At 38.4% G+C, this 71,622-nt stretch overlaps 3 protein-coding genes across 6 annotated transcripts in view; 2 read left to right on the forward strand and 1 right to left on the reverse strand.

Annotated features, from left to right (window-relative positions):
* Window positions 1-3,095: 3,095 nt before the first annotated feature.
* OXSM (3-oxoacyl-ACP synthase, mitochondrial) lies at window positions 3,096-9,996 on the reverse strand. The gene is made up of 3 exons (XM_042888978.1): window positions 9,867-9,996; window positions 6,386-7,403; window positions 3,096-3,701 (listed from the first exon to the last, which is right to left on the reverse strand). Exons 2-3 carry the CDS (start codon window positions 7,366-7,368, stop codon window positions 3,299-3,301), a joined length of 1,386 nt encoding a protein of 461 aa, XP_042744912.1. The 5' UTR covers window positions 7,369-7,403; window positions 9,867-9,996; the 3' UTR covers window positions 3,096-3,298.
* Window positions 9,997-10,112: 116 nt separating this feature from the next.
* Window positions 10,113-31,804, forward strand: NGLY1 (N-glycanase 1). 2 transcript variants are annotated; one of them, XM_042888975.1, is made up of 12 exons: window positions 10,113-10,290; window positions 10,523-10,637; window positions 12,768-13,010; window positions 16,810-16,969; window positions 20,008-20,248; window positions 20,983-21,104; window positions 21,510-21,655; window positions 21,877-21,987; window positions 24,878-25,042; window positions 26,308-26,496; window positions 28,598-28,775; window positions 29,270-31,804. In XM_042888975.1, exons 1-12 carry the CDS (start codon window positions 10,163-10,165, stop codon window positions 29,443-29,445), a joined length of 1,974 nt encoding a protein of 657 aa, XP_042744909.1. In that variant the 5' UTR covers window positions 10,113-10,162; the 3' UTR covers window positions 29,446-31,804. The 2 variants fall into 2 exon arrangements, with proteins under 2 accessions (XP_042744909.1, XP_042744910.1); XM_042888976.1 differs by having other exon boundaries at window positions 20,026-20,248.
* Window positions 31,805-45,251: 13,447 nt separating this feature from the next.
* Window positions 45,252-71,622, forward strand: part of TOP2B (DNA topoisomerase II beta) — a 56,304-nt gene continuing 29,933 nt past the window's right edge. For 2 of the 3 annotated variants that reach the window (XM_042889136.1, XM_042889138.1), the window contains exons 1-8: window positions 45,253-45,351; window positions 57,538-57,711; window positions 60,499-60,589; window positions 62,330-62,393; window positions 63,642-63,787; window positions 64,729-64,826; window positions 66,063-66,275; window positions 66,357-66,530. In XM_042889136.1, the coding sequence (XP_042745070.1) occupies window positions 45,289-45,351; window positions 57,538-57,711; window positions 60,499-60,589; window positions 62,330-62,393; window positions 63,642-63,787; window positions 64,729-64,826; window positions 66,063-66,275; window positions 66,357-66,530 (1,023 nt within the window). In that variant the 5' untranslated portion in view covers window positions 45,253-45,288. Of the gene's footprint in view, window positions 45,352-57,537; window positions 57,712-60,498; window positions 60,590-62,329; window positions 62,394-63,641; window positions 63,788-64,728; window positions 64,827-66,062; window positions 66,276-66,356; window positions 66,531-71,622 lie in introns of all 3 variants that reach the window. The other variant, XM_042889137.1, reaches the window with a different exon arrangement.

Consider the following 71,622-nt stretch of genomic DNA (forward strand, 5'->3'; position numbering starts at 1 on the left):
TGCTAGCCTACTTTTAGAGGCTGACTGCCTTAAATTAACTTCTTTTTGCATGTAATTGGCAGACAGTAATGACGAATTTTATATTGTGCCTTTTAATACTGCATGCAAACCAGATTCTCATTCATTGTACTGCTGCTATTAATTACCATAAGCTGGGAGGTTTGTAGATATTTTTCCTCACAGCAAATTCCCCAGCTCTCCTGGCAGCATACTTTTTCATTTTCCTTCGGTAACATATTTTTTTTCAGGCTTATTTCACATCAATCTGGTTTGAACTGCATTGCCCTGTGCCAGCTCAGCTTCTGAAAGTCTTAATTGTTTTTGGTATTTTTCTCATTATTCTCCTTCTACACAGAGAAGACAGCAAATGCTGAAATTACGCTGTTTCACATCATTAAAACCATTAGTATAAATAATGAGGTTTTAGAGTATAGCTAAACCTCATAATAGCCCATTAGCAATGCCTGTCCAGAATGAAATTTACCTGTAACATAGCTACTTTATGTGCCATTTACTTCAAATCCAGCAAGCCAATCTGCCTCCACACATAAGGGTTGAAGGCTAACATAACACTCAGAAAAATTCTTTTAATAAAGTAGAACAGCTATAAGGATGTCAAACTCCACATATATTTGCACTATCAAGACACTACTTGGCTGAAACGCTGACTGGTGCTACAAGGAACAATCAAATCCATTTTCACTTTTTCTTTGCATGAGAAAACTTAAGTCACTATCAGTATGTTCGATTATCATTTTAGTTAGCTCTATTTTCCTATTTTGGTAAAACAATTATAGTGCTCAGGAATCTTTTCCATAAAATTATTTTTAAACACTTCGTAAAATATTTGAGTATCTACCACACTATCTTCATGTAAAATTTTATAATAGATGACAATGTTTATCAGTTATTTCTACCCTCATAGAGGATGGAAGATACACAGGCCACGTAGTACACATTCTTGTTGTTCTTCCCACTGCATTACAAGACAGCAGAGCAGCAAGACACCAGGCTACAGCAAGTGAGGTTCTGCTCAAATGCAACAGCAGCAGGCACAAAAATAAGAGAAACTACTCACCTTCTGAAGGCCAAGAAGATCCTCAGGTAGTCAGGAAACTCACGATGAAACACCCTTGCCCCCACTGCCAGCCCTTAAGTGAGGTCTGGGAAGGGTGGAGCTAGGATCCACCCCTTCCAGTCACTCAGGTGCACCTGAATTTCCTTGGGTTGGCCCTGCCTTCCTATCAGGTGCTCAATCTCTGGTTCAAGTCGTGACCTAGTATTTCCACTCACTGTTATTGTTCCTCAACATCATTAGTGAAGCAATACAACACATGGAAATGAAAAAAAAATAAACCAATAAAAAACAGAAAAAAATGATTCACTGTCAGAAATCTTATCAACCTATGTTACTGTCCCCTGTGTATTACCTGTGTGGAAGAATGTGTGCAAGTCTGCAATATTTGAAACACCTTTTGATGGTGGAAAAAATAGAATTAGAAATGCAATAGGTAATGGGAGGTATGTCATAAATCTTTTCCCATCATACAGTAAGTCATCGTCACAGCTGTACAGTCCTAACTTGTTAGCCAGCATCCCTTTGGCATAAATGTTTCTGAGAAATTTCTGTGCCAAATTTTAGGGGAAAAAAATTCTAATTTAAGTAAAAACAGAGGTTGGTCAATGTAGAGGTTGCTACAGTTGTGTAAATTGCAATATACTTATAAAACTTTCAGTAAAATGCAACTTCTTTATTTGAGACCTCTTAGCCATCACATGTATGTGCCTCATAATTTCAGTAGTAGGCTTTCTTACTTGTTTTCTAAATGAACACTTTGTCAGGTTGACACACAGTAGGTTCTGCCTTAATTGTTCATATATTTCATCTATTACAGAGGCTAACAAACTTAGAAATTGATTGTTGATAACTTGAATTCTGTGTAATTATAGAAAAGAGTATAAAAATACGTTTCTTTAGTATCTATTTTTTTTTAATACCAAAAAATAAGCTGGCTAAGGAACACCAGTGATAATTTTCTGATCCTGCTTAATTAGCAAACTCCACTACTTAACCTGCATTTCAATGACTTTTACATCCTTGTATCATTTTTTTTCTCTCCATCACACCTCAGAGACTGGTATAAGCACTAAGGTGATATCCTCAGCCAGTGGGAAACTGAGGAGGGAGCTGGAAGATTGAAACATCTCATCTTCAAGGACAACGGGCATGACTGCACTTCTGCATTCACAATTAATTTATTCAAAATCAAACCATCAGATTAAATAATAATAATAAAAAAGTCCACTTGGAATTGCAACAGCAAATTAAAATAAAGCTAGAAGACAAGAATAAGCTCTTAGGCTTTAGATGAGATGCTGGCATAGTAGAGCTGAATTATAGTGGAAATACAGTGGGTGCTGTGTAAGGCTTTTTGTCAGCCAAAACAGAAGAAAATCCTATCAACCTACACCAATACTCAGATTATCTTTTGCCTGGAAGGGATTTGGAGATCATACCAACATCAGAACTCATGCCAAAATCAAAAGCAGAATGCTGATTAGCAAAAATCCATGTTCTTGAGAGGCAGTACCTTCCACTCCAGTGCCTAATACAGTCTTCCAGTGCACAGTGAGCAGTATTATAAGCACAGTGCCAAAAAAGAGCACTACCTAACCCACTTTATCAGTTTATAGTTTATGTGAGATCGGACAAGCTAAGACAAGACAAAATATAAGAGCCTACCAAAAGCATGAATGTCATTTTTTCCTTTCACTACATAGAACTCATGTCCATATGCACAGCCAGATGGCATTCCATCCTGAATGCTGGAAAGAACATCATAGGAAACAAATTTAGATTAAACAGAAGGAGAAAACATGAAGAAAAAAAATGCCTTTCAGTCAATAAGCAAGTCAGAGTTCACAAAAGGATAATCATTTGGCCCCAGAAATGATGGAGACCAGTGAAGACACAGTAATCATAAATGTATCATTCCACTGAAAAACAGAATTTATCATTTTTATCCTCTTCTCACAAAACACGCTACTCAGATTACTTGCTACAAGTCTCCTTTTTGAGCAAAAATAAAAACTTATCTACCACATGAAGAGTAGGTCTTTATTTTTACTAAAACAAGTAAAAGAAATTCTCTCTTTTTAAAAGAATTACTGATGTAAATGTTGAAGTGAATAAAGTTATGTATCAAATCTCAATGCTGAGAAAAGATTACAGTATACAACAAAGATGGCAGTATGGAAAATCATTGAGTGCCACTTTTCACAACACGCACAGCACAAGTCAAACACTTCCAAGGCACAAAGTTGCATTAGTACCACCAAAGCCAAATGAATTTGTAAGTGCAATACGCCGCTTTCCAGTTTTCCATTCCTGAGCTGTTAATGGAACATAATTGAGATCAAACTCCGGCTCTGTTTTTTCTAAGTTTAAAGTAGGTGGCAAAATTGCATGGTAACAGGACAGCGCAGTAAAAGCTGCTTCAATAGCTCCTGCAGCTCCCAAAAGATGTCCTGTTGCTCCTTTTGTCGAGGAAACTGCAAGATTACATGAGTGATTTTTAAAAAGTTTCTTGATTGCTTGATTCTCAGCAGCATCTCCTAAAGGAGTAGAAGTTGCATGTGCATTGACATATGTTACATCTTCAGGCTTGATTCCAGAATCTTTTATTGCTGCAGACATACATCTAAGAGAAAACAAACAAACAAAAAACACCAGAATGCTGAATTTTCCATTATATTTTTGTCATGTGTTCAAACCAAAAGCAAAGGCATAGAGTGTCTGAAACTGTTTAGCAAATGCGGAAATCTGCAGGACATACTTTACTAGTTTTGAGAAGAGATGGTGTTCATCTAAGTAAACTAACATCTACAATTAGCCATTCGAGAAAGACAGCAGTGGTGAGGTCCACTATAGCATCAGATTTCCTACTAAAAACTTGGTTTAATTCCACAGTTGAGAAAAATACAAGCTGAAAGAAAGAAGATAAAACAATCTCTGCAGATGGCATTAGTATGTCAAAGTTCCTCTTCAAAGCAAAATTTTAAAACATCTGAGAGGAATGACTACCTGAAATTATTACAAAAACAAAGATTCCTTTCAGTGAAGTTTAATATTAAACAAGAATTGAAGATTAATATCAGTAGCTGATATAAATGAAACATTCAGCACAGTGCTCCATGAAATCCCCTTGGCTTTGTAAAGAAAAAGAAGATTCCCCAGTTTCTACCTTTTATTTATCATTACATTTACAGTATTAGGAAATCAAAATAAAAAATGCTCTATCCAAAGAAAATATTTGGAGATGCAAGAAATATTCTAAAGTTGTACTCCTTCTGAATGGTTTTTGCGTGCTTTCTAGAGGTGAGAAGATATCATCCACTTCCTTTCCCTAGAGTAGCAAGATGATAATCTAAATTCCTGTATATTAAAATGAAATTTACTGAATGTCACACTCATCCACTCTGATACCACACGTTCCATTGTGGCTCCTGATTACCTGTGTACTACAATTGCCTGTATAAACCATGCTATTTTATTAAAGATACAGCTCCATAGTGTTGTTTTCTTCCACAGTTTCTTACAGACAGGTGACCATTCACACAACCCTCCTTGTGAAAGATCACTGACTCCTGAAATTTATGAAAACTAAGAAAGTAAAAGGGAAGATCAAGAAAAAAGGCAGCACGAGCTGCTGGAGAAACTGACATGTCTCCATTACAGCCTTCTACTCCCAGAAGCATCCAGCTTAGTTTAGGTTGTAGTTCAGTGATTCTCATTGTCACTAGACAGTAAGCCAGAATTCAGACAAAACAATTACTGATCAACACTGAGGGAAATTGATACATTAATTTAAAGCTGCAAGGAACATAATTACTTAAGGAGATAACAGATTATTGTGTAGAATACACTTCATAGACACAGTTCTGAGTCTGGCCTTGCTTCTCCTGCCCTCTTAGGTTCTTTCCAACATGTTTTAATCTCCTGAAGTAGTTATTAGGAGAGGACAAGATATATATTCCCCCGAAATTTTCTGATGTGGCAAATAGAATTCCTACGGAGAAGTAAGAGAAGCATATACATTTCAAATTTGATTCACATACAACTGCAAAACACAAATACTAGTATGAAAATTGTATTAAAATGTATTATCTCAAGGGTAGAAGTGCACAATATTTTGGGGATAGTAAGATTAACTTTCAGCTACTTCCTACTGTGAATTCAATGTATATGCTATTGCAATCGTAAAATATGCAAAAACTCTATTACAAAATATTGCTGTATCATCTCAAGGGTAAACACAAGTCTGAAAATCTCAGGTAAGAAACTCATGATTACTCAATTCCCAGCTAAGTCGGTAGAACAATAAGCTATGAATTGTAGCACAGAGGGAAATCTGATATATTACACCTCCTGAAAAATTTGTTTATCTAGTAATGATACAAACTCAGCTTTACAATACCATGCAGAATCTTGATCCATTTGCACAGTGATAGATTGAATTCTGATATCAAATATTCACATACATTCAGGGTAACACAGACTACTGGATACTCCAAAACCTGCAGTAACATTTGGCCTACATAAAGCTCACAAACAATACCTATATGTCTAATTCAACTGATAATTAGCCCAATGATAAAGATTAGACAAATACTATCTACTTGTTCACTATTTCTTATGAGATTAACAATAATGAAGCTTTACCATCTTGCTAAATCGTGCATTTCTGCTATGCAGTTTCACCAGTACTGTTAACCAGAATTAAGTATTTAATCATGACTGTAGCAGAGCCAAACTATCTAAATAATTTCCCTACGAAGAGTCACAGATTTTTCAAAACCTCAATAATCACTATGAATGCTAATAGTGGTTATTCTAGTAAAATCTTCCAAGCATATTATAATAAACTAGATCCTCCTCTTATCATATGGCATTTCTTAAGGAATGTTATTCCACTTCAAGAACATAAATGATGTGGCCTACTTTTGCAGTGAGGTTTCTTTTCTCTACAACTACTTCAAAAGTTTCTGTAGTATCACAAGGTCTTGTGATAAACAAAAGGTTTCCATTGGGACTCATTTGTGTGAATAGCTGAAGGCACAAAATGTAAGATGTTTTCACATGGAGAAGACTTTCATCAACAAAAAGGTTGATTCTAGCAAGAAGTGGCCTTCATCCAATTTCTTTAAAAAACAAACATTGTGGAATGTTTTACTAAGAGCTGGTAAAATGCATTTTCTCAGCTATTGGAATATTAATTCAAGACTGAATAGCATTTCCCTAGGAAACCTACAAAGCAACAGAAATATATGTAGCCTTTATAATTAATACATGAGGCAGCTATCGTAATCAACATATAGCTCTTACCTGAATGCACCATCTCCCTCCGGGTTAGGTGCTGTTATGTGGCAAGCATCACCCGACAGTCCATAACCTAAAATTTCTGCATAGATCCTGGCACCTCTCTGCACAGCATGTCCGTACTCTTCCAAGACCAGCACTGCAGCACCTTCTCCCATTACGAACCCTTCCCTCTGTGAATCAAATGGCCGACATGCCATTTTAGGTCTTGTGTTAAAACTAGTGCTTAGGGCTCGAGCTCTTGCAAACCCAGCCAAGGACAAAGGACTAATGCAAGCCTCAGTCCCTCCAGCCAACATGACATCAGCATCACCCAAGGCGATAAATCGAAAGGAGTCTCCAATAGCATGCGCGCCGGTGGTACAAGCAGTTGACACGGCATGATTTGGCCCCTTCAGTTGGTATTTAATGCTGATCTGACCTGCTGCCATATTGACTAAAATCTTTGGGACAAAGAATGGGCTGACCTTGTTATAACCCTTAGTTTTAAATAAAGCGGCTGTATCAGAAATCTCTTCCAGTGGAACCATTCCCATTCCAATTGCCACACCGGCTCTTAAATGGTCCTGTTCAGACTGTGGAGACCAGCCAGAGTCCTTCATTGCCAGCTCTGCTGCACCGATGGCCATGACAGTAGCTGAACTCATGGACCTGATCTCTGACTTTGAAACAAAGCTCTCTTCTTTGAAATGGCCCTCCTCATCTCCCCGTGGCACACAGGCAGCTACTCTACATGGAATGCCCGCGTATTCTTCCCCATCTAGTGATGCAATCCCACTGTCTCCTTGGAGAAGGCGCTTCCACACAAGCTGAGTGCCCACACCGAGAGGAGACACCAAGCCAATACCCGTAACAACTACTTTCCTTCGACACGCAGGCAGTGACTTGCTGAAAGCTCTCCTGTGATTTCTTAAAAGCGGATTCAAATTCAGACTCCGGAGATGAAGATTTGCAATCTTTAACAGCTCCTGCGAGCACTGTGAGAACATGGTGGAAACCAATCAATCTGTGCACATTCCTGTAGCTGCAGGGGGAGGAAGAAAGGCACAAACACAACAATAAAACAGACAATGTGAGAAATGTTCTGTCCTGGTTTTATCAGTATTCCATATCATGACATCATGCGAGTTTGGGTGCAGAAAGAAGCAGTGGGCACTGCAGAGCTGTGTCTCCTGGTTTCCCTAGCAGCCTCACACAAGTTTTGATTCTCCAAGAGGAAGACATACTGGGATGTACTGCATTTCCTAGGAGCCTCCACATGATTTTCTGTGTGACAGGGGAAGACCTCTCTTGTCTTTTCCAGTACATACGCAGTGGAGGGCCTGTCTATAAGGACTCACACAGGTTCACTCTCCTCTGGATCCATTTTTGGTTCATTTTGATTTATTACTCTTAATTATTCTGTATTAGTTCACATTTCTTTTAATAAATTAGTTTATCCTATATTTTTGCACTCTTCCTTTCCTTCTCTTCTCCCAAGGTAAGGGAGAAGTATCCTGTGATTAACTCTTCAAACTACAAAACATTCCAAGTCTGATCTTGCCAAGTTAATAAGCTGCTCTTTACACAAAACCCTAATGTCAACACTGCAGGAAGAGATGTAATTTCTATGTCTGTCATCGGAAGTAGTGTGTGTCACCTCTGTGGGCTGCAAGGCAATCACTGGTTTTGCTGCAAACTTGCCTCAGAACTACCAGCTGTCTGGAAATACCAACAATAAGCATACATAACTTCATGCTTCTCAGAGAGACCTAAAATGTCCTAGCATTGTCATGCTAAGAATGCCACAGTATTAACCCTTATGTCAGCCAAAACAGGCTAGAAAACAAAATAACAATACTGTTAGGCCACAGGTCAGGAGTTGGATCTCTTCCTGCCACAAACACAACCAGGCATCTTAGACAGTCTCCTTACCATCCGATCTCCACCCATGCTTCATAGACTCATAGAATGACCTGGGTTGAAAAGGACCACAGTGATCACCTAGTTTCAACCCCCCTGCTATGTGCAGGGTCGCCAATTACCAGACCAGGCTGCCCAGAGCCACATCCAGCCTGGCCCTGAAGGCCTCCAAGGATAGGGCATCCACAACCTCCTTGGGCAACCTGTTTGAATGCATCACCACCGTCTGTGTGAAAAACTTCCTCCCAGTATCTAACCTAAACCTCCCCTGGCTCAGTTTAAAACCATTCTCCTTTGTCCTATCACTATCCACCCTCATAAACACCTGTTCCCCATCCTGTTTATATGTTCCCTTCAAGTATTGGAAGGCCACAATGAGGTCTCCCCGAAGCCTCCTCCAAGCTAAACAAGCCCAGTTCCCTCAACCTTTCCTCCCAGGAGAGGTACTGCAGCCCTGTGATCAGCGTAACGGTATTCAGAGTAGGGTGGGGACAGTACCTCCAATGGATGCACCACAGCAGCACCTTGAAAAGCTTATAAATTGAAGGAAAAAAAACAAAACATTTTGGATTGCAATCACTTTTCAGTTGGGCAGACTGACATCTCTACATTGTGATGTTTACACTTATAATCTAATAGAAAGGTAATGATTATACAAATGACATACTAACACTGCTCTGCCAGAAAGCAGCTTTTCAACAATGCCACAGCACTTACACCATACCCTGAGATCTGGCTATGAACTGACTGCTGCCAGAAGCCATGAAACATACGGCCTGCAGTCATTCCAGCTCCCATGAATGTCACATCATGGGAACTCCCCACGATGCCAAGTGCTGCCGAGCAGCACTTCAGGCAGGACACACTGGGTGCAAGGAGCGGGCTGAGCAGCGTGCGGCAGTGCTGTGCCCTTCTCGGTCCCAGTTACATACATCCAACACAGGGGAGCAGAAGGGATTTGACTCTTTGCAGAAGTAATTCTTGTCCCCAGGAAAGGACTCTTTAACCAGCAACAACCCAGTGGTCAAAGGTGGAACCCACACAGCCACGTGGGCTGTGCACCATCACAGGGTACGCACTGGTAAAATACATAGCATTTGGTAAAGTACTTAAGAGCTGAACCGAGAACACGTCGGTGCAAGGGTAATGCACTTCTAGCAAATAACAGAGACCTGCTCTATTCCCTCGCAGCAAAACGTGCGTAGTAGCATTTCTGGCAAATAAAAAGCCAACAGTGCTTACTAACGTGCACAGGACGTTAAATCGTAATCCGAATTTGTCGGTTTAAATTATCTTTACCCAGTTAGCCTGGGTTTTAGGTAAAGAGCGGAGAGATAATGGGAGGAATCATTAAACCAGCGCACGTCTAACAGCCACGGCTCCTGATAAAAGGCAGCCCGTCTTCAAGCAATTAGAACGGCTGATCTGCGGAAAAGCAAAGGGGGATTCACTTATCCCAGAGAACGCAGCTGATTTTACACCCCTGGCCATTCCTAATATTCGACGTGGGATTCGAGGCGCCCTCGGCCTACAGCCACCCCACGCCAGCTCCGCGCCCCTCCCGCCCGCCGAGCCCTCGCGGTACCTCCGCCGGCCGCGCTCCCCCCCGCTCAGCTATGGTTTTCCTCCTCCCTCCTCCGTGCCGCCGGCGCGGGGCCGCACCACTCGGGACGGGCAGGGGGGTGGGCATGCGACGGCTTCGTAGTCGATCCCCGATCGGCGGAGAGAGCGAATCGCTGATTCGGCGATGGGCTGCGCGGCCGCCACGGGCGCTCCCCGCCCACGGGGCCGCGACTTCGGCGCCGTGACCGCGCAGGCGCACTGCGGCGCTCGCCTAGCGCAGAGCGGGGCTGGAGGCACAGGTCGTTGGTAGCCGGCGCGATGGCGGGCTCTGCGGGTCTCTCCCTGCCGTCGAGCTCCCCTGCCGTCAGAGAGCTGTGCAAGAACGCGCGGGACACCTTCCTGGAGGCCTCTCGGCTGCTCCTCACCTACGCGGACAACATCTTGCGGTGAGCGGCGTCCCGTCCGCTCCCCCCCGCCCCTCTAGGCACCCTGCCGCGGCCGGGGCCGTGACTGATGTCCAAATTCTGGATGGGTGTCATATGCCGCCTATGTGGCGTGGATGAAACCAAACACTTGAAAAAGCGTCTTGCAAACAGCCGGTGCCGCGTAGTGTAGGTCCCCTGCTTCTCAGTGTTTTCTTTAATTTGCAAACTTAATTAAAACTTTCGATTTCTTCAGAAATCCTTATGAAGAAAAATACAGATCAATTCGGAATGGAAATCCAGCGTTTTCCACGAGGCTGTTACCTGTCAGGGGAGCAGTTGAGTGTTTATTTGAAATGGGATTTCAAGAGGTGAGTATAATCATTTCTGGAGCCTTCATCACTTTGCAAACTAAGATTTAAAATTACTCTCTTCTTTCCCAGCACAGTAGATGTTAAGCCAGGGTTTGTTTTGTTTGTTTATTATCCACTTTTCTTTGCAAATGTCAGCCAACAGAGAACTTAGGTGTGGCTGCTCCAGAAATCTAAGCTCCAGAAATCTAAGCAAATCTAATCTTTAATAAGGTTGGTTTCCTGTCTCAGTGGCAGAATATCCTACTTGTTGTTGTAGTGGCAATCAGTACATCTATGCTGGCACAATGAGAATGATGGGGACAGAAGCGGAAGCCCCCAGGTTTATTCAAAGCCCACTGTTAAATGGATAACAAACTGTATCCTCAGGCTTTAGTTTCCATATTGTATAAAAAAAAAAAAAAACACTAAGAAAATCATTCTGTTTTCTGCTGCTTGTTCCCACCACCAGTATGGCTTATATTGTCCTGTAGTAAGTTATATAAGATAGCTGATCTTGTTGAAAACTGTTTCATTATTTTGGGGGGATTGGTTTTTAGCCAGTTCACAGTGCAGCTGCACAAGTACTAGCGTTGTGACAGCTGTGAAAAGGGCAGCAGGTTATTGAAGCAGTGAGACAGTGGGACTTACGTAGTTAAATAATTATGAAACTGCTTCTTAACATTATCTCAAGTGAATATTGATTCTGTTGCAGTCATAAACATGTATTTCAAAGATTGCTTTGCATGCTGAAATGGTCTCTGTCTTAATATATTTTAACTTCAAAGCTTCTTGAGCTAGAATCAACCTTCGTATTTACAGCAGTGCTGGGGTGAAAGAAATAATTTTTGCTTAATGGTGCAAAGATCTTGCTCTAGCTTTGCTTTATTTTGTGCGTTTCATGCTGCAATTGTATGTGGGTACATACGTTATTATGTAGGTCTGGTTGTCATGAGATACTTTCTTCTGTTCTGGTGAAGTCCATTATTTATCCTAATTTTAGGAAATAAATAAATGCACGTGGAAAGAAATGGTGACTTCAGAGGAAGAAGTGATCTGTAGGTTTATTTGCAGGCTGATGCATGGGAGATTACTTTGAAACAACGTGTTTTAGCCAAGACCTAGTCAAGCAGGGAGGGAAGCACTCAAGCAGTAATAGCTTAGTCATTTTCAGGCCTATTGTAAAATGCTACTTCCTCTTCTGTCAGATCTTTAAGAGACTCAGTCTTCTGATTATAGTTCCAGCTGAGGCTGGAGTTCACAAACGTTTCCCCAACTATAGTAGGCACAATTGTTCTTTCTTTTGTCTGCCTGGTGAGCTAACCTAATTTGAAAACAAACAACAAAACCAAACAAACAAACAAGGACTTCTGGATTCCATTTAGTTTTGTGGTGATTCTATGTGCAAAAGTAAAGCACTGCATCTGCATGATGGGTGCCTAAGGTAACAGGGCAGGTAAAAACATTACTTGGTTTAATAAATAGAAGTGCTGTAGCCTTAGAAACTGAAACTTTTAAATTATGAATGTTTCAGGGTATTCATGTTTTTAGTAACATATTAGTACACATAAGTGTACTGCTACTGATTCCATCCTAATTACTATTATTTTTTTAATTGTAGTCAGCAGTAATCATGTTGCAATCAAAGATAGGAACTCACCACTCCAGCTGGGTACAGGTCTAAATAAGAAAAACATTTCCCATCTGAAAACTTAAATATGAGTATAGAAGATAACTACAGGGCTTATTCTCCAAATGCTGGCTATCCTCTTGTGTTGCATGGTATTTCACTGATGTACTGTGAGAACTGAGTGTTTTGTTTTCTTTTTTGTTTCTGTTGCTGCTGCTTGCTCTGCCAAACTGCTTTTGTTGTCTATGTGTTAGTTTGCAAAATAAGTTGCTTACGAAAGTTATTGTAACAAAGTGTTATTGTGACTGCTTTTCCTCTAGGCTGACCATAGGTACTTGATTTTATAGCTTCTGCTTTGAAAAACACAAGTTTCTGCTGTGAGGAACCCAATCTGAAGGTGAAGTCCTGTGAAGTCTTAGTGGGCTAACTTCTAGTAAATGATATAGCTGTTAGTCACTGTCCTGTGTCTATTTCTGGCTTAGACCTGTGTTAACTGCTGTATTAATTTGCCCAAATTTCAGGGAGAAACTCACATGGTTTTCCCAAAGGAGGCATCGATTGAGCAACTACGTAAAATCAGAGATCTAATTGCTGTAGAGAGGAGTAGCAGACTGAATGAGTCGAATCAAGTCCACAGATCAGGATCCTCTGAAACTGTAGCCAGCGCTCAGACAATTGCACATCAGCCTTCGAGACCTGTTGGCTCTGTTCCTGCCCCTGAACATCAGCAGCCAGAAACATCACTTCTGCAGTCTCTCAAAATGGTAATCACTACCTGAATACTTTAGAGAAGCACTAATCTGAATATAAAGTTTGAAGGAGTCAACTGTTGGAACAGATTGCTCAGGTTGTGTAATCTCCAAACGTGAATTTTTGTGACCTGACTGGATAAAGCCTTGAGCAAGTTGGTCTGACCTGATAGCTAGCCTTGCTTTGAGAAGGAAGTTAGACTAGTGGTTGGCTGGTTGTTTTTTTTAGATCTTCATCTTTTAGATAAAGCATGCCATAAGTAGAACATTAGCAAGAGATTTTGTTGAAGATGTCTATAGATGTGTTTTATTGATCAGGTCATCATGAAAAGTAGCTGATTTGTATTGGAAAGTGAAACACGGGGGAGCAAAGAAGCAGAGGTTAAAACTGGTATTTGTCTGAGAGCCAACAAAAGAACTGACATGTATGTTGTCTCCATTTTAACTGGCACTATTTCCTTTGGAGTGTCTGATATGATGCTGTATAATCAATGGATATCAAGATGTTACAGTCACAAAATAAACAAGAGAGTTAGGTGAAATGGACTACGATAACAAGAGAGAATAAATAGAAGGCTTACCCTTATGCTGAGCTCACCACAAAACACCAGAAGAGGGGATCTCCAGACAAGATCCTTCCCCTCTGGTAGCCAGCTCTTAAATAGGTCTAGGAGGGCTGGAGCCTGGCTCCACCCCTTCCGGCAGCACAGGAGAATTGCCTTCACCTGTGCTCCTCTGGCTGACTCATGGCTCACCTCAGGTGATCAATCAGAGGTTCAGGCTGTGACTCAGCAGTTCCCATACAGATGCTATGTTTTGGTTCTAGGAGAAAAATGATGTGCAGTCAACATTGATAGTTCCTGCTAAGCAGTGTTGTACAGAGCCAAGGCCATTCCAGTTTCTCAGCTCATAGTAACAATGGACTGGGAAGGTACAAAATCAGGCTTAAACTGGCCAAAGGGATGTTCTGTGCCATGTGACATAATGAAGAAGGAGAGTTTTGAAGGGAGTGAGGGTTCATCTTGCTATCCCCTACATCTGACGGGGCTAGCTGAGCATCAGTTGGTGGTGAACAATTACTTGTGCATCACCTGTTATATATGCATATATATATATATATATACACACACATTTGTCATAATTATTATTATTATCCTGTTATCTTTTTCTCTATCTTAGTGAATGGTTTTAGCTCAACCCACAAGTTGTGCTTTGTTTTTTTTTCCCGTTTCAATTCCCACCCCCATCCTCCTGGGAAGGGAGGGCTGTGTGATTCTCAGCCACCTGCTGAGTTAAACTACAACATACATTTATCACCGTTGACATCTCAGTTCACGTACTGTGACCTGTATTTGTAGACTGTAAGGGTGAGGTGGTAATTTAGCAAGGCAAATAAATTTTATTTTTAGTTAGGCTGAGATGAAGTTCTCTGGTGATAAAGAAGCAGAGCCCTCCTTTCAGCTGATGTTACCTTGGCCTGGCAAGAGAAGACTCTTAAGACCTCATATTACTTTAGAAAATGAAGCAGTTATACTGTTTGATAGAATGTTGAAGGGTGCTTTATTTTAACTCTGAAGCTTTCTCCCTTAGAACCATTATCTTTGGTCTTAAATAAGTTGGTGCAAGATGAATTCTTCCAAAAGCTTTCTTCTTAAGCATCCTTCAGCAGAATTTGTTTATTTTAAATGAAATTATTTGTATGTTGTTGGATGCTGAACTGTGACGTGCTGTTTCTTACCTATTGTCAACAGTTTACGGGCTGGTTCGGCCCAGTTCCGTGACGAGCGGGGCGGAGGGATCCGCAGATCTGCGCCTCCGGAAAAAAAGGAAACAGGGGACCCCAAAATAATTAAAAACAGCAGCACCGATCTGAGGAGAAACAAACTAATTTACTAAGTATATTATCGGAATGCAAGATAACACACTATAATACAATATAATCAGAATTGAAGCTAATAAATATAATGAGAGAGAGAGAATGTCCAAAAGGTGGATAGGCCTCACCACAACGCTGAGGTGAGATGCGCAGTCCAGTTGAGCAGCAGGGAGACGGGAGCAGCGCCCACGACGAAGGGCAGGCGAGAAAAAAAGATCAGGCGACCTTGCCAGGAGTTAAACCTCCTCTCCCTGACCGCAAGGTCCCCTGGGGAATGTAGTTCTTCTTCTCTTCAGGGCAGGGACCCAGGACTTGAGCACTGACAGTTAAAGTCCCAGTGCCCAACATGATGTTATGATGTGGAATACCGAAAGCCAAAAATCACAAAACCATGACACCTATCCAAAGATTTGGGTCAGGGAAATGATGCCACATGGGTTCGAGTAAGCAGATAGAATGATTGGATGTATTTTACTTTCAGTGTTTCACTTCTGCTTATTGTGTTTAACTGAGTTATTCCCTTCTGTAGTGGTAGTTGGAAGTGGTTATGAAACTTCCGGAGAGGCTTGCTGTAGTCAGTGCATTTTTCTAGTTTTCTTGTGATTCAGCATGAGTGGTGGGACCAAAACTTACTACAGTTTAGAGACAATTATTGCAATGGTTGTACTCCATTAGAAATCATAGAATCACAAGGTTGGAAATGACCTACAAGATCATCTAGTCCAACTGTCTCCTCATCACCGTTGCCACCACAAGCACTAAACCACATCACGCAGCACATCGTCCAGACACCTCTTGAACACTGCCAGGGACGGCGACTCCACCACCTCTCTGGGCAGCCATTCCAGTGCCTGACCACTCTCTGAGAGAAATAGGTCTTCCTTATGTCTAAGATCTGTGTCTTTGCTGATTATTTTTTTTCAAGAACTTACAATCAATCTGAACCTATTGAATTTTGGTCTATATAATGTTAATTGGAATGAAGTCTGCAAGATACTTTCTGGCTTTGCCATTTTGTGTGCACAGGAAGAGGTGTTTTGTTTTTTCAGTGAGCTGTTGTATTATTGTACACAATGTTGTCTGATATCAGAGAGATTTAGGATGGTCTTTTTAGTGAAAACACTTTTATTTCTTATGTGTTGCACCTGTGATTCATGGGAGTCTTGCTATATTGTATTGTATCTCAAGAAATAATGGAATTTTTGATGAAGCCAAGAAGCTAGTTAATAAGGTTAATAAGACTAAAGACTGAAGCATGATCTATTGTTAGAGAATGGGAAAGGCTGAATAACTTGGGTCAGTTCAGCCTGGAGAAAAGAAAATGGGTGGGAGGAGGGGGAGTGGGGGTCTGATTAATGTTTATAAATATCTACAGGGAGATTGGAGGCAAATGGATCAGGCTCTTCTCAGTGGTGTATGGTGAAAGGACGAGAAGCAGTGGCCTAAAACTTGAACATAGGAAGTTCCATATGAGCAGGTGGAGTAACTCATTTACAGCGAGGGTGACAGCTCTGGAACAAGCTGCCCAGAGAGGTTGTGGAGTCTCCTTCTGTGGAGATGCTCAAGACCCATCTGGACCCCTGCCTGTGTGATCTATTGAAGGCAACCTGCTTTAGCAAGTGGTTGGAGTCAGTGATCTCTTGAGGTCCCTTCCAACACCTGTAACTCTATGGTTCTGTGATTTTTATACTTTAAATATAAGGCTTGGAAAGCAGGGGGGGAGAAGGATGGGTTAAAGAAACTTCAAAAGTTCGTAAGCAGAGTTGTCTTTTAAAAATTCTTCTTTGTCCTGACTCTAAGGATAAAAGTACTAAGGATAAAAATAATGCAACCGTGACTATAGGACTGTGACTGATTTGAGCTAGATGGAGGAGCTTGGTTCTCCTGGTTAAAGATGGAGGTTTATAAGCCATTTTGTAACTGAAAATCCTTTTGCAGGCTGCAGATATGTTGACAACACTTCAAAGCAAATGTGAGCATCTTATATTAGCATATGAGAATACTTCTCTTCAGCGGAAAGCACTAGCTTTGATTCCCCTCCAGCAATTGAAAGAGAAGGCTCAGAAAAAGCTAGCACAAGCTGCAAGACTGGAGAAAGGTAATGTTGCAATGTATATAGAAGCAGAAATATTCTTTCAAACATCTACCATTCTTCAGGTGTGGGTATTGGTCATATATACGCAGATTCCAAATGCTGTTTCTGTGTTAAAATTGCTCTCTTACTGATTACCAATTTTCAAGTTTTCTATTCTTTTCATATTTTTTACTATTTAATTTACTACTGATTTTTATTTTTCAGATTTTTTTATTCATCCGTTACTATTTTCATGTGGAAATGTTGAAGTCTTAATTTCTGAATTAGCAGCTAGCTATGAGTATCTAGAGTGAAATAACTACAAAAGGGAAGCAAGCTATTTATATTTATAGTCATCACTTTGAAATGTCAGAGTTCTGCTTTTCTGTCAGTACTAAATTCCAAATTCAGAAGAATTCCAAAATACTGTTTCTCTGTTTAAAATCATATTATTGGTGAGATCTTGCTTTTGGCTTTCCCAAAACACAATCCATTATGAGAAGAAACACCATTCTTGCAAATGCTAAAATGAATGATTGTTCAAATGCCATTCTCTTTGACCAAAAGTGATGCATGAGCATAAATATTTGTAGCCTCAGTAGCTAGCATTTATGAAGAAAACAAATCTTAATTTCTTTTGAAGGTGCAAGTGTTTGCCAGTTGAAAATAAGCCATTTTAACTAAAGTTTAAATTTGTTTCATTAATATAGTGAAATTTTATTTGTACAAGATTATATATATTCTTAATGGGCTTTCAAGACCATGTTTTGATTTTAAAAAATCTTTTTCACTGTGAATCTTTGATAGAGGACTTTAGAGAAATTCTAGCTTGATGGGAATGCAAACCAAATGGGATCGCAAACCAAAGATAAGCTCTTCTCATCATTTCTCGGGATGGTTTTGTCTGATACAGCCACACTAATCTGTAATACCTTTGTCATAAGTGAACCTTTCTTGGTTTTTGTTTTTGTTTTTTTTTTGTAACAGAATTCTGGGAAGCAGTAAACTACATAGGTAATTAAAAAGCATTTTCAGTCAGCACTGTAGTAAAATACAGTGATGAAGAAACTTATTTAAATAGTTTTTATTTATTACTTATTTAAAAAAACCAAATGTTCATATTAGACCCTGTTTCAATTCTGTTGTATACACTATTTTGAAAGCAAGGAAGAAAGGACGGTGGTATTTTCAGATGCTTCTTCCCTAGACATCAAGCTGCTCTATTCAAAATGATTTGCAGAACTTCATTTAGATAAAAATAAAGGGGAAAGGAATGGAACTCCACTGTTCTGGAGTTATAAATCTTGAAGCCATTTTTAAGAGCTTTAGAGACATTCTCCTTTGGAAGTGTACTGCATATGAGATTCATGGCTGTCACTTTCAGCTTCTTCAGTTTATGTGTATTGCTGGGTTAAGGCTGTTACCTGCGGGAATGACTGTGTGGTGGTAGGTGGCATTTGCTTTTAGGACTTCTTTTAGCAGACATCTTAGGATTTTGCCCTTAAAGACTGTGTTAGGAAGGTTATTGTCATTTGAGCAGAAGTATGAATTTCTGACTATTTCACTTTATCTCTTTCCATTAGAAGGATTGATTGTGCAGTTGAAATTAGCTGGCCGTCACAGACAGCTGTTTTCTGTTCAAGTACATCTTATTTGTCATTCTTTCATGCAGTGTTTTTATGAAGAACCTATTTACAAGCAGAAGAATATTGATATAATAGTGGTTGTATTTTCATAGGTCGATTCTGGCTTACACGTTGCAGTCCATGAAAAGAGCATGTAGCCTGTGCTCAAAATCTTCTGCTCTTAGAAGGAAGTTTGAGCACATAAGCCTACATTTTGAAAGCAGTGATGCAGTAAAATTGTCATTGTTACTTAATTAAAGTCAGTCTGAAGTCTCTGTTTTTTTGGTTTTGATTAGCAGATGATCTTCTCTTGGCAATGTGTGTTTAATGAAGTTAGGAGTCCATAGTACTCTGCAGCAGGCAGAGTACTTCAGAGGAAGATATGAGTTGAATTTAGATAAAATATACATCTCATCTATTCCTTCTTCACTATCCTGAAAAAGAAGAGTGCACAATTTGGTGCAATTTCCTTTAAACAGTGTTTTTCTTAAATGCTTTTTGTCTTCATGAGTGCAATCTGTCAGCACTGTGTCTATAAGCAAACTGTAGTACAGAAAGTAAACACATATTAGTAGCTATGATTGTAGTGTGGTTACCTAGATGGTGGAGTTAATAGGAAGACTTGCTTTAATGTTTATGATTCTGAGGAGGAAGAGGATGTACTTTGGACATTAGAGCAGGATATACCTTTAAAGACTATATAGAATTCAAAAAAATGGATCTCTTCTTTTAGAAGGCTGGATTTTATAACTTCAGGTAGAGTGGGATTATTTCCAAATGGCAGAATAGCAACAGTGTGTGAGAAGACACCTGTTGTGAGCACAGGACAAAGAATCAGAAGAGTCTGATGTGGGAGAATCAGAGTAGAAAAATAGAGACGTTCAGTGTCATTTTGAGTAAGCTGACAAAACTCTTTCTTGATGAGGTTATAAACAAGCTTATCTTTACTTACCATGCATGCATACTTTGTAATTGACTTTCTGCAAACAGCTTATATTACATCTGGCTGGCTATACTGCTACTGGTATCTGTTTATTTGAGATCAAAAGCAATTGTTATTCCTAGTTCAATAGCAAAGAACAGAAAGAGAATACTTAGGAGAAGAAGAAAAGTTAGTATAGTATCTCTTCCGTAGCCCTAGAGGAACATGAGAGGCATGAGGAAGTTCACTTGGCTTCACTGTATGTCTAACTTGTTCTTCTGAGAATTTCCTAATTCTCACTCTAGACGCAGTGTCTGGGAGTGCAGATTTTTGCTCCTGTAATACAGTTTGCCATTATTCAGTCTTCACTTAGATTTTCTCTCTGGAGTGTTTAAGCAACATATGAACCTTTTTTTTTAATGAGACTTCTAAAATGTAATAAAGGTCCAAGAAATGGTGATCTAGGTAGATACTGTAAAATTAAGCTAAACTCTTGTTTTACTATTTGATCTCAGCTTGTGTAAATTCTACAGGTGAACATGTGAATGAAGAGGACTTCCTGTTGTTGGAGCTCCTGAACTGGTTTAAGAATGACTTCTTTCGTTGGGTAGATAATCTGCCTTGCAGCAGGTGTGGTGGCCAGACTGAAATTAAAAGAGACTACCTGTCACCAACTGATGATGATCTGAAGTGGAATGCTGATAGAGTGGAAAATCATTACTGCAGCCAGTGTCAGTTCTGTAATAGATTCCCAAGGTGAGCATTCAAAGATCTGTTTTGCTTTTCTTCATTTCTTTTGTGAAACAGCTTTGCACTTATGCATTTTATGAACAAGTGGTAAGTTGCTGGATCAAACATTAGAGAAGCTTTTATAAGTAGCGTGATCAGATGGTTGATGAAACAGTGACATCTCTTTTACAATTTTTTAAGGAAGATATATTGCTTTCATTTACATGGTTTTGCTCTGAATGTATGCCTGATATTTTTTTCTGTTATTTTGATAAAGTTCAGTTTCTAAATAAAGTATGTTAATATTGGCATACTATTACTTTTTTATTATTATTTTTTTCAGTATTTCAAGAAATGCTGTTTCACTCCTTTAGTGATTTCCCAGATAAGATAAAGCAGATCTTCTGCTGACTTTGTAGTGGGAGAGCAAATATCCTATTTTTAGATACTTTTGCAAACAATCAAAAGGACCACCATACAAGAGTCATATTTTTAAGCTGAAGTCTGAGTTAATCTAGAGAACTAAAAAATCAGATTAATTTCAGTATTGTTATGAACAGGTGATAGACTCATCAGAGTCAAAGTGAAAGTAGCATTCTGCTCATACTTGTTCTGTGCAATGCAGCAATCATTTCCATTATATTCTGTGAACTGAATGGCACTAAAATCTGTTTAAATCATTTTAAGGGCAATCATGATGTAAATATTTTGAAAGATGAAATGTTTTCCATTATTCTGCATTTTTTTTTTCTCTCCACTAGGTATAATAATCCAGAGAAACTTCTGGAAACCAGATGTGGACGCTGTGGCGAATGGGCTAACTGTTTTACACTGTGTTGCAGAGCTATGGGGTTTGAAGCTAGATATGTCAGGGATTGGACAGGTAACAGTGCAAGAGAACATACTATTTCAATACAAGTACATGCAAAATGAGACAAAATGTTATGGTTCTAAGTTTGTGTTAGTCCATCAGGCAGCATGTAAAGTTAGGTAGTTTAGCTAAAGAAGGAATATAAATTGTTTCCCTTCTTGTCTGAGTGAAATATAGTTGTGTAACTAAGGAGAGATGTCTGAGTTCAGAGTGTTAGTATTTTGTTGAATCAAAGGGAACATGATCCTAAGGTAGAAAGAAAATGCTCTGCTAACTTGTCTCAATATAGATTAACAGAAATATATTGTCTTACCTGTTCGTTTTATTTCATAAGTAAGGAAAAGTTTCATTATTCTGGGACATTAGAGAGGATCTATTCCTGTAATTCACTGCCTACTTTTGGCCTATGTTATATAGATCATGTATGGACTGAAGTATATTCTGCATCTCAGAAAAGATGGCTTCACTGTGATCCCTGTGAAGATGTCTGCGATAAACCTCTCCTCTATGAAATTGGTTGGGGAAAGAAGCTTTCCTACATAATTGCATTCTCCAAAGATGAGGTAGGAATGGTGATTTAAAGAAACGAAAAAAGTCCTGTTTCCTCCCCCACAAAAAACCCAACGCATTGCCCTGGGGCAAGTGTGTGAAATATTCCATCTTAATGTGATTTCCAGAATTATGAGATCTAAAAAAGTACTTTGAATAGTTAGATCAAGTTATCTCTTTAAATCAAGAAATATGGGAGTTTTGATTGCTCTATTTTCTTCATCTTGTGTTTGAGGTTGTTGATGTCACATGGAGATACAGCTGTAAGCATCAAGAAGTACTCACTAGAAGGACAGCACTCAGTGAAGCTAAACTTCGTGAAACAATTAACGCAATCAATAGAAAGGTATGTAGCTTAAATAGACCACTGCAAGTGAAGTGTCTGTTTTCAGAATGTAACATCCTGGAACAAAGGAATGCTTTGTACCTGTTAGGAATGTCCTTGCTTTATGGAAAATAAAATGTCATCAGCTGTTTCATTTGTGTCTCTCACTTCCTTCCTGGGCTAATTCCTTTGCATCAAAATGTTAGTTCCTATGGTAAAGTAAAGCTGATGGCTCAGTAAACACCCCTTTTCTAGAGGCCAGCTGGCTTGGAGGTTACAGTCAAATTTTGTTAAAAGTGTGAAGAATTAAGAAATGATTTCAAAGCCCAGCTTCAAAACTTTTATCAGTAATGAAAAATCAGTCTCATGCAGAGTGAAGTACTGAGAAGAGTGACCATGGATTAACAAAATTTAGGGAAGTAAGGATCAGAAATTCAGATTGAAGAATGGATACACTTCAAAGGGTTGCAGGATTTGGTGGAGTCCTCTGATCATGAAACCCTCATAGCTATAAAACCAATCTGTAGGGGCCTTTCTTCATATAATGTGGTTACATCGATCACTCAACTGCCTCTTCTCCACCAGTTGAGGAGAACCTTGGAAGCAGGGTGCTATTCCAAGTGTTAGAGGCTGTCACTGATGCAGAAGTTCTAAGGAGAAAAAAAAAAAAAAAAGCAGTATTGTTGGAATGAGGAAATTCTGTACGAATGTCTCATGGGCTGGTTTTACTGGCCTCCTCCTTATCTTGTTGATGTCACTCTTAAGATCGCACTCTGTTTCACTTCCAGAAGTCTAGAGCACTCCAGTAAAAGATGTGTGTTGGCATATCCAACAGATATTCTATGTACGTTGGTCTTGTGGTCTGATTATTCTATCCATGTTTTTATGGATGCAGTTCATGAGCTGATGCGAGCATTTTTTGACCAAGAAATAGCGGGTGCTCCTGTTGTGTTTCAGATAAAATTTTCATTAAAAATTTATTACAAAGAATAAATACAGATATGCTTCCCAAAAACCCCTGGATTTCTCCTATCTTTTACCACATGTCGAAGATCTCGGACCTTTTTTGCTATGCCACATGCTTTTCCTACTGCTGCCTGGTATTGTTAGAGCTTTCTCATTGGTCTAATAAAACACCTTTGTCAATCATTTTTAATGATCTCTTATTTTGATGAATAAATTGCCCTCTCTTTCTCCAAGCTAAATGATACTCACACTGTGCCTCCCACTTGCTTTCTTTTCCTCAGTAGCTTTTCAGGATAAAAGAAACAAAAGCAGGAAGCTTGAGCCATGATAATGAATAATGGAGTTCTTGGAATCCATTTCAGTACACAAATGTACTGCCAACAGTGTCATTTGTAGGAAACTTAGTTACAGATTTTCCCAGTTCTATGCAGCGTTCATCTCTGCTGAGTCTAAGCATTATGCATATCAGTGCTGTTAGCAGCTATATGCAAAAGCCTGTTGGGAGGTGTGGGAGGAAGGAGTGGTGACAACAATTAGCACACTTTAGTACTCCTTGCTTTGTAGAGACTCCTGAAATTCTTGTGTCATATGTGGCCTGCCTTTGGAAAAAAGCAGTGTTCTTTGTCAACAATTTCCAGAAACTGTTAGGACAGCTGTAAAGCAGCAGCAGCCAATTCTTACTGTGGTATCACCAGTATCAGTGGTGGTAACCCCTGGCACTGGGCTTCCCTCAAAGTAACTGAAGGAAAATAGCAGAGTGGAATTAATAACTTAGGGTAAGCAATATCAGACTTCCTCTTGAGCTGGAGTGAGCTCTGTAGTACTCCATGTGGATGCCCACATACCTGGGCTAGTGGCAGGTTCAGGAAGATGTAGTATTTCACAAAGGATTGCTGGAGTCACTGCTCATCATTCAGTGGTTATATTAGAATTGCTGATTGGCAGCTGGCAACTAGCATTGTTTCTTATAATTTCTCTATGTCTGCTTTTTATTTCTTCATCCAGTTCTACATTGAAATTACATTCTCATAAGGGCCTATCAATTTTTTTCTGATTCCTCAAATTTCAAGGTTCAGGACTGCTTTTTGGGATGACTGGAATAGTTGTAGACCAGAAGTTTCAGGCCTTAATGGGCTCAGTGTGCATGCCTTGTATGATCACTTAAGTGGAAAATACATGTGTCACGTACTCAGTTTTGAACTTAACTTTCCCTTCCTGTGTAGGTGTACCCATAGTTAAGGCTTCACCTATCACCTCTGTATGTTTGACATGAAAGCTGTGGCAGCTGAAACCTTGCCTCTTAATGATTTTTGTGTGTGTGTGTGTATGAGTGTTATCAATGTGGTTAAAGACTGTTATAAAATTATTTTCATCTAAGTTTTGCTTAATTTACCTGGAAAAGGATTTCTTTTTTTTAAATCAGTTTTCTGATACCTGCAAAAATAGGAATGTATTAGTTTATTTAGGATGGAATCAGTCACTGTGAATTAATTCTTTCAAAGACCAGCTGAATCTTTTGTTTGGATTTAATTGCAAAAGCAAGACTGCTGCCAACCAAATCATTCCACCTTAGGGAAGAAAAGTTTGAACCAATAATTATGCTTGCTTTCTCTCTAAGGTACAGAATAGCTATGAACGACTCTGACATATGCTAAGTATTTCATCATCCAAGCAAATATAAACATAGCACAAGCCTTATTCTAAAATAAATCCACATAGTTAGGGCATGGAAGTTTACAGAAAAAGTACTAAACACCGTTGTCAAATAACCGTACAGTTATAACTGGTTTATGAACTGGTTATAACTGGCACATGTGGATTGAGATGAATGTTTCAATCAATCTGAATTTTAAGTGTTGGCCTGTTTTTTCTAATTCTTTTTTTCCTGCTGGTGTCACTCTTGGGCTGTATTAAATATACGTTTCTTTCTTATATGTATTTTCAGAAACAACAATCTTTGTCAGAAAGCAGAAAAAAAGAGCTCTTGGAAAGAACCATTGTGGAACTTGCTGAGTTCATTTCTCCTAAAACACCTAAACCCGGAGAATTTGGTGGAAGGACATCAGGTTCAATGGCTTGGAGAATAGCCAGAGGTGAAACTGGTTCAGAGGTATTTAATTTTTCCACTGGTGGCCGTCCTAAAGGTAGCTAATTAGAAGTTCTGTGATTGTGGTCTGCAGAGGAATAGCGCTTCGTGAGTCAGTGGTAGGTGAACTAAAGATTACGTTCAAACAGTGAAACTTGGAAAAACATTAGGGGCAAGTTTGGTTGAATTCAGTAGTGGTACACTAGAAAGTTGAGGGTTGGTGGCTGTGCATTGATTCAAAAAGTATTTGGGAATAACTGAGTCATGCCAAAGTATTACGTTTTGTACTTAAAATAAACAAAATAAAATTAATTAAAATAAATATTTAATTTTGGTTAGTTATGATGCAGTGAACTAGGAAGTTGTAGGGCAGGTAGAAGCTTTTGGGAAAACTTTAAAAAGTATGTGGTTATATAGTTAGATACTGTTGGTTAAAGACTAATAGCAGGTTTTGACCAATTAGTTTTATTAACAAAAATATGTGGAAACAGATAAGATTGTGAGAATAGAACAACCTTTCAAATAACAAGCCTGAACAGTTTTCTTGTCAATCTTTTTGACTGTTTCAGTTATCTTGAATTCTTTTATTGTAAGAGTTTTCCATAACCTCAGCTATATTTAGTTTGAGCTAGTGTGGAAAGGAGTGACTTACCCCATCACTTTATATCTGGAACAACTGTCAGTCCTGGAGTGGTTAGGTGAAATTAACATGTTTCCTAACATTAAGTTTGAGGAACTATGTTTATTTCAGTTTAGAAGATATAATTTTTATTTTGCTGAAATTTGTAAGAACAGTGGAGAATCTTTAAAAAATACTGTGAAGTTGTGGAGTTTGTAAGTTAGCTTTTTTGAAATTGATTTGTAAGCTACCATGTACAAGCACCTGTATATGATAGTCACAGACTCTACATTTGATATTCTGGATAACCATTTACTTGTTGATTGTACAAAAAATAGAAATATACTCAATATTTTTTCTGTTCTTAACATTACTCTTTTTTCTTTAAATTTGCAGATTATGTTATTTGTTTAATAATTTACTTGCAAAATTAATAATATGAAAATTTTCAAAATGGAATTATGGCTCCTATCTGGAAAAGTGACAAGTCTGTTCTAGGAAAGTAGCTCAGAAGTCTTTGTTTTACATAAATGCAATGTGATTTTTTGGGGGCTTTTTTCAGTTGATATAAAAACTGAGAAGGGAAAGTGTGGTACATTGATTAAAAACAACGCCATCTGACTTGAAATATTTTGGGAAATTAATGTGCTTGTCTTTATGCCTTTTTCAGGAGAGGAAAGAAGTGATTTTTATTCCCTCTGAAAAAGAGAAGGCTTCTAAACTTTTCCACCTCATCTACAATGTTGTAGAAGATTGTTATACACGGATTTCCAATAATAATGAAAAAATAACTGGCTGGGGAACGGGCGTTTGGAGGGCAGAGTCTATTTGGAGAAAGGTTGAAACAGATTGGAAAATGGTAAGGATTTATTAACAGTGTTAAATCTACTGTGAAAGTATGACAACGCCAGTAAAGTAGAAAATCCTTGCTTCTGTTTGGCATCAAAGCCTCTCTTGGTGTCTACACAATTTAGCTGATGTTCATAAATATTACTGGAAAGTTTCAGGTAAGATTGCCGGATGATTTAAGACATTACAAATAAATTTAGCTTGCCTTTCAGAAAGTTAGAATCTTTGCTAGAGCACCAAATCTTAAAAACTTGTTTCCTTCTTACGCTTCTGGGCAAACATGTGATACCGCTTTATTGAAAAGCAGTACTTCTCTCCAAAAAAAATCCCACATTTTTTGGCTTTGGGAAATAGCTTTATAATGTGTATCATGTCTCTTTGATGCACAGCCAAAGGAAGAAGTTGTCATCCTAAACATTATGGTTGCAGTAAGACAAAAACCTTATCAGCCAGATTATTGCATGCCCTGCCCAGACTCTTTTCCATCTGTCAGGACACTAAGCAGCAGAAGAATCATATGCTCTTACTCGAGGAAGAAAAGAGTTGATGCCTGTAGAATAGGAAGGGGTCACTTGCTAGCAAGCTTTTCCAGCAACAGCTACTAATGGTGCAACTGAATATTTCTGTCAACTACTGTAAGATGTTATTGTTCTGTTGCCTCTCTCATCTTACTGGTCTAAAGGGTCTCTGGCCAAATGTGCGTCTACCTTAAGGAATAGTTAGCTTTTTCAGTAATGAAAAATGGAGCAAGAGCGTAATTCTCTTCTAACATTTTCTGTACTAGATCTATACATAACACCTGGGGCAATCCCAGGTATTTGTACAAAATGGGAGAAGAACCCCTTGAGAGCAACCCTGCAGAGAAGGACTTAGTGGACAAGGTGGACAAGAAGCTGGACATGAGCCAGCAGTGCGCTTGCAGCCTGGAAGGCCAACTGTGTTCTGAGCTGCATCAAAAGAGGAGAGGGGACAGCAGGGAGAGGGAGGTGATTGTCCCCCTCTACTCAGCTCTTGTGAGGCCCCATCTGGGGGACTGTGTACAGGTCTGGGGCCCCCAGCACAAGAGGGACATGGAACTCTTGGAGCAGGTCCAGAGGAGGACTGTTAAGATGATCAGAGGGCTGCAGCACCTCTCCTGGGAGGAAAGGTTGAGGGAACTGGGCTTGTTTAGCTTGGAGAAGGCTTCAGGGAGACCTCATTGTGGCCTTCCAATACTTGAAGGGAACATATAAACAGGAGGGGGCACAGCTGTTTATGAGGGTGGATAGTGATAGGACAAAGGAGAATGGTTTTAAACTGAGCCAGGGGAGGTTTAGGTTAGATACTGGGAGGAAGTTTTTCACACAGAGGGTGGTGATGCATTCAAACAGGTTGCCCAAGGAGGTTGTGGATGCCCCATCCTTGGAAGCCTTCAGGGCCAGGCTGGATGTGGATCTGGGCAGCCTGGTCTGGTGGTTGGCGACTCTGTACATAGCAGGGGGGTTGAAACTAGGTGATCACTGTGGTCGTTTTCAACCCAGGCCATTCTATGAGTCTATGAACTCGCAACCCTTTTGGGGGGTTCATTGTAACTCTTCAGTGAATGTTGATGTGTGAGCTTGACTGTGCAACCATGTGATGTTCAGAGCAGCTCTGGGACAAATGCAGATTTTTAACAGCCCGATTAGTGTTAGTGTAGGATGCATTTATGGCTGGTGTGTATGATTTGCCTTAATCAAGTCATGTGAAGTCCTGGGAAAAGTGCTGTGTGGCAAGGAGCCACATCTGCAGAATCCAGAATACTGAGCAACAAAAATGAAACTGAGTATGTGGACCTATGGTTTTATATAAAAGCCAAAAGTCTGCTTTTTTTAATATAGTGAGCTTTAATGAGTATGTTGAAATAGATTAGTGTTCCTGGTGAAGGGCTATGAATCACGTACAGTTGCCTAACTGTTGAATAGACTTAATGATTTAGAAAGAAATAGTATAAAAAACTGTAATGTGAACAGTTTTAAAGCTTTATAAAGGATGAAAGTATACTCTTAAGATTTAATAACCTTGTTACAGGGATTAATTAAATGTGTGTTGGTTGTCTCAGTTTTTGATGCGACTGTCTTATTTTTATTTAGGTTTATCTAGCCAGAAAAGAGGGGTCGTCCTCTGCTTCCATCAGCTGGAAGTTTGAGTGCAAATCAGTTGGTCTAAAAATAGATAACATTTCAATTAAGACAAGCAGTCAGACATTTCATAGTGGAAGAATCAAGTGGAGACTTTACTCTCCCACAGCAGAAGTTATTCTGGTAGGAGGTAAGTGTGAAATTACATCATGCAGCAAAAGTGTAATTGCAAATGCATAGTTTATATGGAGAGACCACTGGGCAAATATTAAAAATGAAGTATAAACATACGTTGACATTTCTAATTCAGTCTTTCTTAACAAGGTCAAAAAAATACTGTATTTAATCAAAACTGGCAGAGAAAAAGGAACCAAAGCAAGTTTTAATAATCTAAATACTACTTGCAGCATAGTGGGGTTAGCAAAAACACAGTGAATAAAAGCTGTGTGTTTTACAGGGAGGAATTGATGTTTGTATGAATGGTGGCATCAATCTTGACTAGATCCTCTGAGTATGAAAAATAAACTAAAATTCTGCAGCTGTCTCTTTTCTGCTGCTGATAAATTGATTTGTACAGTTTTGACTCAGATTCTTAAACACTCATGACACGTTACCCTTTTAATGTGTCAGCACTGTGTGCTGTTTGGAGCGGACTCTTACTTGTTTATCTTTTTCTTCCAATAGATGAAAATCTCTCCTCCTACTCAGATTTTTGTGGTGCAACAGAAGTTACACTGGAAGCAACTCTAAGTGGAGGGGATGGTAAAGCTGCGTGGCAACACACACAGCTGTTCAGAAACAACTTAGCAGGATGTGGAGAAAATTGCTTGGAGATGATTATAAAACTTGCTGACTTCTGAGAACCTGAAGTCAAGGAATCCAATGAAATTCTCTTTAAGATGTCATACTGTGGAAACAACACGAAGTCTTGGTTGGCAGTTCCTGACTATCCTGCAGACAGCTTATTCCTATTTCAGTCCTTCCATTTTGCCAAATGGAAACTGCATGGGTACTGAATAGGTAACCATCACAATGAAAGCTTTCTTTGCTTTGAAACTCAAAAATTAAGGATTGAACCATTAAATTAATGCTCTTTTCTTAAACTCTAAAGACAAGAAAGCATTTCTTAGAAACCAAAATGTGATCATAGGAGCACAGAGCAGTTTTAATTTGGAATTTTGTGGTTGGCTTACTGGTTATTGGGGTTTTTGTTTTGTTTTTTTAATCTACTTCTTGCAAAGACAATGTGAATTCCATTCTTTGATTACAACAAATGCATTGTGATGATTTTAAAATATTTTAAAAACTAATAGAAGACAAATATTTTCAAGGATAAATCTGATTTTGTGTGATAATTAGCTGAAATTAAGAGAAATATGAAAGCAATCTTAAAATGATCTTGTTATGCATTTAAGTATTAAACTTACGTTTAATTATTATCTAAGTTTAATACTTAGAAATTTTTGAAGGTATGATAGTAGACTAATTTTGAAAGAAATGTTCATTATGTACCTAAGATTTTGTCCTGGCTTGTGATGTGAAATTGAGACTTAAAAATGAATATCAGATTTTTTTCTATGAAAAAGATTATTCGTTATACATACTCTTTTACAATATAAATTCAAATCTATGCACCTTTAAAAAATTTATGTAGTGTGTAGGTGTTGAAATCAATTTTTAAACTATTGTCTTGAGGTGCTTTGAATACCGTTCCCAAATTTGGTGTAAAAGTGCATACAATTTTCTGTTACTGTATACAATGTTTAAGTTTCTTTGCATTGGGTACAATAAAACCACCACCCAGGAAATTTCAGATGTAGCAGTGCTGTGAATAAATTATGGAGTGAGTGTTCTGCTTAGATAGTCTTTATCAGAGAATTTAAAGAAGGCTATGGCTGGAACACATGAGAGTAATTCTATTATAAGATTATAATACAAAGTTTGAGCTACAGTTTTAGTTTAAAATAAATGAAAATTAAGGATGATATCCCTAAGGTCAGTGTGATTTTAAAGCTTTTTTTCTTTCTTTTGCTCTTCTTCCTTTTCGTTTTTAAATCTGACTCTTCCAACCACTGTATTGACTTGAAACTGTTCTTGAAAGTTATTTGTGTTGGAACAAATCAAGCATCTATTAGGCTGTTTGGGTACTATTAAAAAAACTGCACGTGCATAGTGAACATAGGCACTGAAGTTAAGCCAAAGACATCTTAAAATAGTAGATTACAGCAGCTCAGGAGTGACAGAATGATTCGTAGTAGATGATATGCTTTTCCTTGGAAAACAAATTGGCAGTTAATGAGGGAATAAAGAGGGAGTCTCACTCCCTTAGCAGAACGACTGAGAGACAGACAGGTAGCTGTATGGAAGGATGTTGGTCTGTACCTGACTAATGCCAAGTGAATTTGGCCATTTCCATTCAAAACTCCTCCTGCTTTAGTTTTAGCTAAATGGTAGCTCAAAATTTGAGTGGGAATCAAACAAATAAGTACTACAGTTTAGTCTTAATGCAGTAATGGAAGAAAGTAATAAGAAAAAAACCCTCACCTTTTTGTTTCGTAACCGTGACAAGTTATTTCCTTTATTTTATTACTTAAAATAGAGGACTATCAGGAACTGTAAAGGAGTTTAACTGCATTTCATAATTTGAAAACAGAAGGCAGAATAATTTTAATAGTAGTAATTAAAGTTACTACTATTAAAAAAGTAAGTTTCTCACAGTTTTGGTTGGAACCTTTGGGGGAAGAGTAATAACTTCAGATAACTTATTAAAGTCATCCACTCAAGAAGGAGAGCAGGTAATGTTCATTATTAAACTATTTGAATGAATTAAAAAAAAAAAAAAGCTCCACTAATCTAGTTAAACAATAAGTATTTTCTGTACTTGTAAGATCACATGCAGTGAATAAAAGTGCTTATTCTAGGAATTAATTATTGAGTAGAAACCTGATTTGAAGTAGTAGAGACCTAATTTGAAGAAGAAAAAATTAAACCCCCTTAGATGACTTTTGAAGTACTCTCTTAGCAGTGAGCATTTTCAGTCTCTTCATGCGTGAGCTGTTTTAAAGGTGCGTATTTCTTCTTTCAATATTTATTTCACTGCAACAAGTGTGGATATTAAGTTAAGCTGGCAATGCTACGATTGTAATTGAGTTGTGGGTGATGTTGATCAGGGCACATGTAGCATTTGAACAATTGTGTTTTATTGTTCTGTTGTCTCTACAGTTGATCATATGGATGTTTATTTCTTCATATCCTGTTTGAAGTCTGAATGCTGTGTGCAGAATAGCAAACGCTAGTTGGCAGTGCAAGAAATTTTAGGATTAATTTTCTATATTCAAGGAACCTGCTGGGAGGGTGGAAAGAAAATATTTAAAACATTATGGAAGCCCCTTATAGGCAGTGCAGGGAAAAAGCATACAAAATCAAGTACACAATCTTGATTATAAATTATGTATTTGCACTAAGATGCAGGTAAAGGAAGTTATCTGATCTTGTGTGATGCCGCCTTTATTCATCAGTTTTCCACAGATTTTTAACATAATAGGGGTTATGTCTTATGTCTAAACCACACTGTGTGCAACATCAGGAAATGTAGAACACTAAAAATAAAGTATGTTTGTCTCCATAGCGCAGTGGAATGAAAACAGATGGTAGGCAGCACATATGGCTGCCAGCAGCTGGGAACACCCATTTACAGAGTTCTTACAGCTTAAAACAAAACAAAGAAACACCAAGGGGGGACAGAGTTTGTGCCCAGCAGATACCGGGATCTCTGTCCTCTTATCTGTGTCCACACGCTCTTTTACCTTCAGTTGCTTAAGCTAAAAATGAAAGTATGCTACCAGTTAAATTAGCGTGTATTCTTACTATTTGTCAAAATGTAGCATTTAGTAAATACAGATATTTATTTTAAATCTCATGTTCCCACTTTGGGTTTGAACATCTGGTTTGCTCCTATTATAAGCAGTTTGACTTAAGAAGTCTTACTAGTTTGGTACAGCTTCTTCTCTGAAGTTACTAGTTTCAAGAAGCAAGGAGCTACTGGAGCAAAGTTTTGAGATCTCCTGTCCTATAATATGGCACCTAGGAATGGTGAAGTAACAAGCCAAAGTCAAGCAGACTCAAGTATCTGTAATTTATGTTTATCGGTGTTGTGAAATATGTAAGAGTATAAATGTGACTTCCTGTCAGAATAAGAGGACCATTTTTGGTTTGTTTGTTTTCCTCTGTTTAGATTTTTATGTTGATTCCTGCACTTTGCCTTTTTTTTTACTTAAGTTCTGTAGTTAAGCTACTAGCTTATTTTATGGTTAGCCTACTTCAGATTCTGCAGTGCTGTCTTTTTTTTTCTACACATTTTCTATCTAATTTAAAATACATCTTAATTTGCTTTTAATTTATATAGAGGATTGCTACTGTATGATAAATATTCTGTGACAGAAATTAAGTTAGTTTATTCACTTTTATATTCTGCAAGGAAACGAAAGGGATAAAGATGCTCAAACTCAGCAAAAAAAAAAAAAAGCAATACTCATTAAAATTGATGATACCCATAAACCAACAAAAATGGCAGGGCTTAATAACATTTAATGAGGAAAAGTAATTTAATGGACTCCTCATAAGCTAGTGACCCTTTACACTGAGTTATTTTCCTATTTGTCCGTTTGTATTTAGGTTACTGAGAAAAGTGCTCAGAGTAGGGGACAGCATTACTGAGAAGCGGTAAAAGATTTAAGGTACATCCATTTTCTTAATTTTTATTATTACTCTAAGCTGTCAAAATCATTTTAAGATTAACGACAGACTCCTCCTGCTTAATGTAGATTAATTCCTTTCTTTATTCTGGAAAATGTTTCTTTTTGGGGGGGAAAGAAAGTATTTAGTGACCTATTGTAACAAACACCTTTAAGAGAACGCTATTTTTAATGAGTGTGAGATTTCAGTGTGACTGAGTGCTGGCACAGATGGGAACGACTAGGTCTAATCACTGCACAGCCAATGACTGTCTGAATATCTTACAAAAGGAGGAATATATATATATTATATATAGGGTGATGACACACTGGAACAAGTTGCCCAAGGAGGCTGTGGAAGCCACATTCCTGGAAGCATTCAAGGGCAGGCTGGATGTGGCTCTGGGCAGCCTGGTCTGGCGGTTGGCAGCCCTGCGCATAGCAGAGAGGTTGAAACCTCTCTGATCATTGCGGTTCTTTTCAACCCAGGCCATTCTATGATTCTTACTAAGTGTAATATTTCAAAGCATGTTCTGTTAATTTGTTCCTTTTACTGCACAATTCTGTGTGCTATTTCATATCTTTAGAATTTTGGTAGTGTATGTTTCCTGTCTTTGAAGCACCAGGGGATCATACTTTCCCTCCCAGACAATCAGCTAACAGCTTAATTGTCACAATCAGGAGGAAGTAGCGGACTTATTTTAGATGCACACTTCAGATAACAACATATAGACTCCCTTGTATAGCAGTTATAAGGAAAGCAGCAAATGTAAGAAAATAAAGGCATCCAAGAACAATGTTTAAGCAAGATCTTAGTAAGGTAGGTGGAAAAGTTGATAACAGGCTCTTAGAGCTGATGGAAAGAGCAGGAACGTACAGAATGGAAAGAGGTTACAGCCTCTTCCTTCTATTACCCTTGTGAAGGTAATGGAACAGAATATGTATGTCCATGCTTGCACTGTAGCAGCTTTTGCTTTTCTCCAAAGCATCAGTGAAATACATGATACATTCAAAATGAAGTTCAACACTGGCCAAAAGATGTAAAATTTTATTGGCCAAAAGGAAAATGCCCCTTGACGGACTGCATTAAGAATTCTGAAGGTATTCTGTTTTCTGGTAGTAAGAAACATGTCAGAAAACTGTTTCTGATTCAGGTGGCTTTTTTGTTCTGTTAAAGTAAGGAGCTCCTGGCAAAGTATGCTTATGGCTTCAGTTAGCAAAGATGGTTTCAAAGGAAACAGGCAGAAGGAATATTGTAAAATAACAAACTGGAATTCCACAAAAACTCTGCAGTGGCTATAGCAGTACAAACAGGGAGTGTTGGGGGCTGTGATTTAAGTTTCATGTCTGAGGACAGAAAAATGTAAGATCAAGTTAATGCTGAGAAACGAATGCCAAATTTGTATTATTTGATGTTTGCTTATCAAGCAAAGTCAATTGTTTCAATTTTTATAAATCAAATCATTCTAGAAAGAATTAAAATGGAGCCTTCTGAATGTAAATTAATTAATTTTTTGCTCAATTGTCAGAACTAAGCATGAACTTCCTTCATAAGAAGTTGTCTCAGTCCCTGACAATATTGCTACTGATACCAGTGATTTCTTAAAGTCAGTATTTGAGGTAGTTTTCTTTTTTTTAGGGGGGAGGAGGGAAAGGGGAGAGGCCAAGAATTTTCTATTTTACTACAAATCCTTTTTTTTTTTTTTTTTTTTTAAAACAAGGATAAAAACCTGGAGTTTGCATTCAGTGAAAAGGGCACTGCAATTTTATTTGGTTCTACACCAACTAGCTATGTTCTGCAACTTTATAGTTTTGTCACTAGAATTTTAGTCACCAGTAATTCAGATATGTACATTAGTTTATTGCTGAAAATGGATTATTGGATGATAAAATGATATGAAGAAATGGGCGTTCATTCAGTCCAAATATATAAACTTCAGAAGAGACAGGAAGATCTGCATGCATTTCTGGCTCATGCAGTCAGCATTCATGATAGGAAACAGACGCTGAAGAGATACGAGCACTTGCCAGATGACATGTGCTTTTTTAAAACTTGGTATCTTATTGCATTTATTTCACATACTGTACTCATTACCAATCTTGTGAGGAAATTCAGCCCTTGGTCAATATTCAGTGAAAAAGACAGAGCATGGAGGGAATGTGTACTAATGAAACAGTGATGCAAAGATTGGGTAAGAAAAGAAAAATCTATTTTTAAAGAGCAGAATTACTGATGGATGACAAAGTCAGTGGAAGTCAGCTAGAACCTTTGTACACCAAGAGTTGAACATCAATTCCATAACTAGAGAACATTTTACTTAAAAGGCTGTATGGAAGAGGCACTCCAGTAACACATTGTTACTTGTCAAGCAGGAGTCACCACTAACAGTACTGATGGATGGATTTTGTATTTCATGCATATTAGAAAGAACATTAGAAAAACAGCTCTGTGAAGCAGGAGTCATTACATCAGTAGTAGGATGAACTTACTCTACCCTGTACTCATCTTTTGGACTATCTTAATCTTAGCCAAATACTTCTGTTAGCCCTTCTGCAGTTTCAGATGTTCCTTGATCAATGTGTGATATCAGTTACCTCCCACGTCATCCCTTCCTGTTTTCTTCACTATTAAAAATCCTTCTAAATTTCCCTTCTAAATCAGTGGGTTTCATCCTTGAAAGCAGCTTCTTCAACAGAGTTCAAGGCAACTTTCAGTGAGTCACAAGGTAAGGTATAGGATGTTCAGATGCCAGCACTGTGTTCTATCTTTCTCTTGTTTCCCCTGTGTATCACAGGCTGATACCCCAGCCCCATAATGCATCCGTGCATTCTTCAGCTCAGTAGAGCTGCTGTTTATTCTCTAATGGGCAGTGAGAGAAAGTAAGCCATGAGGATAAGAATAACGCAGTCTGCTGAGTGAGTTTCCTTCAATGTCTCCCTCTGAATTTGCTGACCTTTGTGGCTGGAGACTGTCCAGCTTTTTGTCTGCAGCATTTCTGTACCCAAAGAATATTCACAACAGAACAACTGAATCCTCAGCTAGTATCATTCCAGTATCACCCTCAGTAACTGCTCTTCACTCTCTTATTCTCCCATGTTCCTAGTATTGTTGCTGTTACCAGCAGGTCGACTAACATCAGAAATCTGAAAGGTAAGGGAGGGTGTAAGGGGTCCACAAGGCAGGGGAAGGAGAAGCAGCTGTCCTTCTAAGGGAAGGATGTTAGTATCAACAAGGTAAGGACCTTATGTTTTAGCATGTTATGTATTTAATTCAAAATGGCAGTGAGGTTCCCAACAGAATAAAACAGCAGACTGTATGGGGAATATTCTTCTGGGCATCTCATAGAAAAATTAAAAGAAGGACAGCTGTAGAAATTGCAAAAGAAAACTAAGGAACCAAATGAAGGATTAAATGTTGTTTACATGCTATGCTACAGATTTCTGTTGTAAGGATATTAATGTTGTTAAACTTCCAACAATGTTGTTAAACTTTGTAGGGTGATACAAGCACATAAGGAATTAGGAAGAGTATTTTTTTGCTTTCCTTTTGAAGGACTAACTACTGCTTTTTTATAATCTGCAAAGAGTTGCATGAGGGAAAATGTAAAGCACAGCATCCAACATATTAACATGCTAATTTGGAGGGAATGTGAAAAGTAGTTTCACTTGCTTGCATCTTCATGTTACTCTCTTACAGAACCTGTTAAGCAAGGCCTGGCCCAGGCACAGTTAGCAATCCTGAGGGGAAACATACCTTACCAATTGCGTGGCAGCCCCTTATGAACAACGTGGGACTAGCATAGATCAAGGGCAGGATGACAGATACTGCAATCGTCCTGTTTGTGAAATGCAGCATTTAATAAGAAATCATAAAGTAGCAGGGAAGATTTCAACATTAAACAGAAGTTGAAGAGAGGCTCGGGAGTGCTGTGTTTTGCATGTGTGCTCAGTGGGAGTGTTTATCCTAATGGGAGGTTTGGGAGCGCTGCGTGCTGTGCCATGCCGTACAGCCATTTGGCTTTGTGGCTGGAAGCAGCCGTGCTGGTTTGGTGAAGCAACTGAGAGCTAAATATGTGCCTTGCATTCTGTTTGATTGTTGTAGCTTGTGCTGCGTTCTCACGGGGTGGTTAACACGCCTTCCTCTATTGCTTGTAACTGTACTGTCTGTGGTGCTCCGAGAGCTGATGCTGTAACTGCTACACTGTGCTTCACCATTTTATATATATATATAAATCATTTCAGGAAACAGCTGTTCTGACTAGAAATATGAAAAAAATGTTTTATGTTCTACTTTGAGCATTTAATATCACCAAGAACAATACCTCTAAATAATCTCTCAAACTTGAGCTGCTCTGTGGCTTCAAGTGATTTCACTGTCCTTTTCCTTATGTTAGTGCAGTCCTCCAGCATTGTTGCTTACATCCTAGAGAATTTGGTTCAGAGCATTTTGAGAGGAGTGATCGGAAACAAACAAAAAGCAACAAAAACATGCACATGAATTTCTTTGGAACTAACAAATACCTTATCAATAAACTAAGGGTAAGAGCTTCCCTGCTTCTCCATTCTGATTCACAAGAAAGAGATGATCTCAGCAGAAAAAATGTGGTACTCAGAGTATATGGTATGTCTCTAGAAGTACAGGTACACAGGGAACCTGTAAGAACATCTGTCCCTTTGTGTTAAAGAGCTAACGTTTTAGAACTTGCTACAAGGTAAGTAGGATTCTGACACTCAGCACCAAATGAAGTTTCCAAAAATGTCAGAAAATACATTGATGCATAAATTGCATTTTCTAACTTTGGAAGAGATGTTAAAGGAAGGAAAATGTTGAACGAACAGAAGTTGATACTGTGTTGGAAATTTATGGATAGGATGTCCTGTCTTTTCATGAAGATTTGACAAATTCATAGCATTTACTACCTTGAAATAAAACAAATAAAACTACGTGAGCAGCAACAGCCATTTGTAAAAGAAACCCCACTGCTTCCAGATAAATTTAAAGAGCTACTCCCACTTTTCAAAGGTTTTCTGATGTAAAAGGTTCCAGCAGAAGGACATATGTGGAATAACAAAGCTCAGCAAAAGCCATCTAACTCAAGAAAAAGGTGAGTCGCTATTAGAGTTCTATAGCAGAATGGTAACAATTTTGGCATGTTTACTATGAGACACAGTACAAGGAAAAAAAATCTTTTTCCTGTTATGTAAGAACACAGTATATCACAAAGTGGATCTTTGCTAAATTGGTTTTAAAATAATGCAGAGTATGGTTATTGTAAAACAATAGGAATACTGGCTTTATCCATATTTTGTTTTATGCTTTCTGTCAAAACTTAAAATAGTTTTTAAAGGCTCTTTCCTCAAAGCTTGCAAGAAATGTAGGAATATTCTGAAAGAACTGCATCAGTGAAAAAATATTTTTCTTCACTGAATTGTAAGTTAAATTCACAGTAGATTTCAAAAGGAAATGTATAAAATGAGGGCTACTGCTTCCCATTATTCTTTAAGTTACTCAGAATGGGTATAATCAAGTTACTTTTATCATGTAGATTAGTAACTTTCTATGACAACCTTAAATGAATCCAATCAGTGTTTAAGCATATATATTCCAAGTCACTTAAGGTTGTTTTCCTCCCTCTCATAGGTGACAGCAGGGAATCCTGCATCTAAGAAATGCTGCGATCAGGATTCAGCTTTTATAGGCTCTCAGAAAAGGAGAGATGCTCTTGTATCCACGTCGGGCTGAGGATGACCTAGACCGAAATTCCCAAATTCTAACATGCTGAAGCAAAGCTCGGCGTAGATAATTCCTGAGTAGCCAAGCACATTGTCCTGGCTGATACTGAAAACTGTTGATACAGCAACTTCTGCTACTGCTACCTACAATGGCTGCAGTGGGTAGTGAGCAAGACGGATTTGGGAACCACCGATCTGGATGCATTTACTTCAACTGCTGACTGAGGTAATGTGTTCAATTTAGTTGAAGAAGAACAAGAGAATGCTAATGAGCATGAAGAATATACAGAAGTTAATGAAAGCAACATAACTAGGTGGTGGAAAACAGTAAGCCCCGATAGTTGGGTGAAAAGGGAACTAGAGACCATGGCCCAAACATACAAAAATGTATTTGATATTTTCTTTTCCTGTTTTCCTAACAAATACAGCAAAAACTGAATGCTGAGGAGAAAAAGCACCACAGAAACAAATTACTAGGGACGGGTGCATGATATCTTGAGGAAAAACATTTAAGGCAGAAATACTGTAGTTCTAAAGAACCTAAGGGATAACAAAATCTTTTAAATGCATTTCTGATCATCTTTGCTTAGTATGAACTTCAAGTGGAAACTGAAAAGTGGAGCAGCTAGCATTAACCTTTTTTTAACAGTTATTCAAATCCTTGCTGAATTACACAACTTGTATTGAAATAAATAGGAACTGCTGGTGCTGAGTTTTATTACAAATTAGGCCGCTTGAGAAATTGTTGCATAACGGATCTGAAAAAAAGAAATTGCTACAAGTCTTTCTTTTTTCCTTTGGCCTCTGTATGATCTGCATGGGTGCAGTTGCCACATCTTTATGACATGCTCTGTTTCTGTGGCTTTAAGCAGAGGCTGTACCATCTTTCTGGTCTAGCCTTTCCTCTTCTTGGAACCACCCAACTGAATTTTGAAGAAGGAAATGCAAATACACATCTTGACATGGACATCAATTCTGGTAAAAAAACAAAACAAAACAAAAAAGCCCCCACCAAAACCGGTGGTAAAGTAAAGCCATGCATGAAAAGTTGGCATTTCTGTTTTCCCCCACTAATTGTTAATCGTGTAACAAACTGGAGACGGTCTATCAGAAGGGATAAGATCTTTGCTAGGAAGAGCAAAGTTCTATCTCCAGACATTTCCTGTAATGGTGAGATTTTCTGTTGGCTACAAGTTATCACCTCTCTCTCCACAAATTCAGTATGCCCATGTGTGCCTTCTATAGTAACAACTCTGTCACCTTCTTGTCATCCTAAGAATGAGCTTGACTTTATCAGCAAGCAGCCTTGATGTCCTCTCTGGATATCCTGTGCATTTCTTCTGACTGGAAGGCTAGCAAATCACTTTTTATGGGAACTTTGGAGGGGCAAGGATAGTCTCACTGGGCATATTTTCTTGCCCAAAAAGTGCTGGGTGAACTGCTAGGAACAAAACTAATATGCCTTAGCTGAAAGAAGAAATTGCTCTTCTGAGGATTGGATGCATGGGGACAGGAGGAAAGAGAGATGTGTTTATCACACAGAAAAGCTACCCAGTTGAGGAAAGTCCAGCATGCTTCACTGTTTACCATGAGCTCAGGAGACCAGAGATCTTCTGAAGAGTGTGTCATATCCAGAATTTCACTGGATGCTTGCATTCTCCAAACGATCTCCAATCTAATTAGCAATGCCATCATGCAGTTGGTGATCCCCAGTCTTCAAGTAATTGCACAAGTCTGCCTCTCAGCTAAGTAACACTACTCTTGTCTGTTTCTCTGCTTTGTATGTTTAGAACAGATCTCTGGAAACATGTCTATTCTGTCATCTTTATCTTGTCATTGCCCCCCAAGAATAGTTTAAGATCAAACTAAAGGTAAGGAGGCTAAATGGACTTTGATGCTAATGCATTTCTAGTCACAGATAAATATTAAATGTTAAGAAGGTTGCTATTGTGCAGCAGGGATAATGATGTGGCCCAGAAGAAAGTAGGGTGGATCAGTGCAGTCATCTCAGCTGTGTGCTGGGGAAATCCAGGCATGGTGCCCTGGGATCCCTTCTTTTAACACAGAAGCATTTCTGCACCCTCACGTGGGCCTTCTGCTACGTCCAGAAATGCCAGACCTCATAAGCAGTGCTCACAGTACTCCAGAAAGTTTTCCACGCCATAACAAAGGTGCAGTAGTTAAAAGGTCAGTTATAGGGAAGTAACCAGAGGGTGAGTAAGTGCTTAAACAGTCCAAACCCTATGCAAAATTGGCCCCAAAGTGGCACATGAAGGATGAAGATGAAAATGGGAACCTCGACTAAGTTTATACTGTAGGATGATCAAACAATAAGTAGACTTTTCGTAACTGTCACGGAACTATGATCTGAAATTCAGTTAGAGCCAAGTATGAGTATGTTGATTACTATCATGCTACCACAATCCTACTCCAAGAGTTGATCAGTTATTTAATGAATCGCAATGACATTTTAAGATGCTGTAGAATATGGAAATTTTATGGCAAATGTTAATATTTGATACTGCAATATATACTATTACAACTATATACGGTGCAAAACGTATAGTTTTATCAGTGTCAACTTAGTGACATAAGTTTTTAGAACATTACAAATTACACTTTTTTTTCTGTGCAGTATGCAGAAAACATCTGTGATCACTTATTTAGGTAAGTGGTTGTATGTGAGCATACGTTCTCAGAGTGGGTAAGCGTACATAGTTTCACAAATAGGCAACTTTTATGCCTTTTAAGTCTCGTGCCAGAAAAGCTGCAGAGAAATAGAAGTTTTATTAAACAGCGAGTATATTTGAATAGAAGCAGCAAATTATTTGTAATAGAAATATTTATAGATCATACACATGGCTATCTTACAGCTAATATAATTCCTGCAGTTTAGACTTCAGGAGAAAGAATGGAAATTCAGGAAGGGAGAGATCTGTGCATTAAGACATTCATTATACATAAAGTAATGTTTCAATAAATACTTTGTTTGCTAAAATCAAGCACTGAAGCTAGTAGTAAAACTGGTTTAAGTTGACACTTGTTACAAAAATCTGTAGGGTACTTGTATTCACGTTGTAGTTTCCACTGGGAAGATGAGAATGCTTCCAATGAACAGAAAGAGGAATTTTCTGTTTAACATCTTACGTGGATTATTAATTTAAAATGGCACTCAGTATGTGTGAACTATTTCACAAAAACTGATAGGATGTAATTGGGGTAGGCAGCATCCAAAGAAATCCCACTGCTATTGGAATGTTAAGGTGCTTAAATTCAACTCATGCTTACATTTAATTCTATGTCTTAGCGAAAATCACTTGAAACACGATGAACTGTCTTACTTCACCTCTGAATTCCATGGAGGCAGCTCCTTGTAGTCTCTTAAGAGCATTGCCACACAGTACTCCAGGGCTAGGAATGCCACCACAAAACATACATGCAGATTCTGGATAAATCTACTATAAACAATAAGCCAAAAACACGCTGACTTATGTCCATCCACAGAGGTATTGTAGTATATGATGAGAATTAAATGAAAAGCAACCTGGACAAAATAATTTCAAATATGACTGCAGGAAATGCTGGGAGAAACTTCAGACATTCTTTCCTTTATTTGTGCCAGCATGGCACATGGACTGAACATGTCTGACTATGCACTTTCATACAACCTACTACCAAGAAGAAAGGAATCTCCTCTGTCTTTCTGTAGTGCATATAGAAGTAACTGTTAGAAGTGACTGTCTTCAAGATAGATTGCCATCTACTACTTGGCTCAAGATAAATGAGTGCAAAAAAACAAACAAAAAAACCATTTGCCAGGCTAAGAACAGCCTATTTACTAAAAAGCTGAAGCTAATGAGAACACAGAACAAGCCACAAGCCTTCATGTACTATTTCTGCTCTATGTGCTAATGGCTCTCCACCAATGCAGAAATCTTGGAACAGTTGTTTTCTCTGGTTTCTCTGATATTCACTTGTAGCTGCCCTTGTTGATTATACTTAAGTAATTTTACCTGACCCTACATACAAATTGAGAGTTAGAAAAAGAATAATTCTTATCAGCAAGCCCAGGACTCTGAAGCACTGGGCAGAGCCCTGCAAATGCCAGTTTTTTGTACTGCAAAAACAAACAAACAAACAAACGTTTGTTCTTATCTTGCCAAAAGTAGAAGAAGCTGCAGCCTACAACTCCGAGGTTCATGCAGCTACAGTAAAACTGGGCTGGAGTACATCATTTTAATGCCCCTTCTAGGTACGTGCTATTATTTTCTGTAACTCCTGTGCAGCATTTAGATATTAGTTTAACAGTCTTAGACACTGAGAGTAAAATTATGCTAAATAAACAAGATTTACTAGAAGTTCTTCTCATGCTTCCCTTGAGGTGTATTGGAACATTACAGCTGCCTCCTCAAAGGGAGCTGCATGGTTTCCAATCTTTTTGCTACTTCGGAAAAACATTTTGTGAAAGGAAAACCTTTGAATTTTTACTATTTGATTTTATTTTTTTCAGACATCAGCTTGTCTACTAACTTGGATGCAGTCTCACTACGAATCCCTCCTTTTGTGATTTTTGCTTTGAGACATTTTTTAAGTTTGTCAAATTAGATCTTGGGGGGAAATTTTTCACTCAGAGGGTGGCGAGACCCTGGCACAGCAGAGAAGCTGTGGTGCCCCATCCCTGCAGGTGCTCAGGGCCAGGTTGGATGGTGCCCTGGGCAGCCTAAGCTGGTGGATGCCCATGGCAGGGGGTTGGAACGAGATGGTCTTTGAGGTCCTTTACAACCCAAGCCACCCTGTGATTATAAACATCTATGACCACAGTATTTAATTTTACTTTTGGTGGAAAGAGAAAGCATCTTCAACTGCAAATAATTCTTATGCTCACGCCTAAAATAACGCGCATTTTTGGACCATTCATGTGTAGGGAGTAGCTGTTACGTTTCATCGAAGGATGTTGTTGTCGCTGTTGTTGTTTTTCAAAAATGGCAAATATGTGAGAATGAAATTGTGTCACCTAGGGTAAGGCAGTGTAACAACGGACAGAAGAAGAGGTTGACACAGCAAAAGCGACCACGGTAACAGGAAAGTTAAAGTTGCAGAAGGTGAACGCCTCGGACTGCTGACCGCGGCCCAGAGCAGGACAGGACAAACACCTGTATGGATGGGCAGCGCCCGGAGCATCGAAGTTGCCGGGGAGAGAGGAGGCGCTCGCCCACCCCTTCCCTTCCCAGCACCTGTTCGAAGCGAAGCCTGTTCTCCACAGGCACGCGGCAGCACATACCTTAGGAAACGGGGAAAGCGCGCCACTGCGCGCCGCCAGCCGTCACCGTTCTGCCCGGGGCCGTTCGACCGCCGAGGCGCGGCTCGATCCCGGCCTCCCGCCCCACCGCAGCCGCTACACCGCCCCTCCCCCGCGGCGCGGCAGCGCCCTCTGGCGGCGGCCCGCCTTTCTCCCCGTTGCCACCCGCTGTGACGTCTTACGCGGCCACGGCTGCTCCCTCTCGCCTTTCCCATTGGCCGGCGGCCCAGCGGCCGCCCCACCTCCCGCGCGTGATTGGCAGGCGGCCGCGGGGACTCGGAGCGGGCCGGCGGCGTCGAGAGGCCGCGGCGGCGCTGCGGGCCTGCGGCCGCGCACTCATTGTCTGAGCGCGGAGCCCGGCGCCGGCGGCACGGGGAGGGGAGGAGTTGGTGAAGCGGCGACCGCGGCGGGACGGGGCGGAAAAAGGAAGGGAAGGAGGGGCCGGAAGGAGGGGCCGGGTGGGTGGTGTGCGCGTGCGCGCGTGCGGGGAGCGCGCGGGCACGCGCCGGCGGGTGCGCGCGGGAGCGAAGGCGGGGGAGGGGAGCGGGGCGATTTCGCTCTCGGTCCGCGCTCCGGGGCCTTTGTGGCTGCGGGGCCTCGCCCGGGGCGAGGCGGGCGGCGGCGGAGCGGCCGTCCCTTTAAACTAGCGGAACCGCGGGCCCCGGCCGGGCCTGCCCCGCCGCCTGCCGGCCTCCGGCGGGAGCGCGGGTGGCGGACGGGCGCTTTGTGTGGGCCCCGCTCCGCCGCGCTGCCCGCTCCCTCGTTATTTTGTTCCGCCCGGGCCGCGCTCCCGGCATGAAGTAGAAGCGGGCCGCGGCGGGAGGCGCTGAGGGGCCGCGGCGAAGCGCGAAGGGCGCGCGGGGAGGCGCGGGGTCGGGGCCGGCCCTCGAGGCTGCCTCTGTGCGCCATCGGCTCGGCCGAGGAGAACTGGGCGGAAAATGGCAAAGTCCGGAGGAGGAGGAGGAGGCGGCGGCGGTGGCAGCGGGGGACTGACCTGGGTGGTGAGTTGTGGGGTCGGCGCTTTGGCGCCGGCGTTTGTGGGTTTGTTTTTGTCTTTTTGCGTCCCCTGTCTGTGTGTGCGGAAAGCGGGGCTGGCGTTTAAACGGGGAAGGAACCGGCGGGTGAAAGGGAGCCGGGCGGGGCGGGCGGCAGGGGGAGAAGCAGCCCGGGCCGGGGGCAGCGCTCAGTCTGGAGCGGAACGATGCCTTTGTGGGCACCAAAGCTTTCCCGATCGCCTAGGATGGTGAAAGCCGGGGCTTCTGAGTTACGGAGATGAGTTACGACAGGGGCCTGAAGCCGTGTGCTTGCAGATCGCTCTTGAAGTTGAACTTTGTCGTCTTCCGAAAGTTACGACTCAATAACAGGGCTTAGGAGGTAGGTTTTTGTAGTAAGCGAGGATGCTCTCCGCTTTTGGGAACACCTCGGGAAGGAGGAGCAAAGATGACCTGAAGGGGTCTTATTCGTCCAGTCAGTAACTTCCCTGTTAGCGTGGAGTTCAAACTAGCGTGCCTTATTTAATGTTTAAAAAGATGGTCCATCTTGATAGATGGTGAGGTGCCTGCATCTTTAATCAGGCATGTATTCTTTGCTGAGTTAGGAGCTTTAAACCTTCTTGTTTGAGGAGGTAATAACAAACTAGTTTTTCTGTTGTGTTTTCCTGTATCTTTGAGCTGCTGGAAAAGAACATGAACAGCATTACTGAGATAAAAGACATCCCATGTATTCTGACGGTGGACTGCTTCTGTGGCTCTAATTATTGCGTTTAACGCTAATTCTTTTTCATTAGAAAAGCTGGTGGTTTGAAAAGGTACATAAAAATGTACGAGTTTCTGGGTGTGTCACTTGAAATTAAGCAGTTTAGATATGGGAACAGCCTAAGTAAAGAGGCTGAAGTTATTCTACTTTCCATTCTGTAATACTGTGTGATCTTTATCAACTGCCGCCTTGTATAGCTCTTCAGAATTAAGATTTTTATGGTACAGATTGGACCAAGTAATTGAAAGTTTCACAACTCATAGAAGACTGCAGAATGAAGTGTGAAAATCACCGAGTAGGCATTTTTAATGAAACATGTTCCTAAATGTAATGGGGATGAAAGTATGGCGAGTCAACAGTTTCCTACAACTGGAAGTGATCACTTTTCCTTCTGTAAAGGCAGTAAAGACTGAAGTGCTTTTGTTGTATCAGAGTAGTGGCAGAGAAATAATTAGATTTCAGTTTAAACCCTGTATTGACCATTCAGAAAACAGTAGGACTTTTCCTTTCTCTCATGAGCATTTTAAGTGCTGAAGATAGGGCCCCTGAATCAGTTCCTAAAGGCAGACCTGCTCGCTGTCATCTGCAGGACGCTGGAGTACAGAAGAGCAATGTTGTTGTGGCACTAAAGTTGAATGGGGCAGCAATTAGCTTAGTGTGCAGGGAGAAAATGAGGCAGGTGCCAGTTCATGAATAGATATGATATGCTGGCATTGAGGCTGAGGTGTACAGAGTTAGGGACAGTTTGGGACAGTTTCAACATTCTAATTTTAATCTGCTTGCCCTGTGTCTTTTACACTTCTTGTTACTGTGGTGAAAGCACTGGGACGTTTGTTTTCTGAGTAATATGTTTCTATTGTTAGTGATTTCTTTTTAAGACCAGGTGAGCTAAACAGTTGAACTGTACCAGAAATAAATCTAATTCTAAGAGGGGAAGCATGTTTAAGAATTGACGTGGTGTTTATGTTTCAAAGTTGCAAGTCTCATACGGGTAATCTGGTTCTCACATCTTTAAAGGAGTTGTCTGTATGATTTCAGCTTTAGTTGTGGTTTAAACAGTATTCGTGTTCTTATCTTCTACTCTTTAGGTAAGAATTATACGCATTTAGGAAAGAGGGTGTTCTTTAAGTTACAGAATTTACCTTGGAGTGAACTTCATGCTAGGAAGCTCCTGCAAGTGCCAGGTGTTACCTACTTGCAGAAGCAGGATGAATTAGGTATTCATGGAAACACAGCAAGTCATCCACATCAGTTTATAGCTACCTAGTAGCTAACCTTAGCATAGTAACAGTGCTTTGAGAAATGTTACTAGCAGTGGTGGGCTGGTAAGCAAGAACAAGGAGGAGTTATAGGGACACAGGACAATGTATCCATTCCATGTGTTTGTTAGGAAAATGGTCTATCATTAAAGAACTGAAAATAACCTCTGTGTAACCTCAGACTTATGAATTGTACTAGCTGGTTTTTGAGGAGCTTTTTCTTTTGTCTTCCTGCTAACTTGTTGGAGTCAACTTGCAGCTCTTTGCTGTTATAGTAACTCTGTAATAGTTGGCAAAAGGTGGAGTTTTCACCAGCAGATTTGTAGTAATTATTTTTTGTGGATGATTTCCAAAGGTGACTCAGAAATGTGTTGTAAGTTAGTTACAAATGCATGGATTTGTAAATAGAGAAACTGCTGTTGGTAAAACATAATGGCATTTTTTAGTGCTAGAAAAGCAGTAAGACATTGTTATTAATGTTTATAAATATGTAAAGGGTGAGTGTCAGGAGGATGGAGCCAGGCTCTTCTCAGTGGCATTCAATGCTAGGACAAGGGGCAGTGGATGCAAGCTGGAACATAGGAGGCTCCACATAAATATGAAAAAAACTTCTTCACAGTAAGGGTAACAACCACTGGAAGAGGCTGCCGAGGGAGGTTGTGGGGTCTCCTCTGGAGACATTCAAAACCTGCCTGGATGTGTTCCTGGGTGACCTGATCTGGTGTTCCTGCTCCAGCAGGGTTTGGACTTGATGATCTTTCGACATTCTGTGATCTTCAACCTTTCTGTGTGTTTAGGAACAGATGAAAGTGAGCTGTCATAATGGTACAATAACAGTACTTTTTAAAATATGTCCTGTACAGTGAAAGTGAAATCACCTCAGGTACAAATGCACACCTATGAGGTGTTGCTCTGATACAGTGGCAGTGCACACAAAGCTATTGAAGTGGTTCTAAACAAGCTAAATAGTTATTTGTGGGAATGTTTTCAAGGCTTTCTCCTCAACTCCGACAGCTACATGAACCTTATAAAGGAAAAGTGAAACTCCTGAAAGTAGTTGGAGACTTCAAACATACCACTTCCATTTAGCAGTCCATTGTGAGGGTGCTAGTTTTCATTTTCAGGAAACGCTAGCTTGAAACAAGTATGTACTGAGCATTAATGTGAATTTTGTTTTTCCGGAGAAGTTTATATTGCAGATCTGCATTCTCCTTGAATGGAGTGGAAACAATACATACACCAGTTTGCTTTAATCTGGTTTGTACTTGGTTTGAGTAAATACCTGAACTGTATAATGCAGAGTGAAAAGACAGCAGGTTTTTAAATAATCTAAGTTCAGCTATTTGCACTTCTCAGCAGTTTTGGAGTGACATTGAAAATAAATTTTGGTGTAATTCTATAACCGAAGAGCATATGTATGCAGTAGGATAGGGCAGTAGACTCCAGCAAACAAAAATGAACAAACAACAAAATAGCACCGATCTTCTGTTGAAGGGACCTTATCTCTGTTCAGTCACTTCATTTGAAAACAAATACTCCGAACTGTAGTAAGTGAATAGCTGTTAGTGGTGTGTATATTTTCGAGGGGAAAATGGTTAGATGCATGGGGATTACTTTGGTGGGAGAAGGTGTACATGCAAACACGTGCCCCTTGCTAATGCTCTGTCTATCTAGATTATGTGTACTTTGTGAAATTTCCAAGCTAACAATGTTGTATTAAATAGGGTGGATAAATTCACCTTTTAAATAACAGACTATAAAAGTATTCTAAAGTAGGCAGATTAGATTTGCAAAAAACAGTTGTAATTTTCCAGAAATAGATTTTCACCTCGTGTAAACTGTGTGTTCACATGCTAAAGCCATCTTCAAATACACATTTATTTTTCTATTAACTTAAATACGTAAATGGGAATCACATAACTGATAGATATGAGAGATTCTGTTCATAGAAGTGGGTTTTTTTTTTTTAGCATTGAACTTACTGATGCTGTTGGTCTGGAGGGACTGGGGAATCCCCTGTCACTTCAATCGCACTGTCTGGAGACAAGAGTGCCACTGCTAGCAGCAGCAGTCACTTGATTTAGTGAAGTGTAAGGCTGTACAGTAATAGCACTTTCTGTCCTAAGATTTCTGTCATAGGTTTTGCTTTAGGAAGGTAACAAAAACAAAGGAACGGCAACAAAAAAAAACAATACTGCCAAAACTGATGTGGATTATATAGAGAGAACTTGGAAATGCTGAATGGTACAGAAAACTCAATTTTTCTCATTGGCTAATTTAAAATATTAAATCTGTTGGAACGTTATCCACAAAGGCAATGTTGTTCTGCTCCACGTGGGTTTTGAGAATTTGCAGGAGCTAATTGAGCAAAAATATATACCTGTAAACATGGTTAAACGTTTGAAGGATCCTCTGATGAAAATTGTGTGTTTGGAGACTTTTCAGTGTCCTCTTAATACGTGTAGGGAAACTGAAGTATTTTGGAAGAATGTATTCTAGTGCTCCTATCCCAAATTTAAATGACGTGAATTTTAGGTCAAGGTACATAAAATGGTTTCACAGAACTTCTAAAAAGAAATACTAACATTTAAAATATAATTTAAAATTAAGCAACTGATGAAAGTGTTCTTATGAACATAACAGAGCAATTGCTCGGAAGTAAAGTGATAGACTTGCTCTTTATGTTGTGTGACTCCCTCTTACCTGAGGATCAGATCTACTGGTTTTAAAGCTTCAATATGATCACAGATACTTTCACTCCTGTGGAATGAATCCTCCTAAAATTACAATTTCCTTCTGAAGCACGTTATTAAACTTTTTCTGTGCTATTGATTCATCTGGTTTCATTTAATAAAGCTATTTTAAAATTCTGTTTGTGTCTTAATTCCAATTTTCATATAAATGCACTGCACCACTGAGAGCGAATTAAGGCACTACTTTTAATTTTTGTATTTTGTGAAAGTGATAAATCTGGGCATTTATTAGAGTGCATTTCTAAGTAATTGACTTTCTTTTTAAGCAAGCAAGAAAAAGAGTGTTAGCACAGCTAGTGTAAAGGCTGCCTCAGTTAGGAGGTGTTTGAAAGGTTTATGAAAATTGAGAATGAGTGGGCATGGCTACGCTGAGGCATCGCATGCCTTATCTAAGACACTGAACAGTTGTGAGAAGAACAGATGTATGTAAAACTGCACAAATGTCTGCCTTAGTGAGGTGCCAGAAAGTCACGACAACTTTCTCTGCGAGGGAATCTTCAGAGACAGCAACAAACACTGTTTTTTGTCATGACAGAATCACAGGAGATGTAAGATAAGATAACACTGGAAAAGTTGTTTGCCTATAAGTCAAAAGAATCCAAGATAAAGTAGAAAAAATATCAAGCTCTTGCAACATGCTAACTTGATATGTAATGGTTCTGTAGGAGCAGTTATAAACCAGTCAGCTCCTGAACAGAGGATCGTCATTTGTGAGAAACTGGAAGTCTGAGCTTCACTGGAGATGCTGGAAGGCAGCTGTAGAGTCTTGGAATATTTCTTGAAACACTCAGACTGGTGATTTGTACCAGTGATTCCATTACTTCATAATAAGCTGACAGGCAAAAGCCTTCACATTTGGTGTTAGTTGGGCTTACTCAAGCCTTGCAGCACAAAGGCGTCTAGGTGAGAGCTCTGTCTCAGTGGAACCGTGTGCAACACAAGTACAGATGAGAAATTTAGAATGAGCTTGATAGTGATTCAGTTCCACTAAGCAATTAGGTGCGTCTTGCTGCACTAGTTGGTGGTACTGAGCAGTGTTTAGAGAGAGGAAGTTCATTAGAGAAAGTCTTGAGACATGAGACTTGTTAGGAGTTTGCCATAGCTTTGTGCACACGTTTGTTTCCTGATGTTTTGTCTTATGATTTGGGGTGTACAGCTAAACTGATGTGGTAAAGCATTAAAAAGGGCAAATATATAGGAAAGGCTGAGTTATAAAGAAGTTATAAAGATGCCAAGAAAGTTCTTTTATCAGTACCTCTTTTTCATTTCTTGGCTAGTGGTGGAAATATGTTTAAATTAGCTGATGAAACAGTGGACCAAACAGGTTTCTGAACCATCCACTGTACAGGTCTTTTCTGGGAAGCAGCAGTACTGAAAAAAAAAATAGCTCTCTCTCTACTTGCATTAAACCAGCTTAGAAACGCGTGTGCTAAATAATAAGGACATAGTTCCTCCTGATGGAATGGGCCTTCTCCACGCTGAATTAAACCAGTGGAGCCTTGTTGATGTCAGCAAACAAGATTTTAGTGAGCATGCAGGGTCAAGCTTGTGTGAGTGGTTCGTGCAACTTCCCAAATTGGTTTATGAGTAAACTGTAGTTAACTTACCAAAGTTAAATGTACTAGAAGGAATTGCTTTTTTTTTTTTTCCCTTGAAGTTTGAAGGGATTTCAGTGTGCTGCTTTACAGCAGAAGGTACAGTTACTTCATTCATTGGTTTTAAGCACGGCAATTCAGAGAATCTGTAGGAACACAGTCTTGTCTAGAAATAATTATTTCATGTTAAACTTTTTCTTCCTTGAGAGTCAGGGCCAGTGTTTTTTCCCTCCTTGACTCTGAAGCTTACTTCAAAAAACAGATTCTTACAAGATCAATATGTTAGCAAAGCATTTGTAGGTTTAACATTTTTAGATCCTATGCGGACACTGTCAAAATTCAGTATTGAAATAGAGCTTGTCTATGGGAAAATTTCATATCCCCCCCAGAAAAAACAAGTGAAATTTAGTTAAATTGTCCTTAGACTTTAAAAGATGTTAGACACTTGCTTTTAAGAGGTAAGTATTAAAGATCAGGATCTGAATGTACCTATGCCAAATAAAACAGCTGTTGCTGTAGTAACTTAGTAGAAATGCAGTCATATTTAGAACAATACACATAGTTTACTGGTCAGAAGTAATTATAGTGAGCTTCCCCCCTAACCCCCCCCAAAAAGTGCTCTATTTCACTTTTCAGATTTTATGGAAGTTTTCCTTCAGTTTTCCTTAAAATCTAGTTTACTAGTACATTGGACATAACAAATTCTAAAATAGCAATAATTATTCTTTCATTTAGTCTAGCTATTTAATAGGAGGAGGAAGCTGTATAATTCTAAGAGAGCAGTTTCCTATTGCAGCCAAACAATCAAATGATACCCGCTGAAAAGCATATTTTCTTTTTTCTCTTATCATCCCATTCTTACCATTCTGCTCTTTACCTTGCATCAGTACTTGTCTGGTTCTCCTGCAAACTTGCTCAGGAAAATGGTCCAGCAGACAATGGCTTGCTTCTAATGGATGAAAAATGGGAAGGAAGGAGATTGTTTGCTCCTTGAGCTGGTTTGTTATTAGGCTGGTTTTGGTTCCACTACCTGAAGAAACAAGAGAGGAGAGAAGAAGGGAAGGAGTTCTCATTTTTGGCAACAATCAACTGTTGTGCTTTTCTGTAAGCGGGAAATCTGTTGCAAGTTATTCTGTAAATGAATTATGATGATAAACATTGGTGTAATCTGGTGCTTTCAGAGTCAAGAGCAAATTGTGAGGAGGAGGACATATAAGAAATAAATTAGGAATTCAAAGTAAACAAGCTTGTTAGTAGGCTGGAGTGTGACTAGTTCTGGATGAGGTTAATGGGCGCTCTTTCCTGAGTTACTTTTGGGGAGCATGCAATAGAGAGATTTAGTTAATGCCGCTGATGGGATGCCATGTTTTATGCAGATTTGCTCTGGTAACTGCAAACTGTTACTTCTGTGTTTTCATCTTGGGAGGAGAGCCAGAGCATTTGTTAAACACAGCAGGGGAGTGGTTTCTTTTGAAACTCACTGCCTTTGTTTTTTCATGGTGGGAGGTATTCTCAGTCAGAATTTTCCTTTGGCAGGTTGCTAAATGTTTAGGTACCAATGTATTAATTGTGTATTTTTCTGAGTCAAGAAGAGGCCATTAAATCTAGTATGTGTAACACCACACTACATGTGAGTGTATGTTATCCATAGAGCTACCTGGCAATTACCATATTGCATTTATAATTTTTTTGAGTTATAGCATATATATAATATGTATATTATATACGTATACATATATAGTTTTAAAAGAACTGTTTGTTTGTTGTTGGTTTTTGTTTTATGTTGCTGGTTTGTTTTTTTTCCAGCTGTAAGTGGCGGAAAATCGACGTCCCTGGATTCCATTATTAATTAACCTCCCTAGGTTTTACAGCTTAATTACACTCAAAATTTACTGTCTTGTCCCACTAATTCTCCACTTTAAGGGAACGTGGGACACATGCCATGTACTTCTGTAAAATGTTATGTGCCAAGGCTGCATTTCCCTTACAGGACAACAATCCTTGCAAGTGCACGTAGTTGCTTTAGGAGGCTGAAGCCAAATAGGCAAAACCCAGGTGGAGATACATTCATATAGTGATGTCTCTTTTTTGTTCACCTCTATTGGAGTAGATTAAGTGTCCTTTTTGCCACCTAGTTTTAAAAAAAGAAAGAAAAGAAGGAAGAATATTTGAAACATTTGGTCTCAGTTGAAGCTGAAGTAGCTTGTGCTAGAGGCATGAAAAAAAAAAAAAAAACCAGAACAAAACAAGGAAGACTGTGTTATGGGCACAATAGGGAGATTTTTTTTGTTATAGGGTGATGTATTCTGTCTATGAAATGCAACATTCAGAATGCTTCTTGAACTAGTACAGGGGAAATACTAGCTTTTACTCTGCCTTTTCTCCTATTTTGAACTTTCCAGCTCTACATTATATACCATTCTGGAGTCTTCCTATGTAAATATCTGTTACTATGCTGAGATTAGCATAATAAACTGATTTTTTCATGAAGGAAATGCTATAATTTTTAATTGTCTCAGTCTAATGCCATTTCTCTTTTTGCCCAGAGCAGAATTTTATGGATGAACACAATTTTTAAACACAAAGAAAGACCACATAACCCAGTTTCCATCAAAAAAGGCAATAAAGAATCTGTGGCGTCATTTGTGTTCTGTTATATGTAAAAATTTCATCAAAAGGGACTGCAAGAAAACAAAAAAAGAAAAATATGAAGAAAGAAAATGCAAAAACCAAACCTGAGCTCTGAGATTGATAGTAGGCAGTGGAAGTAGCTAAACTGTAGCCTATTAAAGGCTGCTTGGATTCTGATTCTTGGGATTGCAGAAGGAAAGAATGACTGTAGCTTTTGAATACTGCTAGAAAAATTCATAGCTAAATAAACTCTAAATGAGAAACAATGCCAACATTAAAATCCTACTGGAGAAAGCATTCATCGTAGTAAAATATGCTTGTGATAACGCTTTGTCTGATGTCAAATGACCAGAAGGTGCTATCAATGGAGACTGTTAGGTTTTTCTGTAGAGTTACCACTATCCCATGTTTGAAGTTTAACTACAAGTCTATAAAGGAGGTTGCACAGTGCAATCAATTATTGCATTCCAAAGTAATTAAGAATGGTCACCTTGCTGGCTTACATGCACATGGGTGTGTATATTCACAACCAACTTGGAGGGTAGCTGAAAAACTCTCTGAAGTCCTGTATGTAACAGGAATGATGGAAAAGTCAAACACTTTAAGAAACATAGTGAAAATTGGCCACATTAAGGTAGTGAAACAGGCACTGAAAATCATGTATATATCCGTGTGTGTGTACGCATATGTTTTTCCACAATAAATCAGCTAATTTTTAAATCAAAAAGTAAAAGACTTGAGCCCCTTGTGATACTTGTTTAATTCATTTCAGGGACGTTCTCCTGAAACAACAGCTGGGGCTGTTTTGAAAAGTGTTTTTGGAGCTCCAATAATATGAATGTTTCCCAGACAGGACAGAATACAGAAGTCTTTCTGAGACAATTCCAAAACATGCATAAAATATTGTCAGTTTACCATGTGTATAACCAAGATGTTATAATCACAATATAATTGTGTATAATCAATAGATATCAAGATGTTATAATCGCAATATAATCAAGAGAGTAAGGCAAAGCAGACAATGATAACAAAAAGAGAATAAGTGGAAGAGCTTACCCTTCAGCTGAGCTCACCAGAAGGCACCAAAAGAGGGGATCTCCAGAAGAGATCCTTCCCCTCTGGTAGCCAGCTCTTAAATAGGTCTAGGAGGGCTGGAGCCTGGCTCCACCCCTTCCGGCAGCACAGGAGAATTGCCTTCACCTGTGCTCCTCTGGCTGACTCAAGGCTCACCTCAGGTGATCGATCAGAGGTTCACTCAGCAGTTCCCATACACCATGCTACAGTTTAGTACTTGCTTGATTTTTTTATTTATATACATTTCTAAGGAAAGCAGTGAGAAAAGGCTGTAGAACATGTGTCCATGGATCATAGACTCAAAAATCATTAAGGTTACAAAAGACCCCTAAGATCATCTAGTCCAACCATTGACACATCACCACCATGCCTGCTAAGCTGTGTCTGTCACTGCCACATCTACTCTTTTCTTGAAAACCTCAGGAGCAGTGACTTCATCACTTTGCTGGTCAGCCTGCTTCAGTGCTTCACCACTCTTTCTTAGAATAAATTTTCCTAATCTGCATCTCCCCTGGTGCAATGTTGAGGCCATTACTTCTCATCCCTATCCATGGTTACCTGGGAGGAGAGGCTGACCCCAATATTGCTATGACCTCCTTTCAGATAGCTGGAGAAACTGATATGGTGTCTCCTGCACCTTCTCTTCTTCAGACCGAATAATCCCAGTTCCCTTGGCCACTCCTCATAAGATTAGTGCTCCAGACCCTGCACCAGCTTTGTTGCCCCTCTTTGGATGTGCTCCAGTGCTTTGGTGTCTTTCTTGTAGTGAGAGGCCTCACAACTACTTAGTACTTGAGCTGTAGCCTCACCAGTGCTAATTAGAGGGGGATAAACTCCTCCCTAGTGGTGCTAACTATGCTATTTCTGATACAAACTAGGATGTTTTTACCTTCTTGGCTACCTGTACACAGATCCTTTTCCTCCATACAGCTTGCCAGATGCTCTGTCCCAAACGTGTAATGTTGCATGGGGTTGTTGTGACCCAAGTGTAGGGCCCAGCACTTGGTCTTGCTGAAACTCGTACAGTTGGCCTCAGCCCATACATCCAACCTATCCAGATCCCTTTATAGAGCCTTCTTACCCTCAGGCAGATCACTGCTTCTTCCCAGCTTAGTGTTGTCTGCATACTTACTGAAGGTGTACTCAATCCCTTTGTACAGATCTTCAGTAATGATATTAAACAGAACCAGCCCCAGTACTGACCCTTGAGCAGCACTACTTGTGATCAGTTGCCAGATGGATTTAACTCCATTTGTACCCACCCTCTGGGTCTGGCCATCCAGCCTTCTTTTTTTTTTTTACCACGTGAAGAGTCTACGTGTCCAAGCCATGGGCTGCTAGCTTCTCCAGAAAACTGTCAAACAAAACTGTACTGTTTTACTTGACAGAGTCAAAGGCTTTATGAAAGTCCAGGTAGGCTACGTATGTAGCCTTTCACTGCATGCACTCATCTTCATCACTGATTGGGTGATCAAGACTGTGGGGGAGAGCATGTCAAATATCTAAACAACATTTGTGTTCTAAAAATGCCAATTCAAGACAGATTCAGGGATTCAGAGTTGGTTTTCTTTTTCAGAGTACAGCACAGGCTAAAAGGCTTGGTCTGGAAATAGGCAGTGCTGCAAACTTCTGATACTTGCATCCCTGCATAATAAGGCTATTTTATTTAGATGGGTAATGTAAATTGTAGCAGGTGAGAAGTGAGAAGCCATAGGGAAGGCATTGTTAGTGTTTCTTAAGCTCTACAGAATACGTTGTCCAAACAACGTGTAAAGGAGTAATTTCACTGTCACTGTTCTGAAGAGTACTTAGTGGTTTGGGAAAATAGGTATGCACAAAATGGATGTTAAAAATGTTTAATCTGAGCAAGCTGAGTATCTTTTTACATATAGTGTTAGTAAGTAACAGAAGTTAGAAGATGTGTCAATTTGTTAAGAAACTGTAGTACAATGTATTACCATATTTCTCTTGAGAAGATAGCTTGATCTTAATGCACACAAAAATGTGGCATTTAAATTATATGACAAGCTTTGATTGTAATTTAAATCTGTCAGGATTTGTTTGCACTTGATTGGCAAGTTGAATTAATCAGATTGATTGTTGTCTTTTTTTTTTTTTAGACATTATTTGATAATCAAATCAATGCTTCAAAAAAGGAAGAATCAGAAAGTGTTAATAAAAATGACACTTCAAAGAAGATGTCTGTTGAGAGAGTTTATCAGAAAAAGACTCAGCTTGAACATATCCTCCTCCGTCCAGACACCTACATTGGATCGGTTGAACCTTTAACTCAGGTAAGTTTAATTAACTTAATTGTCTTCATATTTTCTGTTATTTTAATGAGGAAATTACTGTCACTACTACTAAAAATATTCATTCAAAATTATCATGTTAAGATCTGTAATTATGTTTGTCTGCATGTGTAAGAGCCATGGAACGGTTTGGATTGAAAGGGACTTGGAAGATATCTAGTCCAGTTGCCCTCCCAGGAGTTTACAATAGCTTAATAGATCCTTTAGCTAAGAAATCATGACAAACACTGAATTCATACTGCCACTCCAGTTCTGAGCAACTTGAAATGTCCTTGTTTTCCCATAGTTCTTTTCATGTAGTAGTTGTTACTCCCATTAAAATAGGTCCTGAAACTGTATTGCTTCCAAAATTGGTGGTTCTAGTCTCAGAATGAGTTTGCAGAGATTCCCATAAGAGGCTTCTAATATTGCTTCTTCAGAATCAGAGAATTGTAGAGGTTGGAAGGGACCTCTGGAGATCTTCGAGCCTAACTGCCCCGCTAACACAGGTTCCCTACAGTAGGTTAAAGCATCCAGGCGAATGTTGAATATATCCAGACAAGACTGCAACCTTTCTAGGCAGTTTGTTGCAATGCTATGTAATCCTTTAAGTACAGGAGATTTTTTTTCATGTTCAGATAGAACTAACTATGTTTCAGTTCCTATTTCCCCTTGTCCTGTTATTGGGCACCATTGTAGAGAGCTTGGCCCCATCCACTTGACAAGGGCAGGGACATCTTTCAGTAGATTAGGCTGCCCAAAGCCTCATGCAGCACAACCACGAACACTTCCAGGAAGGAGGCATCCACAACTTTTTTGGTGGTTTTATGAGCTGAATTTGACTCATTAGTCAAGGGCTAAACAGCAGGACCATTCCACCATGCAAAGAGAAGCTTAGAACCAGGTAGCAGAAAGTAGATAGTGAGGACAGTGGGAAGGGAAAGAGACTACCTGTTGGAAGAAGCTTCACTTCTTATTTGTCTACCAATAAGGTAGTGAAGGAGGAAAGAAAGGTTGTTTGGAGAATTTTGGTGTTAAATTTCATAAGCTATGACTGCTAATATTTCTAAGTTAAAGGACTTGTGCATGGAAACAATATATGTGTAAGTCACCAGAGGGACTCTGAATACTTAGTGGCCAGTAAATGGTGATAAACACACAGATGTGTTTTGGGGGCAACCTTTAATTTTACTGATACAATTCTGTTTGGATAGAATCATTTCCTGTATTTGTGAGATACGCTTCCTCCCCATTGTCCATGGTTGAGGGAAACAAGCCTTAAGAAAACCATCCTTGAGTGCTCATTTGCATGTTATATGATATATTTAAAAACGAAACAAAATAAAAAACATTTACATTTCCATCAAATGAAGCACCCTTTATGAGGTACCTTCCTTGTATGTCTCTTTTGGGAAAGCTTGAACATGTATTTCTTAAAAGCAGCTATCAGAAGTGAAAGCCAGAGTGTACATTGGAGAGTCTGTTTTATTTGCTACCTTCTCCTAGTGTTTGATTCTGAAAGTCCCTCATACTACAGTCTGAATAATAAACTGTTGGACCAGTACAACAATCACAATAACTGTCTCTGCTTATTCTCCAGTTAATTGCTTGTGTTTGCATTGCTACTCATAGACTGCAGCATTTATGTGGGATATAAGTGAATTAGATCAATATATTTCAGTGTTTAAAAGCATTTGTAATAGTGCATCTAGTAGGTGAATCTCAGGCCTTACATTACCATTTAGATTACACCTATCAGTTCCCTTGAAAAAGGAAGAATCACAATAGCTGTATGGTACATGGAAATTATGAGGAAAATTAAAGAGCACGGTGCTGCTTTGTGAATAATTTTAGTTGTGTGAACTCAAAATAAAATGGCAGAATTAGCATAGAACCATTTTATGTGAAAAATACAGCTGAAGACTAAATTCAATGGATAAAAAAATGGAAATAAATCTGATAAATTTAGAATAAAGCTAAATACTGTGTCTAGATAGAGGTATTATTTTGTGCAGGATAAATTATTACAGTTATGGTCAGAAATTTATGGCTGTTGGAGAGCATGTGGGTTTGTTACCAGTACCCATTTTATCATTAACTTCTACCATTTCTTCAGTTAACTAATCCTAGAATCCACTGTTTTTGCATGTGTATATGATTAACAGTTTTTCAGTGTTGGTATTTAGCATGTGTTTTTGTTGAAATCTACAGGATTTATTCTTTTTGCTTTGTTAATGTAAATGTTTCGATTGCTGGGCTTTCAAGTGGAGGTTTGATTTTACATAAAATTTTGAAAAGCACACTAGATTTCTACTTGATGATGTAGGGGTTTATGTTACGTGCCATGAACTTTGTTAGAGCTGTGTGCTTTAGCTTTATCCTTTTTGTTTCTGGTTTTAGTCAAGAATTCTTTGTGTGTGTTGTAATGTTCTGATCTAGTTGGTAAATGGCAAGGTTCTGAGAAGAGGAAATACTGTCTCTTTAACTTAAAGTTAAAAGGTGAATGGGAAGAATGTGAATGTGTGTCTGTAAGTGGGTCTAAGCATAACTTATGAAGATAGGGTGTTGTAGAAAAAGTTACAACTCCTGGTATATATTAACTGAAGCATTCCCTGGGCTTTTTTTCATCTTTCTGTGAAGTCTAGCTTATTACTTTCATATCAGCTAAAATTATAGCACAGTGATAGAGTTAAAAAATACTGATTTTATTTGCTGAAATATTAAGTATGAGTATTTTTGTTTTGAGACCAGGAGAGCACATATTAATATCTTCTATTTTTTAACATGTAGTTAATGTGGGTTTATGATGAAGATGTTGGAATGAATTGCAGAGAGGTTACCTTTGTCCCCGGCTTATACAAGATCTTTGATGAAATCCTTGGTACGTATAACAATGTTTTAGCATTATAAAGTATACATTATTCTGAGAACTCTCAAAGCATTTTAATTTGTATCTAAATTTAAATCACAGACTTGAGAGTTCCATTAAAATTCAGTGCATGGAAGTTTTAATGCATGCCAGCATAGTAGAAGAGTTTAGTATAGGGAAAGAGTGTTTTCAGCTGAACCTGCAAGAAGGTATTACAGCTTGTAACTAAATGTCCAACCTAGGTCATTCTTTGTGATGATCAATATCATCACAAGATATTTTAATCTACTAAGTTGTTCGGGCTAACAGTTCTGTGTAACATATGAAAGAAGACCATTTTTCTGAAAGACAACTGAAAGTTATCAAAGTTAAGTTATATTATCATCTCTTAAATCAGCTTATGATATTCTCTTTGTGACAGATACACATTGAACCAGCGGTAGAGTAATGCTATGTCTGAGCAGTGTGCTGTCTGCTGAACTGCTAACTTTAGGTTAATTGACTTTGTTCATAATGAGTTGTAACAACTAATGAGTTGTTACAAAGTTAAGTGTAAGGGTTGGCAGGCAAACATCATGAACTTTGAGGCTATTGAAGTCAGTGGAAATTTTATCATGACCTTCATTGGGTTCAGAACATATCTAAAACTGTGGTTTACACTATTGCTGTTTTCAAGGCAGTATCTTGGCCAGTTGGAAAAGAAGGATTTTGGTTGTTTGTTTTTTCACTCATTCCCTAATGAGAGAAATATGAGACTAAAAACTTTCATCACGCATTTTTCTGTCCCATAAATGGAATTTGCAGGCTTTTCACAGTTTCATGTTGTCCCATTCAAAAGGAAAATTGCTATCGTGTCATTATTGTAGTACTGTATGGCTTATTGTTTCTTTATGTGTGCCATTCAGAATATGGTTTGAGAGCTAGGGTCAGTGTAATAACATGGTGAAAACTGGACTGTAGCTGTGCATGCTTTTAAATGAAATGCTTGTAATATTTTTTAGAAGTCATTCAAAATATCTGATAATATATATAAATCCTTACAGCTTATTAAGATACCTTATGTTTACTAGATTCCTCTTCATATCTCTTGCTGTTACAAGGTTTTATTTTGGTCTGTTTTGTGAGTGATAAGACAAATGTTGAATAATATTGTAATGTTTTCTAATATCTATTGTTTGTAGTTAGCATACTTTGCAGTAAAATTAATTAAATTGTAATCAAATATTAACCTCCAGTTATTCTTTTGGTCCTAAATTGTGTAAAATGAGAGTAGTTATAAGTCTCACAAAAACTTTAGAGAAAACTTGCTGGTATCAAAACACTTCTTAATGGATGCGACTTCATTGGGACTGGATTTTACTGTTAAAATGGTGTGTCTGATCATGCATACCATTTCCTAGGATTTTTAATATATATGGCATAGTATGTGTGTTAAGTATCCAAAGAAGTGCAGCGAAAGATGAATAAAGTGCTCAGTATGTCAAGAATAGCAGAGGAACAAGCTCACAAAATACTTATGTATTTCTGTTGTAGTTTAAGTGCTAGAAATAGAATTAGTAATTAAAAAAAAAAAAAATTATAGATGCTTGATCTTATTTTCTGATGCCAGGAATAACATAGAAAGCATATAAAAAGTTACCTGATTAAGAAATACCTGGAGCCTTGTAACTTCTGGTGGAATGTGTATATTTTACAAATCAAACAATCAATTATTGTTACTAGAAAGTGTTGATTTGTCACTTTTTTTCATAGTAAATGCCGCTGACAATAAGCAGAGGGACAAGAATATGACCTGTATTAAAATATCCATTGATCCGTAAGTAAAAGTGTGCTGTCATTTACTTCCCTGCCTGGGCTACTGTAGTTTTGATTTGTACAAATGATTTTCCTAAATGAAAATAGATTTTTAAAAAAAAAAACAAAAATAATCGTTTGGAAATTATTTCCACTGGCTTCATATTTTAAGATTTAAAAGGTTTTTAAGATTAAAAGTGATTAGCAGTAATTGCTACCATTATAAATTGATAGCAATTTGCTTTCCAAAACCACAATCCTGCTGTTTGGTTGAATGAAACTTAGAAGATTATAAAATCCATGATTATATGAAAGCTTGCCAGTACATAACTGTAAGCAGCAAGGTTACATATAAATCATAAATACCAACCTTAAGATTCTGTAACATAACGTTGTACCCCCTGAACTTGTATGTTTAGCACAGGGATAAAGTTATGTTTATGTTAGCTGTATCGCACTGAAAGATTACAGATACGTCATTACTACCATTACCACTGTTTTTCCCAATTCAATATTTGAAATGAAGAGATACGTCCTAATTAGAATTAGTTAAATACTTAGTGATTGGATTCCCGTGGTGTATCTTTTCAGATACATTTAAATGAATAATTAATATTTTGGAGACCTAATTTCCACACATAATCCGTAGGATGAATATGCTGAGAAGCCATTGTTCTTTAGGTTTTCAGTGCAGTATCAGTTTCTATAGACGAAGTTGCTTTTGTCATGAAGGAGGAGTGAAATGTTAGTGGTATACTTGTGGTCTATCCTGATTTTGAACTCTCTGATATAATAATGCAAGAAACTACAAGTGTTAACAGTGCCAGATTTTGAGGAATTTTGGTATTGATGCAATTACAGTTGTTATCATTAGTGGAGAAGTTTTAAATAGAAGATAACTTGGTTTTGTCCGAGTGGACTTCTGTGAAAGCTATAAAGCTATATCTCTAACTTAAGTGTAGTTCTGTCCCAAAACTTTGAATCTCATCTGTTGGAGATCATGCTGATTGTGAATGCTGTTCAAAGAAATCTGGGGGGATTATTATAATGATAAAGTGCTGTCATGTGTGGGCAGTCATGCTTCTCCTTAGACATGTACTAAGCATAAAGAACTGATTTTTATAATTAAAATTGTTAGAACTGTGAATAGGGATAATAAGAATATGATATTTAATTGTAGTTTATGCAGTTGTTGAAGTGTGTAGAATGTTTACAAGGAGCCTTTTTTTAGGATTACATTAATTGGCTTTATGTCTTTCCTATTTTATAGGGAATCAAACATTATCAGCATATGGAATAACGGGAAGGGTATACCAGTTGTGGAACACAAAGTAGAAAAAGTTTATGTTCCTGCTTTAATCTTTGGGCAGCTGTTAACATCTAGCAACTACGATGATGATGAGAAAAAAGTTACAGGCAAGACAATTTAACTTCGTTTTGTTCAGTGAGCTGAGTTTGTTCATCTGTGCACTTTCTCCTTTTACTTTTTCTACTCTTTTTCATAATAAATGATCACTTAGTCACCATTACCAGAGTTCTTTGTTAGAATAAAGTATTTTTTTAAATAATAATATTTACATAAAATTTTACATTTACATATTTAACGTCAGTAATCATTACCCAGTTAAAAAAAAAAATAATTATACCATATGCAAGCATTAAAATGTTTATGCTGCTGAAATGAAGGAAATAATTTTAATAAACTAGCATATGATTTATTATTCTAATTATGAAGTAACCATGAATTAGATCATGAATGAGAGTTCTGTTTTATCCTACCTGAAGCCATCACAATATGGGCTAAATATGTGTTAGGCCATACTGTGATGACTTTAGAAATTTCTTTTCAGAGAGCGTACAGCAATGAATTGATTTTATTTGAACATTAATATAGCGTGTTAGAAATTCCTCTGAGTTTCCAGGGAAATAAAGCCTGATTTCAGTCAATTAATGGGGCTTGACTGTGAATTGTTGCCAGGAAGAGGTGACCTAACTTCTTTATCTCTGAACTTCCATTCCCCTTGCTTCTCTTCTGTCAGAGCTAGTGAGCATGTGGTTGTGGAATGAGTTGTCCCTGTACGTGTGTTAGTTTTCAGGTGTCTTGGGATGTTGAGGTTACTTGTCTTTCAGCAGGTAACTTCTAGATTAAATGAGGGAAGAGCAAAGGGCTCCTTGAGGCAGAATCAGTTCTACCAGATTCTAGGTGGTGTGAAACTGTAACTCTGACAACCTTTGATAATTGTTGACATCTGGCCCAATTTTTATCTTACTTAGGATCATTTTACTTCATTCACATACTCTCTGTGTATCATAAATGAAGTTCTGCTATAGAAACATACTGTGTTGCATTTTTTCAGGTGGTCGTAATGGCTATGGCGCAAAACTTTGTAACATATTTAGTACAAAGTTTACAGTTGAAACTGCTTGCAAGGAATACAAACACAGCTTCAAGCAGGTACAGAAATAGTCTCAATTTTTTTCTCTTTTGTGTAGCAATAGCAAATTTAGCATTCAAATTTAGCACTTTTTTATATTTCATAAAGTGAATCATAAACATTGAAATGTAAAGGACATATAGGTGATGCAGGCAAGATTAGTTCAGTCAGTTAAATTGGTATTTTTGCAAACTAGAATTTAGTACAGTGTTCTGTTTTGGTTTTGTGGGGGTTTTTTTTGGGGAGGGGGATGGGAGGGTTTTGTTTTCTCTAAGTAATGTTTTTATTGGGAGTATTGGGTGACTAAACATGAAAAGTTTCTGCTGTTAAAACAGATTTATCCACATGCAGGTGAAAAAGAACGCTTAATTGAAACATCTTTTAGCTATTGTATGATCTGTCAGAAAAGAATTCTATTAGTTGCATAAACATTAAAACAATTATCTAGATCATTTTATATAGCATCACAGAAAAGAATTTTTATGAATTGCATCGGCGTAGCTGTACTTTGGTGCAGAAATACTGCACATGAACCTATTGCTCATAATTATGATTGTCAGCATGAGATCCAAGGATTGCCCGTAACCTGATTTACGCTATCTGGTTTTGAGCTGGTTACCCTTATAAATGTTTGAAGAAGTTTGGACAATTACAGAAGTTTTTCAGCTTAGGAATCTTTCCCAGTTAATGGCTACTTTTTTTACATTTTTTTATTTTTATTTTTTTTCCCAGGGCAATTTCTAGTTGTTCTGTCATGTTACTGACAAAAAATAGTACATTTTAATGATTTATCTGTCTCTTTAAAAATGTAATATTTTATACTAACTGCTTAAATGCAATTTAATAAAAAGCACAGCCACAAAATTACTGTGTCAGAGACCAATGACCTTCTTATGGGGACTAGTAAGCCTCTCTACAGAAGCGTGTAGTAGAGGCAGTAAAGACCATGTAGCTGATTCACTTGTTCATCAGTTAGTTTTGTGGTGGGCTGTATTTACATTTGAGTCATGTCTATGGATGTAAATGATCCCTTTGTATTTACAGAAACCACAAATCTGCTGTCACCAATGCTTCTGCAAATCTTGGTAAAGCAATTAATTTTATCCATAATATTTTAGCAGGGGAAACTTCTAAAAGGTACCCATGAAATTCTAGTTGTGTATAGCTATCGTAGCCTAGCACAGCCAGAAAATGGAACAAAGGGGAGGTTAGCATCTTATATTTAAACTAATATCTAAAATGTTTTGTTTCCAAAGACTTGGATGAACAATATGATGAAGACTTCTGAACCCAAGATTAAGCATTTTGAAGGTGACGACTACACATGCATTACATTCCAACCAGATCTATCTAAATTTAAAATGGAAAAACTTGACAAGGATATTGTGTCCCTCATGACAAGAAGAGCATATGATTTGGCTGGGTCATGCAAAGGAGTCAAAGTTATGTTGAATGGGAAGAAGTTACCTGTAAGAGCCTCTTTCAAATTATTTTAAATAGATTGAGAATTTAATGTGAATAATAGTAATTGTTATCTGTATTACTCATAGGTAAATGGATTTCGCAGTTACGTAGATCTTTACGTAAAGGACAAGCTGGATGAAACTGGAGTTGCACTCAAAGTTATTCATGAAGTCGTGAATGAACGATGGGATGTGTGCCTAACTTTAAGTGAGAAAGGATTTCAGCAAATCAGCTTTGTAAATAGTATAGCTACTACAAAGGTGAGTAGTTGTAGTTGCACTAAGTTATAAAAATGATAATGATAAAAACACATGCCTAGTCAGACATAAAAAAACCATACAACTGGGTTACTAAAATAAGTGAGATAATATTTTGCATGAGAGGATCTGGCAAAGCGATTGAATGCAAAATGCAGTCATAGCAGTGTTTCTGAATATGTGCTAGTTCTTATAATACTGGTAATCGTTATCATACTGATGTCTTACATGAACACACTTATTATTGATCAATGATAAATTCAATGAAACTGGCTATTGTTTAGTCAAAATACTTTATTCCTTCCTTTTTAACACATAGTAGTAAGATAATTCTGAAATTAAGGTTAAAAAAGAACAAATACAAAGCTCTTTGAAGCTGGTAGCAAGTTTTGTAGGGAAAAAAGGTGGCTTTTGATAGTAATGAAAAATGGATTTCCATTTATTTCTTTATGATGTATAAAACTGGCCTGAAATGTTGAGATTAATTTTGTTTCATCTTTGTTTCTACATAAACGATCTATGTGTTCTCTGTTCTGATTAGCAATTACAGAAGTAGCAAATGTTACCGTAGCAAATCTTCAGTTATGACAAGCCAGGAATGTGCTCAACATACTAAAGTACAGTCTTTGTGCTTCTCAGCTATCGGGGTGGCCAGGCACCAAAATCGATTACCATAACTCATTTCTGCCAGTGTAGTATGGCTCACGTTAAGATATCTGGGATTCACCAAAGTGAAAGAAAGTCTTTGCTGATTTTTACCGTTCACTATTTACACCAGATGAGTGACGGACCTATAAAGAGTAAAGTAATTCTATTGATTTGTGAGACTGTTTTTAGAGAACCTTAACCATGAGTTTCCCAGGAAGATTAGAATGACAAGAATTTGTATTCATACACCTCCTTGCTCAAATCTCCTCTGAGAGAGTCAAACAAGAAAATTCCAATGGTAGCACAAGTGTTTCGTAAGCCCCAGTGGTTGCAATAGATAGGGTCCCTAGTCTAGGCAGATGCCCAGAAATATTAGTGTTCATTTGGTAGTAGTCAGTGTTTAGGTGGTATATCATTTTTACTATATAATTTCATTCACTGTCATTTTCAGTGTAGGTGAACTAATGTTCAGTGCCAAGAGTAATAAATTGTTTCAGTGAAGAGTACTTACTTTTTAAATGTGCATTTCAATTAAATGTTTATCTGATACTACTGAAAACATGGGATGGCGAACATATCTGGTAATAAAAAGTTTAAAAGTTAGTTCTAATTCAGGCCTGTTTATGCAACATAAAGAAGAAAAATAGCATGATCTTAATGATGTATATCATACCTTTGTGAAGATGCTGGCTATGTGGAGAAAACTCTTAATGTTTGGTATCAGATTAAGAACATATATTGGGAAAAATGAATACTTATTGACTCTGAAGTAAATATACTGCATACACGTACTCAAAGGATAATGAATGTGACTCCTTTGGATCAATTTTCATCCATCATGCAGTTACACATGCGCATTATTATCATTTGTTAAGAAAATTCATAGAAAAAGTACTGTGTATTCTTCAAAGGTAAGTGTTGTAATTTCTAGTTTTTCCCACTCTCCCAATCCATGCCTTATGTGTGTCACTGGATGTGGAATGTTCGGGCCGGTGAACCACCTCACCAGCAATTGATGTGCATCTACCCACTGATGAGACATAATGGCTAGTAACTAACTGCGTCAACTACCTGTTCCCTTATCTGCTAACAGGTGAGGAGCTCATTTCAGCTGTTTTTTGGTTATTTCTCACTGTTTGCTGAAAGCTTTTCATTTCTGTTTCTGGATAAATTTCACCCAGTGGTAACTTCCCTTCAACCTTTTTTTAAACTAGCTTCAAACTCCAGACAAGTTTTTTGGCTGACGGGGGTTTTTTTTTGAGGGGTGGGCAGAAAGTCAGGCAGTATGGTGAGCCACAACTCCATTGTTTTGTTATTGTAAATTTGTTACCTTGATCAGGTCCCTGCCTATTCACAGCCACAGAATTTGACTTCAGACTTTAAGGCTTGAAAGGATGCTTGTAGCTATTCTGGTTTTGCAGATAACCTTTTAGTGAGACTTGTGCCTAAACTGCTTAAACCTTGTCTTCCCAAGTTCTCAATTTCAAATTGTAACTTTAGCGGAAATTGTAGTAAGGCTTCAATTATTTACTTACCAATCTGATGGTATTTTTAATATGACAGCACCACTGATTGTAATACTAGTTATCATGTTAGCAGAAAAAATTGAGCTGATATGGATGCAGTGCCAGATATTGGATGCAGGGAGCAGTCCAACCTCGTACAATTTGCTGGAGTTCAGAAAGAAATTCAGGGCCATAACAGAGCTTGCCATACAAATTTATATAGATAATGTAAATTTAAAAAAAAAAAAAAAAAAGATATAATGCAAAATAAAGTAGGGTTTACTTATATAGCTGATTCAACAAGAACTGCAAATTTATAGTTAGCTTCTGAATTTGTTGTATAAAAGGTTTATTTGCTTATACAGTTTAAATATCGCTTATCTCAGAATTAATTGAGGCAGCTGATGGCAGTATTAGTAGGATGCATACTGGAAACAGATTATGTTTCACTTTCAAGATTTTAGTTGCTTTCTTCTTAAATTTTTAAAACAGATTCTACCATAATGGCTACCTTCTGGGAAAAAAAGGTTTTGTAGTTACGGTTCTCTTTTTCATAATACATAGCCATAATAAACATCAGCAGCCCTCTAGTTTTAGAGGCTATTTTTCTGTCTTGTATTAAAATTTACAGACAGTTGGGGCAGTTAAAGGCTGTTATGCTTCTATAGTGGGTAAATGTGCCACCTACTGGTGAAATCGTTGAAAGGTTCCCAGCTTTGAGCTCTGAACATCCCTCACTCAATGCTACACACTAAGAATGGACACAGGAATGGGGAACTAATAAAAACTAAAATCTTCTAAGAACAAGAATTACTGGTAAGTAACCAGTTTTTGATATGTCAGCTGTTAGCTTTTCTAAAATATTTAAAGTGCTAAAAGTAGGCTTTTCTAATCCACTTCTACGTACAGTGTTCCACTGAAATAAGATATATTAATGTAAGTATAAGTTTTGAGCAGTGTGACAAGTAAAATCATTATATTTAAAATCGCCATTCAAGTGTGGAATGTTTTTGAAATACATCTTACGATATTTTCCTGTGGTAGCTGAAACTCTGTCATCCATAGATGAATAAAAACCTGTTTTTTGTTTTGTTTTGTTTTTCCCAAGGAAGTGTTGTAAAATGATACTGATGATCAAATAAATGCTTGTATGTATGCTGCTTCTAAGTCACATTGGTGGTTTGTATTGCTGTTCAATAAGTGGCTTTGAAAACTGACAGAAAGTGTATATAGTTTCTTTGAAGGTGCAAGTACCTGTTTGTTCATATTTAATAATATTAACCACTTTGAGACATTTTTTCCTCCTCTCTTTTCTATTGTCATCTTATCCTTGTACATGAAGTTGAGAACACAGCTTCTTTCTCCTCTGACAGTCCAGACACTTTGTCTTTTTCTGTCTTTTCAGACATCTCTTAAAATTCTAAATCCTAGCTTTCATTTTTGGCTTCCTTGTTGTTTGTTCTTTCTTTTTCTTTCTTTTTGCCTGATGCTTTTTCTTCTTCTTTTTTTTTTTTTTTTTTCATTTCTTATCTCTTACTGTTTTATACTTCCTCATTGCCAATGGAAAGCTTTCTTTCTGCTTGTTTCTTTTTTAAAAACAGCTTTAAAGGTTGGAGATATTTTTTTAATTTGTTATCTCAGAATTGGTGTCTCCATGGATGTGATTCCATTTTTTACCATAATGCAGATCAGTCTAAACAAGAACCCTCAGTTATTCTGCATTTTTGTAAGGCAGTAATCAATGTTAAGCAGAGATGGTCTTCTGAGTAAATTAGTGGGCATTGAGCTGTATTATTAATGGCAATTTTAAAACAGTGGTCTTGCAGAATACAAAGAAAAGCAAGAAAAAACTAAGCTAAGAAAGAATGAAGCCATGCTTCTCTATTCCCCTTTCTATTGTTTATTTCAGTGCAAGATTTTTCGGCCTTTCCAATGATTTACAATGTTTCTTGTAATCTGGAAAGTTTTCATTCAAGGAAATTGTATGAATGCACTGACTTCTGTTTGTTTGAAAGGATTCGAGATCCTGTCCTCAGTCAAACTTCTCTAAGAAAAGTTTCCTCCTGCTGATGTTGTTTTCTCCCTTGAGATTCTATTCAAATTCACTGTCTTACAATCTACTTACAGCAATTTCTGTTCATCTGCTTTAGATCTCCTGCTAGTCTTACTGAACAGTGGTGTAAGATCCTTTTGTCCAGCTATTGCAAATTTCAAATAACTCAGTTTCTCTCAACTGGCAGCAGTCAGGTCTGGTTCAGTTAGATCACTGTATATGCTAGTTCTGAAAGAGGTTTTAAAACTTGGCTGAGAGCTCTAATCTCCTCATATACTTCTTTTTTTTTTTTTTTTTTTTTTTTTAGCAAGAGGTGAAAGAAAGTAAGTACTGATAAGATTTTTTACTCTCCAAATAGTTTCTGCAAATATTTATCTCCTTTTAAAATACCAAGAGGAAATCCCAAATATACTTATTGCACTTGGGAGAAGAGAAGCTAACCTGACAAAACAACAAAATACATTCCCAACCCATCTATGTTAGGTGTTTTTTCTAATGCTTGTTTTCCAGTTCTGAGGACTATTATCTTTTTTATTTATTTATTTATTTTTTTAATCAGAACAAAACAAAACAAAACTGAGACTCTAGTCTTATCAACAACCAAACTAATCTACCAGCATATTGTCACCAAAGGAGGACACATCATTTTCTTCTCTCTTCTCTTTGTAAGCACGCTGTAGCTGGATTAGATTTTCAGTACACTGAGTTGAATTGATTTATGCCTAGAGTGTGGTAGCTGACAAAAACTTACTGGGGTGATTGGAACCTTTGTCTTTTGTCATTATCAGTGTCATATCCTGAGAGAAAACAGTAGCTGCAAATGGCTCCTTCGTGTTTGGTTGCTTTTTTTTTTGTATTCCTTTTATTGTTGTAGTTTTGTTATCATTGT

This window comes from Lagopus leucura, unplaced genomic scaffold (genome assembly GCF_019238085.1).
Source record: "Lagopus leucura isolate 7727_CA_CO unplaced genomic scaffold, USGS_WTPT01 Super-Scaffold_100157, whole genome shotgun sequence".
NCBI lineage: Eukaryota > Metazoa > Chordata > Aves > Galliformes > Phasianidae > Lagopus > Lagopus leucura.

Excerpts from the sequence above, each read along its gene's own strand:
- OXSM (XM_042888978.1), bottom strand. The coding sequence starts at position 7,368 with ATGTTCTCACAGTGCTCGCAGGAGCTGTTAAAGATTGCAAATCTTCAT. Across the intron at positions 3,702-6,385 it reads GAGGGAGATGGTGCATTCAG|ATGTATGTCTGCAGCAATAA; the intron begins GTAAGAGCTATA and ends GTTTTCTCTTAG.
- NGLY1 (XM_042888975.1), top strand. The coding sequence starts at position 10,163 with ATGGCGGGCTCTGCGGGTCTCTCCCTGCCGTCGAGCTCCCCTGCCGTC. Across the intron at positions 25,043-26,307 it reads GAGGTGAAACTGGTTCAGAG|GAGAGGAAAGAAGTGATTTT; the intron begins GTATTTAATTTT and ends TGCCTTTTTCAG. Across the intron at positions 28,776-29,269 it reads AGAAGTTATTCTGGTAGGAG|ATGAAAATCTCTCCTCCTAC; the intron begins GTAAGTGTGAAA and ends TTCTTCCAATAG.